Source organism: Humulus lupulus, chromosome 6 (assembly GCF_963169125.1).
Source record: "Humulus lupulus chromosome 6, drHumLupu1.1, whole genome shotgun sequence".
Taxonomy (NCBI): domain Eukaryota; kingdom Viridiplantae; phylum Streptophyta; class Magnoliopsida; order Rosales; family Cannabaceae; genus Humulus; species Humulus lupulus.
Genome location: NC_084798.1, coordinates 60,442,765 through 60,514,853, shown reverse-complemented (window position 1 = coordinate 60,514,853; position 72,089 = coordinate 60,442,765). Strand labels below are relative to the sequence as shown.

Sequence of the window (72,089 nt, the reverse complement as noted above, 5' to 3'; positions counted from 1 at the left end):
GCTCTGTTTGTAGCGCTATAGCGCCCTCTTTATGGCGCTGTAGCGCTACCCTGTTTCCAGAATGGGTTTTTTGAGTTATTTCCTAGGGTTTTTGCTCGGGGGCTCGGAGTTTGATTCCACTACCCCGTTTGGTGGAATTAGGGCTTCCCGAGGGCTCAGGATTGGTCCCGAGGCTAGGTTTTAGAATTGAAGTTTGGTTATGATTCTGATCTATGGCTGTGACTAGGTGTGCACTAGGGCTCGAAAGGGATTGTGCTTCAGGGTCGGTTTCATTGATCAAAGCTAACGGAATCGAAGGTAAGAAAACTGCACCCGGTTATGTGATTATGTTGGGACTAAGAGCTCCCTATATCTGTATGATGTCATAGATGGTATTATGCCATGGGACATGTGATCAAACGGCCTAAGAGTGCCAGAATCAATATTTGAGCACAGGGCGTGGCTCGGCCATTGGTAGCTGAGGACAGCTTGATATTCACTGAGCTCGGTTTAAGCAGGCTGGAGTCAGTAGGATAAATAGGGGTGCGACCTAAGGACGTCAACCCTGGTTATTATATGTGAATTGGTTGTTAATGTTAATTGATAAGCTTGGTATGCTGAATGTCAGATTATATGGATGTTTTGGACTGTTGAGTATATGATTACACTGTATGAATTATCTAATTGTTTGATTGATGATTATGCTCTATTATTGTGTTTTCTTGCTGGGCCTTGGCTCACGGGTGCTACGTGGTGCAGGTAAAGGCATGGGTAATGTAGACCAGTTCTAAGTGGGAGAGCTTTGAGGCTGAATGTAAATAGTGGGCTGATCGGTCGCCACGGCCGAGGAGTAGTATAGGACAGGAAAATCCTAAATGTTTGTTTTTCCCTTAGAGTGGCTAGTAGCTATACCTATAACTTGGAATTTTGTAAACCGTCTTTTAAACGCTATTTCTTTTGGGATACCATGTACTAAAATCTGTAATTATATGAAATGCAACCTTTGTGACCAAAATCTTTTAACCCTAATTCAATTATAGTTTCAGTAACACGTTTCTAACTAAATGACTTGATTAGCAAGTCTTGCACCTTTATAAACACACAATGTAGCGGTCTTGGCTATCCAGGGCGTTACACACATGTAAGCTGAGGATTGTTTTCAAACTCATAATTGAGATTATCAACAACTTTCTGCCATTCAAACTTGATCTTCTCCTTTGTTGACAATAAGCCTGCAATGGCCACAATAACAAGTGGCAAGCCTTGACATTTTTTTTTACAATTTGACAAGAAAAATCATACAAGTCTATGGGACAACATCTATCTACCTCAAAATGATATGCCCATTTGCAAAATAACTCCCAAGATGATTCCCAATACAAAGGTTTTAGATGTTTCACAATATCAAAAGGGCTTTCCCTAATAAAAGAAAGAGACTGAAGTATTACGGGTTGTAATGATGATCCTGTCTCCTTTATTATGATTATTAGGAAAAATATTTTAATGACTCCCCAAAGTTCTCTTTGCCACACATCATCAAAAACGATGACATACCACTTTGCCTTCAAGTAGTTCCTCAAATGAACAATTTCTTCTTCTATTCTCCTAGTTGTTTTCTTCACTGTTTGTTCCATCTCAGAGCGTAACTGATCTTTCATAATCATTAGAATCTTCTCTGCATCATATGATTGAAATACAGTGATCCAAGAGTAGTTTTACCAATTCTGCCTTCACCTATGAGTGAAATCACCATACGCATGTCTGGACCTTCAACTAAATTTCCTACGAGCTCTTTTGATGTAGAATCAATTCCCACAAGATCCTCCTCCTCAATATAAAGAGATCCTAATTGAGTGCCCAGAGAGGCATCAACATTGGTCAAGCCCTTATTACTACTCCTTGCTCGAAAGGTCTCAACCCATAAGATTGTCCTCTTTCCTTAATTTCCCTTAAGGACTCTTTACTATCTCTAATCTTAGAAGCTATGTCATACTGGGGCCTTATGAGTTGAGTAAGGTGACATGTTTTGTATACAAATTGGAAAAATTTGCTATCATGATGATGATGGGCATCTGAAGCAACAGAAGAGCTAGAGGAGGCGTGAGAAGAATCTAAACCATGAGTAGAATGGTCATTAGAATTTACCTAAGTGTTAAGTGGAGTATGAGGTTCCAATTTAGATGATGCATTGCTGGTATGCCCTGGATAAACACGATCAACCTGACCATCTAAATAAGAAGAAGGATGCGAAGATGATGAAGCTGAAGTGGGAAACACGAACCAGGAAGGAACTTGAACAGATATAGATTGTTCAGGTTTGTGAGTGTTTAAGAAAACAGATTTTAATGGAAAATCATTTTCGTTGAAGACTACATGCCTGGAGATGTAAAGACGACCTATGCTACTCAGGTATTTATAACCCTTGTGGCTGTCACTATAGCCAAGATTAACACATTTTGCAGAGTGAAATGTGAACTTCTGAGTTTTGTAAGGGCGGATACAAGGATAACAAGCAGTACCAAAGACTCTAAGAAATTTATAATCTGGTTGTTTTGAGAACAAAAGCTCAAAGGGAGATTTGTGGAGTAGAACTGGAGTAGGAAGTCTATTTATTAAATAGATTGATGTCTGAAATGCATCCCACCTTTTTTTTTATAGGGGAACATCGAATTGAGCAAGGAGAGTGAGACCCATCTCAACAATGTGTCTGTGTTTACGTTTTGCTTAACCATTTTGAACAGACGTATGTCGGCAAGAGTGTTCAAAACTGTTGCCATTTTCTCGGACAAGCTGAGTAGAGACTGTTATTCACCACCTCAGTCCATGTGCAATTTCTCAATACGCTTTCCAAATTGATTTTAAACAAGAGATTTAAACTGAATGAAAGCATTTAATGCTTCAAATTTGGCTCGTAAAGGATAGATCCATGTGAACCGACTGTAGTTGTCAACAAAGTGAATATAAAACCATATATTTGTATTTGACATAACTGGAGTCAGTCCCCACACATCAGTGTGAATGAGATCAAGAGGAAATGTTGATCGAGAATGATTAGTTTTAAATGGAAAGGCATGTGATTTACCAAGTTGACAAGCATCACATAAAGTCTCTTTTTCATTACTAAAATTTCCTACATTCAACTGCCTCAAGACTGATTCTAGAAATCTATTTGATGGATGGCCCAATCTTTGGTGCCATTTATCCTTGATTGAAATAGAAGAAACAGAAGGTGATTTCTCAGTCGTAGGCTGTGTTACATGAAAACTAACAAGAGAGAAATTAGAAAAACAACTATGACATGACTGAGACTTGTGTTTGGTAGTAGCTTTGACAAAGGATGACTAGTTGGAAGGTGGAAGAAGTTGATAGAGTCCATCCTTAAGCACTCCTCTGAGCATCACCCTCCATGTTGCCTTGTCCTTCACAAAAAAAAAAAGAGAGGTAAATTCTACAAGCACATTATTATCAGAGGTAAGTTTGGATATGCTAATGAGATTCTTGGTGACCTTTGGTACAAGAAAAACTTCATTTAACAAAAGAGATTGAGAGTGTTGTGTAGGTAAAACTCATTTACCAATATCTGATATATTTAGCTTATTACCATCATCCACACTTAGAGACTCCTTATCATTGTATTCAACTTTGGACTTCATCTTGTTTCCTTCAGCAGTAATGTGGTTACTAGCCCCAATACCAGCGTACCAAGCTTCATGGTCTAGCATCTCAAGGGTGGCAACAAAAGCTGAGAAATTTTGTCCTCGTTTGTCCTGAGCTTTCCCTGCAGATGGATCTAAACCCATATAAATCTCATCAAAGTGGTTGCAAAAGTAGGCTATTGAGTGACCGTATTTGCCAAATACTTGGAAAGTCGGTTTAGAGCCACCACCACGACCTCGAGATCGGCCACCACCTCTGTTGCTATTACCCCCTCTACTGCCAGACCTGTTGTTGTTTGGAGAGTAATCTCTGCCTGCTCCTGGGTTGGTTGGCTTGTTAGCATAGTTGGCAATGGGGTTTGCAGGGCCACCGAGAGTTTTAGAGCCAAACAGAACATGGAGTCGTTCCATTTTGCTATCATAACTCAATAATATATCATGAAGTTCTTTCCAACTAGTGACTACCTAGCTTCAATAAGGACAATGATGGGCAAGTAATCCACATCTAAACCAGTAAAAACATTAGTTACCAATTGAGATTCAGGATACGGGTCACCTGCAAGGGCGAGTACATCAACCCATTGTCGCTTTTTCCTCAGGTAATCTTTCATGGAAATAGCCTCCTTCCTTGATGTCTGTATTTTTGTTATGTTCTCATCCATTTTTTATTTCGAGTGTGCTCCGTAGAGAGCGTCAAGAGCACGCCAAAGAGCAGCTGAAGAATCGCATCCCAACACTTCTGTGGCTATTCCTTCAGTCATAGAGCTAACATAGCAACAGTTGGTCATTCACCATCCAGGTTTCGAACTCGAGATTCACCTCAAGTCCGTCGGAGTGTTCTCCATCATCGCCTTCCATGGAGGTCTTGAGAAACTCTGATGGTCTGGGTTGTGTGCCTTTCAAGTAGCCATAAATCTTGTGTCCTTGAACAATGGCGGACACCATTGTCTTCGACAGACAAAAATTATTGCAGCCAAGTTTGAGCGCAAAGGGTTGGTTTAAGGCACTCTTGAACTAAGGGATGGCAGTAGGCGAAGGCTGAGTTTGAGTAGTCGTGGATGATGGTGGTTGTGGTATCTTTTTAGTCGCTATAGAATCGTTGCTGGGGGTGTGTTATCTCCTCCGGTCGACATGACTAACGTCTATATTGGCTCTGGTACCAATTTAAAAAATAATACTACTAAGAATAATATGAAAAATTCAGCTCAATGTATGGCTGGTGTATACATTCGTATATATGGAGTCACAAATACAATTACAAAAATATTCTAGATATGACATCTCACCAATCTATTTGTGAGGTGAGAGAAGAATATCCTAAGAGAAAGGTAATTCTTAGACAATATTCTAACAACATAATTATGAGGTGTCGGGTGGTAGTATATACCACTGAATACAATACACACACTCACATGGAATAATTCTATTTCCTAACATGTTTCACGCCCAAATAGTATATGTATTCGTCTACAACATCGTCTAAGCGGTCGACCTGCTCCCTTAATTGGTTGAGCCATACTTTTGTAGCTTCTCTAAGCTGTCCACTCTCCAGCTTTGCTTCTGCGATTTTGAGAAAAGGGTGGATGATCTGTAATTCATCTTTAAGACTATTGGCTTCTCTGAACTCCTTCTAATAAATTTACTTCTTGGGCCAAGATCTCAATCAACTTTTCTATTACTGGGTTTAAGAATGTCTCTGCCATCATCTTCTTCAAATTTTAATGTGATCACGAAGCCTGCAAGTAATCAATTTCTATCAGACTACTTCATTGTGAGGACAAAAAAAAAATACATTAAGTTTGAAAAACAATACTACAGAGGAAGATGGTAAAAATTGTATACTTAGCTCAAATAAAAGTTGAGGTAAAAATCTGTATATATAAAACAAAAGGTTACAACATGCTCAATGGCATTGATACACGTATACAAAGAGAATATACCAAATCCTAACAGAATTACAATGATTTCTAATCATTGGTGACTACACCAATGAATTGTACAAAAAGCCTAACGGCCTGGGACCACAACAGGTGTAAAATGGTGACACCTTTATCATTTCATTTCTCAACACCTCCTCTCAAATGCAGCGGAGAATGAACAACGCCAAGTTTATCAATGAGAAATTGAAATCGAGATGGAGTTAGACTCTTTGTCACGCAGTCGGCTATTTGGTCATGGGAAGGAATGAATCGAACCTCTAACTGTTTTTGTAAAATATTGTCTCGAATAAAATGGACATCTAGTTCGATGTGTTTAGTCCGAGCATGATATACTGGGTTGGAAGCAAGTGCACTTGCACCAAGATTATCACACCAAGTCACATGAATAGTTGAGCAGGGAAGTCTAAGTTCATTGAGGAAACCTTGAATCCATGAGAGTCTGCAGCAACATGAGCAAGAGCTCTATATTCGGATTCAGTACTTGACCGAGACACCACAGCTTGTTTCTTGGATGACCACGACACAAGAGTGTCCCCAAGGTACACACAGTAAGCAGCTATAGATCTTCCATCATTGACACAACATGGCCAATCGGCATCCGAGTACCCAGTGAGACTTAGATGATTGCTATATTTGATATGCAGTCCACACATTATAGTGCCTTTAAGATACCTTAAAACTCTTTTGACAGCACTCCAATGGACAGTTGTGGGAACCTTGAGGAATTGGCTTAGCTTATTCACAGCAAAATTGATGTCGGGCCGAGTGTGAGTAAGGTACTGTAGGCCTCCAATGATGCTTCGATAGAGACTCGGTTCAGCAAGTGGCTCACCATCATGAAGAGATAGAGGTTTCCCCGTGACCATTGGAGTGGGACAAGGCTTGACATGAGTCATGTGGCTGTGATGAAGTAGATCCTCAATATACTTCGACTGAGTAAGATAAATACCAGTATCATCACAAAACACTTCAATACCAAGAAAGTAATGGAGGTCACCGAGATCTTTCAGAGCAAACAGTGAGTGTAATCGAGTGATAAAATCTTGCAATTTCTTATCACAATTACCCGTGACAATAATGTCGCCCACATAGATGAGAACAAGAATAATGAGGCCGTCACGATGATAGAAAAACAGGGACGAATCTGCTCTGGAGTTAACAAAGTTCCAGCTGAGAAGACTTTGACGAAACCGATCAAACCAGGCACGAGGTGCCTGTTTGAGGCCATACAGAGATTTATTCAATTGATAGACATGATGAGGGTATTCTTTTGCTTGGAACCCAGGTGGTTGGATCATAAAGACCTCCTCTGAAAGTGTACCATTGAGGAATGCATTATTAATATCAATTTGTTTGATGTGCCAACCTTTTGCAACAGCAATAGTAAGAATGATTCGAACCGTAACCTTAATGATTGGGCTAAAGGTCTCACCAAAATCAATGCCTGGTCGTTGATGAAAACCCTTAGCTACAAGACGTGCCTTATATCGCTGAAATGAGCCATCAGAATTCCGTTTGAGTTTAAACACCCATTTGTTACCAACAATATTCCTTTCAGGCGAGTGAGGAACCAAGGTCCAAGTGTTATTCCACATGAGAGTCGTGTATTCGTCGTTCATGGCTTGTTTCCAACCACCATGTGAAAGTGCTGCAGCCAAAGATTCTGGTTCATCTGTGATAGAAGACCGTTGAGATTGACCAAGATAAACTTTCGGCTTGAATATCCCTACCTTGGACCGAGTAACCATGGGATGAGTGGGCTTGATAGGATCAAAAATAGGTGTCTCAGAGAGTGCAACCATCGAACCTGAGGAAGAGTTGGAGACAGAGTGCACTGGAGACACAATGTTAGTCATCTCAACACCAGAATCAACATGATTATTGGAAGAATTTACCTGATGATCACAGTGAGCTGAAGCAGATGGAGAAAGTGGTGCAGCAGGAGAGTTAAGATGACTTTGAGTGGCTGGAGTAGGACCAACAGTTTGTGTAGGTAAGGAGGAACTCATTTCGGACCAGGAAGGAACATTAACAAGGACAGACTATTCTAGTTGGTGAGTATTGAGAAAGGCTAGCTGAAATGGGAACTCAAGTTCATTAAAAATGACATTACGCGATATATAGATCCTACCATGAGGGCTAAGACACTTGAAACCTTTGTGAGCATCACTATACCCGAGATTCACACATTTGATTGAATGAAAAGAGAATTTGTGGGATTGGTAGGGACGGAGGCAGGGAAAACAAGTTGACCCAAATGTTTTTAAGAACTTGTAATCGGGAACTTTGTTATTAAGGACCTGAAAAGGAGATTGACCACTAAGCACAGAAGAAGGCAGCCTATTAATGAGATAAACTAAAGTAACAAAAGCATCCCACCAATACTTTAGAGGCATACTAGCTTGAGCAAGTAAGGTAAGGCCCATTTCGGTAATGTGACGGTGTTTTCTTTCATCTCTACCATTTTGAGCTGGAGTGTGAGGACATGAATGTTGAAATAAGATGCCACTGCCAGTAACAAGTTTGGCAAAGGATTGATATTCTCCTCCCCAATCTGTTTGGAGTTTCTTCATTTTCCTTTCGAATTGGTTTTCAACCAATATTTTGAATTGAGTGAAGGCTTGTAGAGCCTCAGATTTGGCTTTGAGAGGACATATCCATGTATATCGACTATAGTCATCGACGAAGTGGATATAAAATCTGAAATTGAAGTTGGACATGATAGGGGCAGGACCCCACATATCCGTATGTATCAAATCAAGAGGTTTAGATGCTCGAGTGACAGATTGTTTAAAAGGTAAAGAATGAGATTTGCCAAATTGACAAGCATCACAGAAACTGAAATTATCATTACTAGAAACTTTTACATTGGACATGTTTAAAACTTGACTCAAAACATGACTTGAAGGGTGGCCTAAACGCCTATGCCACACCTCCTTCTTGGAATTCAAAGATGAACTAGACTGAGAATGACTCAAAAAGGCTACTGTTGGAGACAATTGCTTGGGACGAGACAGAGGTATAGATCGAGCATGACTGGAGCGGAGAGCTGGTGAATCAAATTGGTAAATGCCATCCTTAAGTGTCCCTTGCAACACCACTTTCCCTGTTTGCTTGTCCTTCACAAAACAACCATCAGAGAAAAACTCAATAAACACATTGTTATCCAAGGTTGATTGTGAGATACTAATGAGATTTTTGGTTACTTGAGGAACATGTAACAAATTCTTTAACAAAAGAGTGTGACCTGACTTTGTGTGAAGGATACCATTACCAGAATGAAGTATAGTAAGAGAGATGCCATTTCCCACAACCAAGGACTCCTTACCATTATATTCAACTTTCTGATGTAAATGTCCAAGGTCTGCTGTCACATGGTTGCTGGCTCCACTATCAGCATACCCGTGGTCATTCTCTACCATCTTAGGGGTAGCAACAAAGGCAGATGGTGAATGAGTAGAAGGGAGCCGAGACTGAGATGATCCACTCGGAGAAGAGCCCATGTAGTTTTCATCGAACCTGTTATAACACACGGCAGCAGAGTGACCAAATCGACCACAAACCTGACAGGTAGGACGTGAAGAGCTAGACTGAGAGCCAAATCGATCCCCTCGGCCACGAGGACGAGTGCCACCCCCGCCTCAGTTTGGGAAAGAGCCCCGTGAGAAGCGAGACGACGACGAAGAAGAAGAAGGAGCTGTGTGGGATGGCAGAGAATGCGTATGAGAAACCAAAGCTTGCGGAGAAGTCATCTTCGAGCCAGAAAGAGCAGCTAGCCGTTCAAGTTTGCTACCAAAGCCAAGTAAGAGATCCTGCAACTCAGGCCAAGAAGTAGATGGGCGAGCTTCAACCTGTAAAATAATAGGAAGATATTCGCCATCTAGACCAGACAACACATTATCAATAAGCTGAGAATGAGGGTATGGGTCACCAGCAAAGGACAAAGTGTCATCCCATTGTCGTTTAAGACGCAGATAGTCAGACATGGAAGAGGGGCCCTTGCGAGTGGTCTGGATTTGGGTACGAGTTTCATCGAGCTGGCAGCGAGTGTATGCACCATACAAAGCATCAAGATTACGCCAAAGAGCAGCTGAAGAGTTGGACCCCATAACCTCGGTAGCAATCGTTTCAGACATGGACCCATATAGCCAACCGAGGAGAAGCTGATCAGCAACAATCCATTGTTCGAAGGCTGGATTGGGTTGAGGCAAGGCAGCGGAATCATCACTAGAAACAGGAAGAAACTCAGGCGATTTCACGGTCACACCAGTGAGAAAACCATCGAGGCGATGCCCACGAACAATGGCAGAGACCATCGTTTTCCAAAGGGAAAAGTTATTTTGGTCGAGTTTGAAGGCAAAGGGCTGGGTAAGGGTATGGCCAAACTGAGGGGAAGGATTAGACAGAGGAGAAGAGAACAGAGCTGAGACATTTGGAGAAGGAGGAACAACATTACTGGCAGCAGGGGTAGAGGGAGAATCATCACTACCAGGAGTCGACATGAGGCAGAGCCAAGAACGGCGTCTGATACCAAGTTTGAAAAACAATACTACAAAGGAAGATGGTAAAAATTGTATACTCAGCTCAAATAAAAGCTGAGGTAAAAATATGTATATATAGAATAAAAAGTTACAACATGCTCAATGACATTGATACACGTATACAGAGAGAATATACCAAATCCTACTAGAATTACAATAATTTCTAATCATTGGTGACTACATCAATGAATTGTACAAAAAGCCTAACCTGGGACCACAGCAACCAAAGCAGGTGTAAAATGGTGACACCTTTTTCATTTCATTTCTCAACACATTATTGTAGTCTATCTCTTAAATATTTTCCAAGCTTCGCTTAAATCATGGTAAATTCTAAATTGTACTTGAATACTTGGTTGAATCACCATGTACAAGTTGTTGAATTAATATTAATGAGCATGTGACCATTAAAAAAAAGTAAAATAAAATGACCATTTGCAGACCTGACTTCTCTTGTCTTGTCTTAACTGCAAGTGGTGGTTTAAATTAAACATCAAATATATTGACTTCAAATATCGTATATGTCAATGTGCATGATGCAAAGCTTTTTTTCATTTATTTTATTGCTTAATTATTTTTAATTCTATGCTAGTCTATTTCATTTTCTTTTGATTTTCCATTGATGTGCATTTTCCACTTTTCAAAGCACTGACATAAATCACCACTAAATTAAAAGACCAAATTCTTCTTCGTCCTTGAAACGCACTTTCCACTTTTCAAAGCACACATAATCACCACTTAACTTTTTTTTTTTTTTTTTGTAAGAACAGAATAAATTAAAAGACCAAATTCTTCTTCGTCCTTGAATTAACTTTTTTTTTTTTTTTTTGTAAGAACAGAATAAATTAAAAGACTAAACACAAAAGATGGGTACCACAGGAGGGATCCCTCCCTATGAACAACAATGGAATTTTGGTTAGAAACTTTAGCTTGTTTTGCCAAACCATCAGCTAAGCTATTATTAGTTCTTCTAACATAATTAAAACTGCAATAAACAAGTAGCATGATAAATAACTTCTTCAGATAGTCTCCAAAGAGACCAATCTGGGATCTTTTTCCTTTCATTCAGAACATTTGCTATCACAAGATTGTCTGTGAAGACTGCCATACGGTTCCAATCCTTTTCCCTGACCCACAACAAGGCCATCTCGACTGCAAACAACTCCCCATGAGTAGCATTTGAAGCTACCCCGCGTTATGCTTTTCCATACCAGTCCAATACATTCGGTTGTAGAGCCACCGCTGCTAGTCCAACCAACCCTTCCATGTAGGATTCATCAACAAAGATGGTCCTATCTTTTTGCTCCTTAACTTGGAGATTACTCCTAGGCTTTATTCCTCAGCCTGTGTGGTTACTAGTATCATTTCTGCACCTGCTGAATTCATCAAATCTTTTCTTGATATTACTCGTTGCAGAAATCATACTTGGTTTGGTTCCCTTTCTGAAACACTCAATCCAAGTTTTCTATATTGTATCCTATACACATGCCACATAAATGATTTGTTTAGCTCGTTCCAACTCAAATTTAACATGACTTCCATAAACATTCTGAAATTGTTTCCCATTATACAATCAACTCTAATGCATCTTGGTTCAGCAAACCAAAGAGCCCTTACAAATGGGCATTCCCAGAACAAATGGCACACCGTTTCCTTCTTTTCATCACAAAAAATGCAACTCTTTTCCCTGATAAATTGGCGTTTGCTTCTGGTTGGTAGAACTTCAGCCATTGTTCTCCAAAGAACCACAATGAGCCGAGGGTGTATTCTAGGTTTCCACACCTGCTTCCACAAATTTTCATGCCGATTGAATCTTGATTTTTGGTCCTCCATATACGCTGACTTCACAGTGAAATGCCTATCTGGTCTTCCTTTCCAAATTACCTCATCCACGTTCCCATGTTGTATAATCTAGATGTTTCCAATTTGTCTTCCCATTTGTTCCCCAAATAAGTTGCACAAAAGATGCAAGGTCCATTCCCTCCTCTCAGGGTGTAGCAGGTCTCCCACGTGAGTGAGAATGGGTGCTTTCGGTCTCATTTTTTCCATAACACTTCTAGCCAAGAGAATCCCTTTCCAAACTTAAGAGTCATTGGATCTTTGTTGGGCACTCCAAAAGGATTCATTCTTGCAATATTTTGCTAGGGTTATCTTGTTTGGTAGCCACTTGCCACGCCAACTTTCCAAGAAGAGCACAATTCATGTTCTCAAATCTCTGAAAGCCCAAACTACCACTACCCTTTGGTTGACATAGCGTATCCCAACTTTTAGTAGCCAAGAATATATTCATCTCAAGATTACCTATTGTAATATCTCAAATTACCTAATAAGATTTAGAGCCTTGATTAGGGACCAAGATGACAAATTATGTAAATTATTTATTTGTATGATATATATGGGTGTTATTATGTGATTATGCGAGTTATATTATAATATGACTTGATATGCATGTTTAGGTGCATTAAATATGCATGTGGGCTCGTTTTTTATCAGAATGACAATTTTCATAATTTGGCACGTTATGGGTATATTTGACATATATGTGATACATTTGTGAGACCACATTATTATGTGGATATATTTGGGTTACTTGGCATGAGGCGATCCTAGGGATCAAGCTAGCGGGAAATTCACAACATGATTAATACTTGACTCGGGATGAGTCAAGGGGTATCTTTGGTATTTAGTATATTACTGGGATATTGGGTAATGAAAATGAATATTCGATGATATATTGGGAGTTAGTGAGATCAATAGGAAATTCCACGGATTTTGACTATTTTACCCTCGAGGGCATTTTTGGGACCCCAAGCCTTGGGTTTTACTTAAGGTTACTTGAGCTCGAAATAACCTGACAAAAACAGATATATGTTCAAACACTTTTCTCTCTCTCCAGTTCTTATTTTTACCACTCGTTGCATTTTTGAAGAAAACTTGAGTTTTAAGGCTCGGATTCAAACAAGGTTAGAGTCATAACAATTCTAGGGAAGATTTTAAGCTTGATAGCTGGAGGATTTAACTGGAAAACGACTCAATCAGAGTTACTCCAACCTTTAAGTTTTCGAGTTCTTAAGATTTGATTGGATTTTATAGTTTTGACGAGTTTTTGACTGGATTGTAACTTAGGTTTTGATGGTTTTGGGCTGCTAAGTTGTTTGGGGACTTTGTTTATAGGATTTGGCTATGTTTGGATAGGTTTATGGAGAGATTTGGCATGAGAAACACGGAGGAAAAATAGAGTTTTCATGTTGAGCTGCGGCCCTGTTCTTAGGGCGCTGCAGCTCAAATTGGTTGAAGGAGAAATAGGTGGCTGTGAGGCTTTTGAGTCACGGTGCCTACTAGGGGGCGCCACGGCGCTAGTGCAAACAGGGAAGAGGCTTGGGCCTCTGACTTAAGTGCGTCGCGGCTCAAATGTTTGGGGGCCGCGACGCTTAAGGGATTTTGGGCCTCAGGGAGTTTTTGAGTGCGGGAACTCAAACCTTAAGGCTCAGGATCGATCCTACTACTCGTTTTAGTAGGGTTCAATGTCCCAAAGGCTAGGTCTTGGTTCAGAAGCCTTTATTTACTAGTTTTTGATGGGATTCTATACTTGGTTGTGACTAGGTAATCGCTATGGTCTTGGGATCAGGATCGTGCTCGAGTGTCATTCTTATTTTACATTACACTCAGACCTAAAGTAAGAAAACTGCACCCATTATGCGATGTACATGATTAGGGCTTGGCCTGAATGCTAAACATAGTCTTGATTAGGGCATCGACCCCTGTAAAAGCGCATGATTGTGATTATGCATGTGATTATTGATTAAGCTCGTTGAGTGCTCTGTATATGGATATCTGCTATGTGATGAATGCATGTTAGCATTATATAATTGAGAAATGCTGGACTTATGAGTCAAAGACGGCAATAGCACTGAACGCTGGTCGAAAATCATGGACTTATCAGCCAAGGACGACAATAGAGCGCTGGTAGAAACACATTGACTTATGAGTCAAGGGAGGCAATAGCACCCTGAGCACTGGTCAATATGGTTAGGTCTACTCAGGAGCGCATTATACGCTTGTCTAACCCATCGGTCATGGAAAACTAAAGCGTCGGGTATGCTGGGCCAGCTCCAAGGCTAGTTATACAGAGGATAGGGCAATGGGCCCCGGGGTGACTTATTAGTCCCAGATCCTAGGGCGTTGAGCCCTAGTGTGATTTATTAGTCATGTACTTGGGCAACGGGCCCCGATATGAATCCGTTAATTATTTATTTAGGGCATTTGGTCCCATATGACACTGTAGTCATTTATATGAATGGTATGTATGCATGAGTGGGGTTATTACTGCTAGGCATGCTTATTATGGTTTGATAATGAATTATTAAATGCTTATGAGCATGTTTAAGTTTTTTTGTTGAGCCTTAGCTCACGGGTGCTATGTGCTGCAGGTAAGGGGAGAGGAAAGCTGGACTAGCCACGAGTTGGAGAGCTTAGGTGGCAACATGTACATATGCGGCCGCTTGACTACCACAGCCAAGGTTTCTCAGAGGAACTTGGGTTAAACCCTATTTTTTCCGCTTAGGTTGGCGGGTTGTAACTTTTGAGCTGTAATGACCATTTTATAACTGTAAAGAACTTTGTAAACATTTATTATGGAATCACGTACAACTTAACATTTTAAATGAAATATTCATTCCTTTTGACTGAAATTTTTAACCCCGGACCATCAATCACATTTAGATGCACGTTTATGGCCTAATGACTCATTTAGCGAGTTAAGAACTATTTAAAATACACAATGTAACAATCTTGGTTAACCGGGGCATTACACCTATCCACCAATATCTCCTTACATACATATGTCTAGTTCTCTGCAGAAATTGATAGGCAGTTTGAAAGTAGACATTGTGTATATAGGAGTGTTGCATGCCACTGAATTGATCATTATCTGTATTCCCACATAAGAAAGGGACCTCATCTTCCACCCTTCTAATTTTTTCATGAGTCATTCCTTTAACTTTTCATAATCATGCTTTTTCCTTCTTAAAAAGACAAAGGGATTACCCAGGTAGCGTTATGTCCACTTGTCTCCTCTACATTAATCATTTCCCTTATGGCAGCCCTTGTTTGTTGATTCGAATTTTAAGAAAACAGTACGCTGGACATGTGTTTACTACATTTTTGTCCCGAACATCTTTCATATGTCTCCAAGCACTTGTTGAAAATTGAAGCCTCCCCAACATTAGCTCTACCAAATAAAATGGTATCATCTGCAAACATCAAATGTGAAATTGCTGGGGCCGATTGGGAAATATTGATACCCTTAATTCTCCCACTCTTTTGCTCTTTTGAAATGAGCTTTGAGAGCACCTCATTGCAAAGTAGGAACAAATAAGGGGATAGTAGGTCACCTTGCCTTAGACCTTGCTTTGGTTGAAACTTCTTTAGCGGAGATCCATTAAGTAACACCGAAAATGAAATTGAGGAAACACACGACATGATGAGTTTACATAAGTGATCTAAAAATCCATTTTCTTTCAAAACTCCCATCAGAAAAGGCCATTCCATTCTGTCGTAGGCTTTATGCATATCCACTTTTATTTCCATAAGACCTCATTTTCCTCTTCTCCTCTTTATGTTGTGAACAATCTCTTGAGTTAAGAATGATGCTTCAGCGATCCATCTCCCTGGGACAAAAGCAGCTTGCAATGGAGAAATCAGCTTCCCAATTATCCTTCTCATTCTATTAGATACTAGCCTAGCAATAACTTTGTAGATGAAATCGCATAGGTTGATTGGTCTAAATCTCTCCACAGTATTCACATTGTCCTTCTTTAGAATGAGACAGATGAACGAATAATTCAGCTTGGGGTCAAAATAACCTGTACGGAAGAAACTTTGAACACACTCAGTGACATTGTTACCAGTTATCTCCAGTATTTCTTGAAAAAACACACCGACATGCCATTCGGTCCCGAAGCTTTAAGGGGATGACATTCCAAAGCATCATTCTTCACCTCTTCTTTTGTAGGCAATCGAATTAGCATCGCATTTTCTTTATCTGTTACTCTCGCTTGAAACATACCTTCCATTTCAAGATCAAAGAAAGGCTGATTCAAATTAAAGAGATCTGTAAAATACTCACTGAACTCTTTCCCCATTTCGACTATTTTTTCCTTCAAATGGCAGTTTTTGTCTTTGATTGCCCATATATGGTTCCTTCTCCTTCTTATGACCATGGAAGCATGGAACAATATAGTGTTGCGATCCCCTTTAATTAGCCATGTTTCTCTTGATCTCTGTTTCTGTTAGGAAAAATTACGCGAATTTTCTTATGAATCAGATTAGTGAGAATAAAAATAATAGCGGAAATAACACACACGCAAAAAATGTATAAATGTGCTGCAATTCTTTTACTGAAACTGAGAAACAAAAATACACAAAGTGTTTACAACTGTAATATCCAACATTTTCATAATACATTTATTTATTATAAATCAAAGTTTTAATATATAAAATGTACAAGTTTACAAATTTAAGAAATAGTAATGGAAAAATAGTGTTTAAAATATGATTTTATGTTTTTAATGAGATTAAAGAGAGAGAAACTTGAGTAGTCAAGTATTGGACCCAAATGTCATATAATTTTAATTGGGGATTTTTATAAAATTAAGAAAGTTTTGCTAAAGGGCTTATTTGAAAAGAATTTTAGTATTTTGGGTCCAAGTATAATTTTAAAAAAAAAAATTTTAAAAAAGAAAAGAAAAGGCTTCAGCCTTTCTTTTTTACCCGAGCCCCTCTCTCTCTCTCCTCAGAAAATCTCTCTCTCTCTCTCTCTCACTCTCGCATGCGTGCGTCTGCCCGTCCACCGGCGATCACCGTTTATAGCCACGCGCCGGACCATTGGATTCAGAGGCCTCCGAACTATCGACCACGCGGGAATCTAGAGCTCACTCGCCGATTAAACACCTCAACTGGTCGATTTAAGTTCAGCCACCCCGCGACTTCAAAGTTGCGATTCGGCCACCTCGGGCATCCGTTTGCCGATCCGTCACCACCATCGTGTTCCTCGTGTTGTGGGCTTCAAAACCCAATAACTGGTTCCTACATCTACCATAGTTGGGTGGTGGGCCCACCACGAGCCACCGCGATCCACTGTAGACCGACGGTCGAAACTTAGTGTTCGAGGTTTTGAAGTACGTTTTGAGTCTCAGAAAATCATCGTTTGACTTGTTGTGGAACCCGATCACTTTGGTATAATTTCTTTGACCTATATATTGTGATTTAATTGTGATTGATTAGAATAATTGTTATTATGTGTATTTATATTATATAATTATATATTCTTGATATATGGAATATTTTTCTGTAATTATACTGGCTGTCTGGGATTATTTGTATTTTTGATACAGGTTTTGATTTTGGAATTGTCCACTTTATAGCCGTTGTGCTGTCCAATTTTCTAGAAAATATTAAATATTAAATAAATTATAAAAATACATATTTAATTGATTTTCCATTAATATGGAAATTATTATGATTAATTAATTTTAATTATTATTGTTATTGTTTTGTTAAGTAAATCAAGAATACAGATTCATATATATATATATATGAAAAGTGTGATTTATAGCAAACCTATTATTTAACCATTATTATTGTATATTAATATTTTTATTGATATTTGAATATTAAAATAATATCAAATATTAGTTTCTTACAGTTATTGATATTTGTAAGACCAGTGAATTTTGGAGAAAGTATATTTATTATATCACTGAAATTGATATTATGACTAATTAATAATAATATAAATATTTATATTTATATTATTATCATTATATTGATTATTACAATTTTATGTTAAAAATATGATTTCTTTTATAAAATGACTATTTGAATATATATACATTCATATATGTATTGTTATTGAGGTATTTTGTTATTATTATTGAAATAAGTTTATTTATAGATGATAATTATTATTGTTGTTGTTGTTATTATTATTATTATTATTATTATTATTATTATTATTATTATTATTATTATCATGAGAGTACATTATTAAATGAGCAATGTTTTATATGAAGAGTTATTTGTATTATGTTGATAATTATTATTATTATCATTCATATAGTTTATGGTATTGTTAATATACACTATCAATAGTGTATATTTACGATTTTGATAGAATTTAATAAATGATGTGCCTTGAATAGGATTTGTATAGATTTGATTGATTAACTCTTGCTGAGCAATTTTAAAATAAGCTAAGGACCTAAGGTAAGTAAATCTCACCTTTTTATGCTTAAGTGTAAGATGCATGACTACATTGATTGTGTACATCTAATGAGTTAAGTATGGTATGATGATGATGCATATGATAAGTATGTGAAGAATGGTTATATGAACACCATAAGGGTGTTGTGTGATATGTAATTGATGAATTCCGTGATATGTGAAAGATGTCTTACTTGGTTAAGAATGGTATGAATTATGTGCAAGTATGTGTTCTTATGTTGATGGATATGTGGATTACTTTATGTTCATGATTTGTTATATGTTATGATATATGAAGCGTTTAAGTTTTTAGGCTGGAAACCTTAGACCTGAGCCATAGCTCTACGTTAAGGTATAACAATGCCACCAACCCAAAGCTTCATGTATTATGACTAAAGATGTTTTGAGTTATATGAGATGTGATACAATGCCTTGATTAAATACCATCAAACATGAATCATGAACATGAACACTGACATTTCAGCATCAGCATGTATGCATGGCATGTACAGTTATGTGATACATTATTATGTGATATAAGACCATGCATATAAATATGAGGAAAATTGTGAAATGCCTTGAAATGTCTTATGTGAAGTGAACATTTTAATGACACAAGGCTTAAGCAAAGTGATAATAAGATGTTTAAAAAGGGTGCCACTGTTTTGATGAAGTAATCAAGTAAGTTCAGTAAAGAAGACGGAAGTCTATAAGACTTATAGCGGCTGCCCACTAGTGTGGGCTAGGTCAGAGTTGACCATTCAGATATGTTTGCCATGTTTCCGTCTTTCTCCTCCATATGTGTAATAAGTATGGCAGCTATGGCAACGATGAAATGTGTGTTATGATAAGCCTAGCTGTGATGATGGCTAGCCGGAGGAGAACCCATGGGATTCTATATGATATGTGTAACAAGCCCTGCAGGCATTGGCCGAATCAAATAGTGTGCACAAGTGATATTGGGCCCATAAAAATGTGAAACTAAAAGAAAGAACATAAAAGTAAAGTTTGAAAGTGCATGAGCAATAAATGAAATGCATAAGTATATAAGTCAGCATATTAGTATATGTGCACTACAAACTCACGCATTCATGTGTATGTGTATGCATGAGATTTGCTTACTGAGCGTTAGCTCATTATGTTATTTTCCAACATTTTTCCAGGTGTGGCTTTAGCTGTTGAGAAACTTGTGGAGCACGGACTCAGTAGCAATGCAATAATGGTTTAGAGTTTTCATATGGCTGCCTTAAATTTAAAGTATTCATACGTGTAATAATTTCTACTAATAAGTTTATATAAAAGTTTTAAATTTTTCTGTATTTCTTCGTATCATTTTATTTAATTCTTTTGGTCAAGTGCCTAACATACTCGTAAACTCTAGAATTACGAGTATGTGGCGAACGTACCCTACCTTAGGGACGTTACAACAACACTTCTCACAACCCACACCCCAATTATACCCAAGAATTTTTTCTCACAAAAATTCTCTCAAAAGCTTTTCTCTCTCTAAGCTTTTCTTCTTTTTGTTTTGGGATATTTGAGAATGAATACATAAAACTAATTTATAGGTTTTTCTAAACCATATAAACCACACATTATTTTAGTCGTCCTATATATGCTAATTAATATAAGCCTTTCCTTATTTTAGTAAAGCTATATTAATAACTCTTAATATAGGAATATCTAAATATAGTATTCATTTTCTTAACAGTTTCCACATCATCTCCTATCTAACCCACATTTCATTCAACTCCTTAAAGAGCCGAGCTTCTTCTTCCACTAATTCTTGATCATACTGTTGGTTCTGTAGCCATTCTAGTAATTTTATATTTGCTCAATCTTCTTTTATGGTTGGCCAAATGTTGTCTTGCTCCATTTTTTAAGACTTCTTTTTGTTGCTTCCAATTTCTTGCACAGGTTCTCCGAACCACCTTGATTAGATAGACTATTCCAGACCTGATTAATCACTTCAAAGCAGCTAACTTCTCTACTCCAACCTTCATAAAATCTAAATGGTTTACTTCCTTTCATCTTTTCCATCTAAGAATCAATGATTATTGGACCATGATTCCTTGACATCAGACGTTTCCCACCATTCTTGTCTTGCTCATGAAGCAAAACATTTAAATCTCCAAGAATCACCCATCAGTTGTCGCTGTTGAGTACTCTATTCTTCATTTTATCCCAGAAAACTTATTTTTGATCTTCATATGGACTCCCACAAGTAGCAAAGAGTGTCCAATATTTTCTGACTTTCTCATCCTATATTAGTAGATCAAAGATGCCATTTGAAGCTTCAACACATTGTATACTTGCATAGTTATGCCAAAGAATACAAAACCCTCTTGCAAGACCATTTTTGTCAATAAATTCTCCATTGTCAAATCCCAAACTCATACATAACCTCCTCATTTATTTTGTATTAACTTTTGTTTCCATCAAGAGCACACAATCAGGTTTATGACTTCTAATCCAAGCTTTAACAACTTGTATTGTCGGGGTCCTGACCACTCCCCAAAAATTACATGCTAAGAGCTTCATTTGGACAGAGGGGGCTTGATAAGGGCCGCCTCATCACCCATCTGAAAGTTTGGATCCATTGTGACTTCAATCTCAACACAGTTTCTTGTAACATCTTTATCCTTTGCATTTTCCTCATTCGTAGTGAAAGGAACTGGAGTGGTGTTTTGATTTCTTGCCTGACCTCCTAATCTAGTTCTAGGATTTGAACCCCTCTTTATTCTCTTTCCTTGATCTTTCAAATAGCTGACCTTTTCTCCTTTTCCTGGGCTAAACGGAGCTCCTTCATTTGGTGGTTTAAAGCTGGGAAAATCTACTTGAGAGACCTTCTTGAAATTCTTCTTCACGTGGTCATGGTCTAATTATGGGAGTAATACAAAATGGGACTTTCTTTTCCTTGGCCCACTACTATTGTGTATTCTTTGTGTCAGATCCATAGGGTCATGAAATATTGTGTTTCAGGCCTCAAATTTTTCTATTTGGACCCATCATTTTCTCCACAAACTTATCCATCATAATATCATTGGGGGCAAGGAAGTCTATTAACCTCAGGGTAATCATGTGGGGTTCTAGATTTTTAACATGAGGAATTTCAAGCATTTGGTTGATGGTGGGCCCAATGTTAGCCATGAATCTCCTTGTTACCCCTTCATCATTCAGGTCCTTGCCTAGCTGAGCAATAGGGTGCCCTTTGACTTTATTTGTCACATTCCTGTCCTTCTTAGGGTTTTTCCTTCCATTTGTGGTATTACTAGCAGTGGGTGTGCTCTTCCTTTGATCCTGAGAGCTTTCTTTGCACCCCATGTACCTTCCGTATTTGTCACCGACCTATCGTTAGCCATTTTCGAAGGGTTGTTGCCGGACGCCAAAACTCGTGGAGGTTGCTTCGTTACCCTTCTCTGAGCCATTATCTTGGTATCAAAGCAGTTCCTCATGAGCACATCAACTTTTTGCCAAGGACCATACATTGGAACCGATTTCATGACTGAAGGATAGACATAGGCTTTGGCTCTCGTACACTACTTGCTGTTGTGATCAATTAGTCCACAGTTGTAGCAAAAAGTTGGTAACTTGTTGTATATAAATTAGAATTGGGTGTGTGATTAGCATATCAACTTTAATCATCAAGAATCATCATCAGAATGTTTCTCTTCTGTCTACTTTGTCCGTGCCTATGAAGTCCCCAATCTTGTTTGCAATTGTTGGGGCATTCTCCCAATTCAAATAGGGAGTGGGGGGACCATGTGCTTGAACCCAGAAGACCGCCTTTTCCATATTCATGTTTTTCCAATCCCCATCCTCTGGCCATTCTCTTATATTAAGGAGGAGAAATTTGATTTTTTATGCTTAATGAGGTGTCCTAAATAAATAAAAAATGCTAAGCCTTCTAATCATTGCAGAAAATGCCAAATCTTTTGACAATACCCAAAATACCCCTCCCATAATTTTTCCCATCTACTTCCTATTCTCTCTTCCCACTCTCTCCCTCAACCCATTCCTCTCTAGAAAAAAATCCATGGGTAAGGTAAAATATAAGAGAACTCAATGTAATGGCAAGTATTACTCACTTAGGACACTAAAATACTGCATTTCGAACAAATCTGGGCATGATTTTTTGGTTTTTTTTATGATTTTTTATTAGATCTGAAACTTTGAAATATACAGAAAATCAACATGGTTCGATGGTGCTTGATGCCAACTCGATGGGGCCTTCAAAATCAAGATTTTCATGAAAAAATCTATGTTGCTCGATGGTGTTCGACGCGATTCTTGTTAGAGACATGATTTTTCACTTGGGGTGTCTATTTGGGGTGATTTATTTTTAGATTTTTTATATTTTGTCAAGATCTACACGTTTGAGATGCATATATACACATTTGGGAAGTGTACATCTTGAAAAAAAATGCAAAATGCAAAACATATCTCATGTTCAAGATATGTTTTGGTATGTTTTCAAGTTCTAAACTGTGAAAATGTGTATGTCAACATCCAAAACATGTAGATCTCAAACAAAATACCCAAAATAAAAAAATCACCACAAACAATCACCTGATTGAAAAATTATGTCCCTTACAATAATTTCATTGAGCCATCATCGAGCAACATCGATTTTTTCATGAAAGTCTTGATTTTGAAGGCCCCATCAAGCTGGTATCAAGAACCATTGAGAAAAGTCAATCCTCTGCAGATTTCAGAGTTTCAGATCGGAAAAATAACTCAAAAACATGCCCAACTCGATGGTTGCTCAATGGTGTTCAATGCCCACTCGATGGGCCCTTCAAAATAAAGATTTTCATGAAAAAATCGATGTTTCTTGATAGTGGTTCAACGGTGGTTTGATGGTTGCTCGATGGCAGTTCAATGCAATTCTTGTAAGAGACATAATTCTTCACTCAGGTGTCCGTTTGGGGTGATTTCTTTTTATTATGGGTATTTTTTTTTAGATCTACACGTTTTAGATGTTCACATATACATTTTCAAAGTTTAGAACTTGAAAACATACCAAAACATATCATGAACATGAGGTATGTTTTGCATTTTGCATTTTTCAAGATTTACATTTCCCAAATGCGTATATACACATCTCAAATGTGTAGATCTTGAAAAAATACCCAAAATATAAAAAAAAATCACCCCAAACGGACACCCGGGTGAAAACTTACGTATTTTGCAAGAATCGCATCGAACACCATTGAACCACCATCGAGCAACATCGATTTTTTCATAAAATGTAGAGTCCCAGAATGTTTACTTAGCCTAGCTAGATAGTAGTAGTAGTAGAAGTTAGTATTAGTTAGTAGTATGTTAGTTACCGTGGATTTTGGTTCAAGTCGGAACTTAATTGGAAACTCATAGCAACAGTTATGGATTTTATAAGTTTAACCTATAGTTTAAAAATATTAATTATAACATAAGGTTTGATTAATATTAATGGTCCTAGATATATTATTTATTATAACCTAAGGTTTGGATAAAGCCAATAAGAGCATGACACTTGTCATAATCATGATTATTAAGGAATTAAGTATTTTTGATGAATAGTTTTAATCAAAGAAAGATCTTGAAGCTCTAGAACTTTCCTCCAGCTGTTAGAATCGTATTATGACTCTATCAAAGTTGTTTATCCAATTAAAATTTTACTGAAAAAGTGCAAATACGTGTTTAATATATCAACGTATGTCGATATATCGCAGAATAGGGGCCGATATATCGCCTACGGAAGATACAGAAAACACGTCGACTTTGCACGACGATCGAACAAACCTCAGGAATACAGGGGGAGGCGATATATCGCCTAGGGTGGGCGATATATCGGCTCCATGAGTATAGTTTTGAAAGTTTGACTTTTTGAATTTTAAAAATACCCTTAACCACTTAGACCTACCTTTGAACGATTTTGGCCATGTTTTGGGCGTTAGTTGAACGAAAATTCAAATCTTTTTCATTTTATAATCATTTATTTATTCAAAAATTAAAACTGGTTAGTTTCACTCCTTGAACTCTATAAATAGGACCTAGTACTCAGTCATTTTCTACATTCTTCAAGCATTTGTTCAGAGCCTCCAAAGTGTTAGTGTCACTATAGAGAGATATACTTGGGTTTTGGGTTAAAGCTTTATTATTCTAAGCTTTTATAAACACTTGGGAAGTGAGAAATAGTGTGATTTCGGTATTGAAGTTTAGACCAATTCATAAGGTCATTCAAGGCATTCCTATTCCTTAAGTCCAGTTCTTTATAATTATTTAGTTTTCTTTAGTTTCTTTTATTCAGATCTTAACTCTTGTTATTGATTATTGATTAGGTATTGAAGTTCTTGAAACTTAAGGTCCTTCTTGGTAAGTTTCTTCTTGATGGTTTAGTTCCCACATTCATCTTTATTTTTAAAGATTCTCACCCTTTTCTACTATTGGTTTATAGGAGTTTCTAAATCTCGTTCTTGTTCCCAAATATCTCGGATTTTGGTAAGGAAAAAAGGCTAGATATATGTGTTTATATGTTTATGTTATAATATGTTTTATGCTATGATATGATATATGTTATGTTATATGTTTTATAGTCCTTGGACATATGACTTGTTTAGATAACAAGCCCCAAGAATATGTTTTATAGTCCTTGGGCATATGACTTGTTTAGCTAGCAAGCCCCAATAATTTATGGGCATATGACTTGCTTAGATAGCAAGCCCCACAAATTTATGGGCATATGACTTGCTTAGTTAAGAAGCCCCAAGAAGTATGATGGCCATTGTAGTCCTATGTGATATATTTTTTATAGTATATGTTTATGATTATGTTTACGATTTATGATATATGATTGTTAGTAGATTTTCCTTGATGGGCATTAGGCTCACTTCTTTATTTTTAGTGTGATGCAGGAAATAGATATGTAAGGCGGAAGGATTCTTGGTAGCTTGGCTGGTGTGTTAAGGATGAATGGACTGAATGGACTGCGTGTTGATTGAGGACGACATTATTTATTTTATGTCTTTTAAATTATGTTTTAATGTAATTCCACTATTAGTATTTAAAGTTATGTTTTATGTTTTATTAAACAAAGGGTACCCATACCATATTTTATATCTTATTTTTTAATTTGCACAATATTTATTTTGGAGTTTTAATAAAGTTATGATTATTTCTTATGTATGTTTTCTCCAAAAGTAGTAGCTATGTCTATTAGTTTTAATGGTCAAAGGTCTTAGAAATAGTTGGGTCATTACATAAAAATCTTGATTTTGAAGGCCCCATCGAGCTGGCATTGAGCACCATCGAACCACGTCGATTTTTTTGCATACTTCAAAGTTTCATATCTTAATTAAATCGCAAAAAAAAAAAAACCCAAAAATCATGCTCAGTTCTGTTCGAAATGAAATATTTTTGTGTCCTAAGTGAGTAATAATTGCCATTACATTGAGTTCTCTTATATTTTACCTTACCCTTGGATTTTTTTTTCTAGAGAGAGAGTTGAGAGGAATGGGTTGAGGGAGAGAGAGGGAAGAGAGAAGAGGAAGTGGATGAGAAAAATTATGGGAGAGGTATTTTCAAAAGAATTGGCTATTTTTTTAAATGATTTAAATGCCTAACATTTTTTTGACTTAGAACCCCTCATTAAGCATAAAAACTCAAATTTCCCAATGAGGGGTTCTAAGTCAAAAAAAAATGTTAGGCATTAAAATCATTTCAAAAAATAGCTAATTATTTTGAAAATACCCAAAATACCCATCCCATAATTTTTCCTATCCACTTCCTTCTCTCATCCCTCTCTCTCCCTCAACCCATTTTTCTCAATTCTCTCTCTAGAAAAAAATCCAAGGGCAAGTAAAAAATGTAATGGCAAGTATTCCTCACTTAGGACACTAAAATACTGCAGTTCGAACAAATCTGGGCATGATTTTTGGGTTTTTTTTTGTGATTTTTTTTTTCAGATATGAAGCTTTGAAATTTGCAGAAAATTGATGTGGTTCGATGGTGCTTACTGCTATCTCGATGGGGCCTTTAAAATCAAGATTTTCATGAAAAAATCGATGTTGCTCAATGGTGGTTCGATGGTCCTCGATGCGTTTTTTGCAAGATACGTACTTTTCACTCGGGTGTCTGTTTTGGGTGATTTTTTTAATTTTGGGTATTTTTTCAAGATCTACACGTTTGAGATGTGTATATACACATATGGGAAATGTAAATCTTGAAAAAAATTGCAAAATGCAAAACATACCTTATGTTCAATATATGATTTGGTATGTTTTCAAGTTCTAAACATTGCAAATGTGTATGTGAACATCTAAAACATGTAGATCTCAAAACAATACCCAAAATAAATAAAAAAAAAAAAATCACCCCATGTGCAAAATTATGTCTCTTACAAGAATTGCATTGAATCACCATCGAGCAACGTCGATTTTTCATGAAAATCTTGATTTTGAGGTCCCATCGAGTTGGAATCTAACACCATTGAGTTAGGCATGATTTTTGAGTTATTTTTCAGATCTGAAACTCTGAAATCTATAGAAAATTGACTTTGCTCGATTGTTGCTCGATGGTGCTCAATACCAACTCAATGGGGCCTTGAAAATCAAGATTTTCATGAAAAAATCGACATTGCTCGATGGTGGTTCGATGGTTTCTCGATGGTGGTTTGATGCAATTATTGTAAGAGACATAATTTTTCACTCAAGTGTCAGTTTGCGGTAATTTTTTTGGGTATTGTTTTGAGATCTACACATTTTAGATGTTCACATACACATTTTCAAAGTTTAGTACTTGAAAACATACCAAATCATATCTTTAGCATGAGGTATGTTTTACATTTTGAATTTTTTTTCAAGATTTACATTTCCCAAATGTGTATACACACATATCAAACGTGTAGATCTTGAAAAAATACCCAAAATTAAAAAAAAAATCAATCACCCCAAACGGACACCCGAGTAAAAATCTACGTATCTTGTAAGAATCGCATCGAGCACCATCAAACCACCATCGAGCAACATCAATTTTTTCATGAAAATATTGATTTTGAAGGCCCTATTGAGCTGGCATCGAGCACCATCGAACCACCGTCAAGCCATGTCAATTTTTTGCAAATTTCAAAGTTTCAAATATAAACAAAAAAAAAATCTAAAAAAAAAAACCAAAACATCATGCCCATATCTATTCGAAATGCAGTATTTTAGTGTCCTAAGTGAGGAATACTTGCCATTACATCAAGTTCTCTTATATTTTACCTTACCGATGGATTTTTTTTTCTAGAGAGAGTTGAGAGGAATGGGTTGAAGGAGAGAGAGGGAAGAGAGAAGATGAAGTGGATGGGAAAAATTATGAGAGGGGTATTTTGGATATTGTCAAAAGATTTTGTATTTTTTTTAAATGATTAGAAGGCCTAGCATTTTTTTGATTTAGGACATATCATTAAGTATAAAAACTCAAATTTCCCTTTTCCATTGATGATCCAAGGCTTTCTTCTAAGGGTTTCTTGAAAATGTTCTTCATAGTCAAAGAAAAATCCCCTTGATTCCCTTGCATTGTTTTCATACGCAAGCCTCCTCTTAGGTTCCATACACTGCCTAGTATTTATTTGACTCTACTCTTTGGGATGTCTCTATTGACGAAGACTTTGGCCCAAACCCCTGTCCTTACTATGTCTTCATTTGCAACAATATCTTCTTCTAGCTCCAACGACATATTTTCTATGAATTGCCTTTTCATAGTCTCGATCTGTGCTTCTTGCTCTTCATTCCTTTCTGTTGATGTCCTCATGGGCCTCCCCTTCTAGGTTGTTAGCAGTATTCTCTTGCATAACTTCTTCATTAATCACCTCGTGTTCACCCTCAATATTCTCCACTCCCTCTTTTTGGATTATTGCCTCAGCCATCATTTAATGTTACCAACCTCCAGGTTCCTCCACCATAAACACTCAAGTCACACGAGTGCATAAAGGGAACTGCAATAACTACTCAAGACATCCAATGAATAAGAGAAACTCCCAGAGAAAAGGAACAATAATGATAACTTGAGATGACTACAAAAAAAACCAAATGCACTTTACTTTGACCCAGAAAATCTCTACAAGATTTTAGGATAATCACCCCAATCTCAATACCGACACCAAACAAAAAACCATAGCTAAAGTTAATGTGCCAACACCAGAAAAAGACTTTGCCAATAAATTTGTTGTAGTGGGAGTTTTCCCAACATCTCACTTAGGAGCAATTTAGGCTTTATTCATTTTTAAGGGGTAGATTCCTTACAGTGTTTTGAGCAAGCTTTTCCGTACTGACTACTTACTCATCAATGATTCGCTACAACAACCATTCTTTTGTTTGTTGAAACATTAATCACCACTTAATTAAAAAACCAAATTCTTTTTTAGAGTTTTCTTCTTCGTCCTTGAAACATTCATTCCTTTTAGCCATTCCCCTATCGGCCAATGGCACTGTCAACACTTCTCTCTATGTCAATCGGGCTCTGGCCAAGAAGGAAGATTAACAAGAAGAAATTTGGTTTTATTTGTTTAATAATAATTCAAGGAGATTTTAAAATTTTTGATTAATTAATTTTTTTTGTTTTCATTTAAATATTATTTTTAATTATTTTAAAATTATTTATATTTTTAGGGTTTTTTTAATAGTCCTATATTATATAATGAAATACATAATTAATACTATATATTCTTCTTCTTATTATTATTATTATATAATAATAATAATAATAATAATACAAAAGATACCTCAAAATAAAAAATGTGTTATATTAATTGCATAAGAGCAAATACTCTCCTTTTAAATGTTTTAGATGTTTATAATAACTTACCTCATATAACTATATTTCATGCAAAAATGTTTAAACAAAAAAGGAAATATTGAACAAAAATTAGAAGCCCATTTCAAATTTTTGTTAGGTTATATATAATGAACAAAAATAAAATTGTGGTTGTTAAAAAAGCAAAATAAAACATGAACACTTCTAACATAAACATAAACTTTTATTTTAGTAGCCATGAACCTTAAATTGCACCTTATTGTTTATTTACCTATTTAATGCAACGAAAGAATCAAATAATAGCATAGCCAATTAGTTTATTAAATAGTTATATTTATGCATGAAACTAATTGGTTATGTTTAATGCCTAAATTAAACTTGTTTATTTTGTTAACTGTTTAATTCGTTTTGTTTAAAAAATATGAAATAAATTAAATGGTTATGTTTGTTATAATACCTTCAGCAATAATGTGTTCCAAAAACTTACTGGTATATTTTCTTTTATTTACAATTAAGCATATGAAAATAATGATACACTTAATATAAAATAAACATAATCATTTACCCAAATGAGGCGATATAACAAAATTAAAACAACATGACGAAGTAAATGATTTGGTTTATTTTATTAAATTTTCATAAGAAATAAACTTAATCGACATGTTTTAAAGTATTGAAATGAAATAATTCATAAAATAAACTAATTAGTTTTTATGTATTTTGTTGGAGTTAATCGTCCTTATATGAAACTACATCTATGTATATTTTGGGGAAAAAATATACATTTAAAAAATAATTCAATTTATTAATATTTATTTACAAACACATTCAAATAAATTTGTTTACAAACTTCTGTATATGGATTAATGTGCCAGCTAGAAAAATAAGGTAAATCTTGTCATCTTGCATTTTTATTTACTTTCTTAAAAACACACACACACATATATATTTATATATATATACAACACCCCACATCACTATGTGTAGAGTATCAGAACTTTACTTAGCTAGTTAGATATAGTAATAGCTAGTAGTAGTTATAGTATGTTTATTACTGTGGATTTTGGTTCAAGCCGAGACTTAGTTGAACACTCGTAGCAACACTTATAGATCTTATAAGTTTAACCTATAGTTTAAGAATATTAATTATAACATAAGGTTTGATTAATATAGCTGATTATAAAGATGTTATTTATTATACTATAATGTTTAGATAGAACTAATAAAATCATGACACTTATCGTGTGCATGTTTATTGAGAAATTATACAATTTTTTATGAATAGTTTTATAAAAGAAATATTTGAAAACCCTAGAACCTGTCCGAAGCTTTAAAAACATTACATGACTCAGTCAAAGTTGTTTACCCAATTCAAATTAAGCTGAAAAAGTACAATTACGTATATAATATTTCAGCGTATGTCGATATATCGCAGCTATAGGGGCGATATATCGCCACACGGGGAATACGAAAACACGTGAACTTCACACAAACGCATCGATGAACACTTGGGGCATAAGCCCAGGAGAAATATCGCCTACAATGGGCGATATATCGGCCCTAGGGAAAAAATTTCAAACGTTTTTGAAACCGAGCTCATTTTATTCCTTAACCTCTTTGCAAGCCTCTGAACGTTTTGACCGAGTCTTAAGCCTCTGCTGAACGAATATTCAAATGTTTTTCAAATAATATTCATTATTTTTATTCAAGCTAAAAGAAAATATTTTCACTCCTTGAACTCTATAAATAGAACCTAGTACCCAGCCATTTCTCTCATTCTTCAAGCTGTGTTCAGAGCCTTCAAGCTGCTAGGTTTACTTTATAGTGATAAACACTTGGGTTGGGTTATAAAATTTATCAATTTAAGCTTTATAAACACTTGGGAAGTAAGATAAATAATGTGTTTTTCTATATCGAGGTGTAATTCGGTTCTAGTACATCCAAATGTATTCCTAATCTTATGTTCATTTCTGTATGACTCTTTAGTTTCCATTAGTTTTCTTTACTCAAATCCTAACTCGTTGTTTTCCACTCTTGGTTAGGTATTTAAGTTCTTTGAACTTAAGGTTTCTTTTCGGTAAGTTTCATCTTGGTGGTTTAGTTCATTTCTTGATCATCTCTTTCATTAGAAATACTCACATTTTTATTGTTGGTTTTAGGAGTGTTCCAAATCTCGTCCTTGTTCTCACATCCCGGTTTTGGTAAGGAAAATAGGATAGGATTTTATATATTTATATGATATGTTTATATGTTATGTTATGTAATGTTATATTATGTATGTTGATAGACCTTGGGCATATGACTTGTATAGCTAACAAGCCCAATAATTTATGGGCATATGACTTGCTTAGCTAGCAAGCCCCACAAATCTATTGGGCATATGACTTGTTTAGTTAACAAGGCCCAAGCAGTATAATGGCCATTGTAGTAGTATATGACATATGTTTGTAGTATATGTTCATGATATAGTTTATGTTTATGCTTTATGTTTTAGTAGATTTTCCTTACTGGGCATTAGGCTCATAACTTTATTTTTATGTATGCAGGAAAATAGTTATGGCGGCGGAAGGATTTATGGCAGGTTGGGGTTGTGTATTGAGGAAGAATGGATTCGATGGACTGCGTGAACAATTCGAGGACGAAGTTATTTTCAGTCTTTTTAATTATGTATTTTTCGCACTTGGTTTTGTAAACAATTTTAATTAAGTTAAAGTTATACTTTATTTTTCAAACAATGGGATCCCATACACTGAATTTATGTATTTCAACATTTATTTAGAGTTTCTAATAAAGTTATGGATATTTCGTATGTATGTTTTCTTAAGAATAGTGTCTATGTATAGTAGTTTTAATGGTCCAAAGTCTTAGAATTAGTGGGTCATTACAGTTGGTATTAGAGCAACAGTTCATTCGCATGAAGTTCTCATTGATACACACGCTCAAGCTCCGAATCTAACTGCCAAGTAAGTGTTTATGTTATAGTTATTATGTTTATATGTATAGCTAATGATTTTAGCCTTTATGTTTTCAGTTAAGAATGAACGAAGCATTAACTTATGAGGATATCCTAGCCATAAAGGCCTTAAAAAGAATTAGAGAACCAAGAAACACCGTAGGAGTGCTAGAAAGAATCACTCGGAGACTACTTTTATTCCACAGGGAGATAGGTCACCTCCAAGAAACTAAGCAGATCATGATGAGATCAACAGAGCAATACGTTTTAGTAATTAGACTTTTTAAAGATTATCCAACTGTGATTGCAGCATCAGAAGATATATGGGAGACGATAGATGATGAAGATAAGTTGCCGGTAGCTATGAGATATTATTTTCTCATACTTAGGTTCACTTCTAAAATGGAGTTCCAATTCACAAATGAGCAAAAACATATAATTTTTACGAACCTTCCTCGAGGGCATTTTGAGGCTCAAGATAATGATGACTATGAGGAGATAGATGATGATATGTTAGATGAAGGATCAGATGTAGAAGATCCTGATTTTTAGATTAGATTAGTTTCTTTATTTTATTTGTTATTTGCATTTGTGATTGTAAATAGTGAAATAATTTTTGCCACATTAGTATCATTGTTATTTTGATGACATGTATGAGTGTGATTTTCTTTTGCAATCATAATAAATAATAAATTTAATGAATAATGAATAAGTTCAGTGAGGGTGGATACAAATCAATGAACCAGGTTCTCTATATTGAGAGTTAGGGGGCCATAGTAGTGGGAACGATTTTACTGATCTCGGCCCTCCCTCAATATGGTTAACTTTTAGAACAACGATGAGTTTTGAGCCTGAGAATTGAGGCATATAGGATGATTAGAAACAGACTTAGAAAATAATAAAGATGGCTCATTTTTCTAAGTATAGAAACCCACTCTAATAATAAAGAAGGCTTATATATCTTTCATAAGAAATCATAATTTATAGGTCCGAGTTATGTTTGTTTAGATTAATTTTTTGCCTTAGAACTTATTAGGGTAAAGTTCTAACATGTTTTCTCAACTGTTAGAACTCTGCTGAAGATGTCGCTCCGAAGGTCTATTCGTAACAATGCCAATGTCTCCAACGCTGCTCCTGAAAGCAATGAAGCCCCTCTAGTTCCCAGAAGGGGAGTGCATGCTACTGCCAACCGCAATGCGCCACCGCTGCCGGTTGACAACACTGCGGAAATTGCCAAACTGCGACAGCAAGTTGAGGAATTACTGCAGCAACAGTGACAACAGGCTCAGCCTCTGCCTCTGCCTCCGCCTCCGCCACAACCTCAGCAAATGTGCCCAGCACCCCAACAAGTTGGTCCGTATGGGGGATGGCCAATGGCAAACTATGCGCCATACCCAGCTCAACACATGGAGCCAATTTATGAGCGGTTTTGTAATAAACACACTCTGAACTTTGAAGGGACAACAGACCCCTTTGAGGCGGAAGAATGGCTCAGAAATGTGGAGCCGATCCTGACGCACATGAATCTCGGCAACGCGGAACGCATATCCTGCATTTCGTCTCTGCTCAAGAAAGATGCTAGAATATGGTGGGACTTAGTTCAGCAGACTCACGATGTTGCCACCATGACTTGGACCAGATTTGTGAAGCTTTTCCACAAAAAGTACAATAATTCGGCAGTCATCGCTTCAAGAGTAGAGGAGTTCGCTGGGCTGAATCAAGGGAATTTGTCAGTAGCAGAATATGATCGGCAGTTCGACCGATTAGCAAAGTTTGCATCGGAAATGGTTCCAACTGATTTTCTGAGGGTGACCAAGTTCGTTAGAGGACTTCGACCGAAGATTGAACTAGGGGTTAAGCTAGCAAACCCAAGAAATACTACCTATGTATTTGTTCTAGAAACGACAATAGAAGTAGAAAGGCTACAGGCAAATGTTAGTAAAGACGAGGCCAGTAAGCCTGAGCCTAAACAACCAAGTCAAACTCAGAATGGTCGAAACAACCATAACAACAACATAAATCAGTCCAATAACAATAATGGTCAGAAAAGAAGGCATCCTGATAATAAGCAGTCCGACAGCGATAAAATGGCACAAACGAACAATGGAGGTAATAGGACGGGTTATGTAGAATATCCGCAATGTGCTAAGTGCCAGAAGAAACATCCTGGTGAATGTCAGGAAAACACCAAGGGATGCTACAACTGTGGTCAGGAGGAACACCAGAAGAGACACTATCCCCAGCTCAAGCCAGAGGGGAAAAAGGAAGACAAGATGGTTCCTGCCAGGGTATTTGCCTTAACCCAAGGAAAAGCAGATGCTAGCAATAAAATTGTTACAGGTCAGGTTTCTATCCTCAATAATGTATGTTCTATATTATTTGATTCGGGAGCCACTCATTCATATATCTCGTTAGGAATGATAGAAAAACTAGAGAAACCTTGTGATAGATTTAGAACTAGGTTTGTAATAGAGTTGTCTTCAGGCAAAGTAGTTCTATCATCACGGATAGTACGAGGTGTACCAATCAAGATTGAGGGCGCAAAACTAGAAGGATACCTGATAGAACTAGAGATCAAAGACTTCGATGTGATACTAGGAATGGACTGGCTAGCAAGGCATGGCGCAACTATCGACAGCAAACGCAAGAAATTGACGTTCGAGACTCCTGACGGCCAGAGACAGTGCTTCATGGGACAAGTTTCAGGACTACGCACACCATTAATATCATCTCGCAAAGCTCAAAGAATGATAGAAAAAGGATGTCAAGCATTCTTATCCAGCATCACAGATGTGGTAAAGGAAACACCACTAAAGGTTGGAGACGTTCGCATTGTAAAAGAATTCCCAAAAGTATTTCCGGACGACTTACCAGGATTGCCGCCGACTCGGGAAATTGACTTCACAATCGAATTAGTACCGGGCACCGAGCCTATCTCCAAGGTACCATACCAAATGGAACCTACCGAACTCAAGGAGTTAAAGATGCAGCTACAAGAACTCCTAGACTTGGGGTTCATTAGACTGAGCCATTCGCCATGGGCAGCACCGGTTCTATTTGTGAAGAAAAAGGACGGAAGCATGCAGATGTGCATAGATTACTGCGAGCTGAATAAGGTGACGATTAAGAATAAGTACCCGCTATCCCGGATTGATGACTTGTTTGATCAACTCCGAGGAGCGACTGTGTTCTCAAAGATCAATTTACGGTCCGGGTATCATCATCTCAAGGTACGGGAAGAGGATATTCCCAAGACAGCCTTTAGAACTCATTATGGGCATTACGAGCTTTTAGTTATGTCTTTCTGTCTTACCGATTCTCTAGCCGCGTTTATGGATTTAATGAATACGGTCTTCAAGGACTACTTGGATAAATTCGTTGTAGTATTCATTGACGACATCTTAGTATACTCAAAGGATGAAATCGAGCACGAGGAACATTTGAGGTTGATCTTATTACGACTAAAGGAGCATCAACTTTACACCAAGTTCAAGAAGTGCGAGTTTTGGCTTTCGCAAGTAGCATTCCTCGGGCACATTGTATCCAAAGATAGAGTTGCAGTAGACCCATCTAAGGTAGAGGCTGTAAAGGACGCATCAGAGGTAAGAAGCTTTCTAGGATTAGAAGGCTATTATCGGAGGTTTGTAGAGGGCTTTTCTAAGATAGCCACTCTGCTTACCAACCTAACCCAGAAACAACAAAGGTTCAACTGGACTGATAAGTGTGAAGAGAGCTTCCAGTTGCTTCAAGATAAGCTGTGCTCAGCACCAGTACTTTGTGTACCGACACCCAACGACAAGTTTGTAGTCTATTGTGATGCGTCAAAGCAAGGGTTGGGTTGCGTGCTGATGCAGAAAGACAAGGTGATAGCCTATGCCTTAAGGCAGCTGAAGGAGTACGAGCAACGCTATCTAACTCACGATATGGAGTTGGCAGCAGTGGTCTTTGCATTGAAAATCTGGAGCCATTATCATTACGGAGAATGGTGTGAAATTTATACGGACCATAAAAGCTTAAAGTATTTCTTCACTCAGAAGGAGCTCAACATGAGGCAGCGCAGGTGGTTAGAACTAGTGAAGGATTATGACTGCGAAATCCCATACCACCTGGGAAAGGCAAATGTAGTTGCTGATGCACTAAGTAGGAAGGGTTATGGAAGTTTAGCAGCACCAGTCAGGATAGAAAAACCGCTACAGCAGGAGATGATCAGTTCCGGAATAGAAGTAGTCATCAGTCAAGTCTGTTAAAAGAAATACGGATTGGGCAAGGGCATGATGACACATTAGTAGCACATATGGATGCAGTTAGAGAAGGAAAGGCTACAGATTTCTCAACCTAGAAATCCCAGGAGCTTTCATCGCTGATCGAAGGAATCTCCATTCAAACACTCAAAGTTCTCGTTTTCATACTCCACCTTTCATCCAAGTAAGTTTTATGAACCTTTCAGTTGTTTGAGTTCCCATGCAAAGTTGTTTTTTATTCGTTTTGTATCTGAGTTCTTGATTATTCTTAACTGAAACTGTCTTGGGGTAAATGGGTATGTTGATCGATGTGTGATAAGGTAGTGAAATAACACTTCATAGGAGTTAGGAATCAGTTTGGTAGTCGAGATTATAGATTTAGGGCGTAAAATCGAAGTAAAAATTCGCCAGTTGAAAAACTGGGTTTTTCCCACCCTCTCGGAATCGAAAAAGTTTTCTCTTAAAAATTTTTTTACTTGCGCTTTTTAATCCGTTTCTCAAACTGCTCATAAGAAACTTCATGTTTTCGCAAGAATGTTGCTAGTCGTATAAAAACCTAACTTTTATACGTGAGCAACGTTATTCTCACTTTGAACACAAGTATTTAGACTCTAAGTTCTCATCTCCCCTTTTCTGTTCGCAGATTTTGATGCAAGATCCGTAGGGAGGTGAGAGACCAATTGACAACGACCTGCTCGCTCAACTACTCGTGGACGTAGAACAACCGTAGTTACTTATTCCGGACATCCCTTTTTCTCGAACTCCACCTAACAGACCTCATCCAAACCCTCCAACCATGGGTAGAGTCAAATCCACTGCCCAGGAAAAGAAAAATAAACCTTCTGAACACCAGCCTGCTCCACATGCAGAAAGTCCCTCGACCAACGCTAGAGCTGAGAGTACCCCATAGCCAGGAATCCTAGCTCAAACCCAACTCCGAAGTGCCACTCGACCGAATGTCGAATGGTACATCACCCCTCCTAGTCGAGTAACAATTAGGATGATCGCCAATTATATCAAGAAGTACGGGCGAACATGCCTGGGGTGACGCTAGTCTGACCCACTAGAGACCAAAGGGCGAACCTGCCTGGAGGCGCGTATAGCGCCTGGTTGAGATATCATATCAAGGAAGGAGCGATCCTGCCTCTCCATCCTTTTTACCAAGGAGTGGCCAATTACTTTGGGGTCGCTCCTTTTCAAATCACCCTAAACGGATATAGAATGCTTTCTGCACTCTATATCCTTTATAGTCATAAGAAGTGGTCGATCCCCATGCCACATGAGGTCAACTACTTGTTCGACCTAAAATCCAACCCCAACCATGAAAACACGGGGTTCTTCCACTTCTGCCACCAGGAAACGGGCCGCACTTTCCTGACTGACACTACTTTTATTTCGAACGTGGGGAAGTACCATCTGGAGTACTTTCTGACCGCCGATATGGTCGCGAACAACTTGGCCTTCACACAAGGAGGTAAAGTCTTTGCACCCCTGGTCATATATTTTTTCTTTGATTCTCCCTGCATTTCTTTTAGAAATTTAGTGCATTTCAGGCCCCTGGTTACGATCAACCCCCACTCCAAACATGGAGGTCCAATTAGCCCTCCTGGCCAGCATGATCGACATAGAGAAAAGTGTCAAACAGCTGGTCACAGAGGCCAATCTGAGACTGATCAGCCTTCTGGCACCTCACCAGGATATGAGGGAAACCACTGCGGGGAGTGCCACTGACACTGAAGTCCCCAAGCAACAACAAGATGTGTCACAACCTCCTCCGAGGAGGGCAACTGGGGTGACCATCAACGAACAAACTGGTGCCCCACGACCTATTGTTGCACCGGCCCCTCCAGAGAAGGGAAAGAAGAAGGCCACAAAGCCTATTCTTGAGTCGTCGGACGAGAACGGTACTGATTTTACGCTTTTAGATAGTCTGCCAATTCACTGTCATCTCTTCAATGGGGATGGCAACTTTAAATACCCTCCTGCTTTAAATTCATACTTCTTCAGGCTAGAGAGTGAGTGTAGCACTAGTAAAGTAAATAGTGTAGCGACCAGTAATTATAGCTCAGGTATTATACTTTCAATTTCTCAGCCCTTGTTTCCTAAATTTAGCAAGTTCCTTTTATTATATTGCCTGACTGTTCGCTTATGTATTTTTTGCAGACATGCCTGCCGAACGCGCATTTGACTTGTACACCAAGTCGGCGAGCAAGAAAAAGTCTCACAGGTGCCAGTCTGGGGAGGTCTGCAGCAATCCCCCTGTGAAGAAGTCTCGAACAGACGACCCTCCAGCGTCTACTCCAACGAAGGAGACGACTCCTTGACCAGCTCCTACCAGGGAGGCAACTCCTCTGACTCCAACAAACCCAGATCCAGTCAACCCTATGCCTCCAGCTCCAATCGAACCTACTCCTCCAGCTCCAGTCGACCCTACACCTCTAGCATCCACTGTTCAGCAGTCGGCTAGTCCCTGAGAAGAGGCCTCGGGAGATGACCTCACAGGTGTGGTGCTTAACTCAGCCAAAGATAGGCTGTCAAGGATAACAAATCACTGACGCAGCCGGGAGGGAATCCAGGAGACTGGCGCTATGGGGGTCGACCAAGTCCTCAACCGCGCACTAAACGAAGTGCTCGCTGTAAGTTGTTTTCTTTATTGTACTTCATGAATTTTCTTTTTAACTCGCTCCTATTTATAGCCTTATCTTTTTCTGATCGCAGGGGGTGCTTACCCTTACTTCTAGCTGGCGGTTTTCGAGGACACAGAATGCTCAATTCGAAAAAAGACTTAGCGATCATCTTAGTGCTGCTGAGGCTCGATATACTGAGCAACTCAAAGCGGCAGAAGTTTCCTATGTCGAGCAGCTGGAGGCGGTCAAGGCAAAGCAAACTGAGGCGCTTAGGGATGCTGAGGTGAAGCATACCGAGGCCCTCAAGGAGGTCGAGGCAAAGCATACCGAGGTCGTCAAGGAGGCTGAGCAAAAACACCTCGAGGCGCTGCAGCTGACTGAGGCAAAAGTCGCTTCTCTTGAAGAATAGGTGAAGAGGAAGGATGCGAGTATTTCCAAGATCACTGTATCCAAGGAGCAGTACAAGGAGGTCTCGCTCAATAATTATCGGGAAGCCCAAAAGCTTCAAGAAGAGTTGGTGATAAGTCGCAAGAAAGTTGCTGCTCTGGAGGAACAGAATGCCCGCAACCTCGAATCCTATGAAGGCGCATCGTTTGAGTGTTTCTACCTGTTCTGGAAGAACAACCCCAATGCTAACTTCTCCTATCTTCCAGACCATATCAGGGAGGCGGAGTTAGCTAGGTGTGTTGCTCGCCTGGAGGAAGAAACAATTCTAAGATCTCCAAGGATTTCTCTAGCAACCGGCATCGAAGGCGCCCGAGAAGAGGCTGGGGATGCAGTCGACCAGCAGCAGCAGAAATCGCCACAAGACCCCCCGGAAACCTCATGATTTTATATTTTTTCTTTACTTTTGAATTACATGGCCTATAGGTCATGATGTAAAAACAATTTTATTTACGCTTTAACTTTTATTGCTGCATGGGCAGCTTTTTTCTTTTAATCGAATAATTACATCCGAGCAGCACTGCTCGCGGTGTAAAAGAATTCCTTTTTGATATTATAATACCTGTATTTTATTATAGCATCTATTCGTATGACCGAACTTAGCATAGTACTGTGGATTGATTTAACAAAATATAAAATTTTGAAAAATACTCTAAGTACCTTAGCATGCTTTCACTTATTTTGCTCATGTGTTTACATACCTTTTGATGTGTTTTGCTTACTAGATTCCTTACATTCCCCCCAAGTGATTGAGGAGATTTAGGTCCTTAGTCACTTGCCTTGACCAATTCCTGTTCGAACATTACTGCTCGGAGCAAAATACTTAAAACGATAATACTGCAAAACAACACACGTAATGATCAAATACTTGTAATAAATACAATAATTGGCAAGAATGACTGGCTGCGCACAGTCCCTTATATTTCTCTTATTAAAAGGACAAAACATGTATGTACGAGTGATCAATTAGATTTTACACTTATAAGCGATCAGTCACGTAAAATGACCAACCCTTTTTTCATAACTTTTAAAAAGTAAAATTAATACAAGCCAATCCTTTAAGAAGAATTGTTTATTGATAGTACTTGCACATGTGCTCTCCATTCCAATAACGAGGAATGAGATCTCCGTTTAAGCAAGAAAGTTTATAGGTGCCTAGATGAAGGACTTCTTCAATCTAGTAAGGCCCTTCCCAATTAGGTCCGAGTACTCCAGCATCCTGGTCGCGGGTGTTTAGGAAAACTCTTCGAAGTACTAAATCTCCGACGTTTAATTTTCTTTCACGTACTTTAGAGTTGAAATACCGGGCGACTTTTTGCATACCAGCTACTCAGAGTTGGGCTTGTTCACGTTTCTCATCGATCAAGTCCAGGGATTCCATCAATAGTTGGTTGTTAGAGCCTTGATCCTACGTGATTCTACGATGTGAGGGTGGATCTAACACAGGCAAGATAACCTCATACCCATAAGCCAAAGAGAATGGAGTATGGCATGTTGCTGGTTGGTGGGAAGTTCTGTACGACCAAAGAACTTCAGGCAATTGCTCTGGCCATGCACCCTTAGCTTCTTCAAGTCATTTTTTCAGGGTATCCTTTAGCGTTTTATTAACTGCTTCGACTTGTCCATTTTCTTGGGGATGAGCGACTGAAGAGAAGCTCTTGATGATCCCATGTCGTTCGCAAAAGTCCGTGAATAAATCACTATCAAACTGTGTGTTGTTATCTGAGATGATTTTCCTTGGCAATCCATAGCGACAAACGATGTTTTTTACCACAAAATCTAGCACCTTCTTGATCGTTATGGTTGCAAGTGGCTCAGCTTCGACCCATTTAGTGAAATAATCGACAGCAACCACAACATACTTTACGCCGCCCTTTCCTGTGGGTAAAGACCCGATTAAATCTATACCCCACACTATAAATGGCCACGGACTTTGCATCTGGTTCAATTCATTAGGGGTTGCTCGCGGGATTTTTGAGAATCTTTGGCACTTGTCGTACCTCCGTACAAATTCCATCGAGTCTTCATTCATTGTTGGCCAGAAGTACCCTTGCCTCAGGATCTTTTTTGATAGGCTTTGCCCCCCAGCGTGGTCCCCACAAAAGCCTTCGTGTACCTCTTTCATTAATTCTTTGGCTTTCACTTTCGAAACACATCTGAGGAGTGGCATTGAGTATCCCCTTCGGTACAAGATTCCATCGACCAGGATATACCTAGCAGCGTGTCGCTGAAGGGTCCTAGCTTTGTTTCTGTATGTTGGTAACACGCCTTGCGTCAGAAACTCTACGTATGGTGCCATCCATGTATCCACCACCTAGATCACCAGAGTGGTCTCCTCTGCTTGGATGCTTGGCATAGATAGTCGTTCAACTGGAACTATGTTCAGAGTATCAGCATCCTTCTCACTTGCTAGCTTGGCCAAAGCATCAATGTTTGAATTCTGGTCGCAAGGTACTTGCTGAAGGGTGTACTTGTCAAACTGTGCTAATAGATCCTTTGTTTTGTTTAAATAGGCAACCATCTTTAAACCGTGGGCTTGGTACTCTCCCATGACTTGATTTACCACTAGCTGAGAGTCACTGTAGATGGCAAGTACCTTTATATTCATGTCCCTGGCTAATCGTAACCCAGCAAACAACGCTTCATACTCAGCCTCGTTGTTGGAAGCAGTGAAGTCAAACCTGATTGCACAGTGAAATTGATGCCTTTCAGGCGTAATCAGGATCACCCCTGCTCCTGCATGATGCTCATTGGAAGAGCCGTCCGTAAATAACTTCCATGAGGGAGGTTGGTTTTGAGACTCAGGCTCTTTGTTCTGCTCGCTATCTGTAAGTTCAGTGAACTCTGCAATGAAGCCAGCCAGGGCTTGCCCTTTTATCCCTGCTCGCGGAAAGTAAGAGATATCGAAGTGCCCAAGTTTGACTGCCCATTTCAACAATCTACCCGCAGCCTCTGGCTTTTGCACAACTTGCCGTAAAGGCTGGTCGGTCAAAACTATGAATGGGTGAGCTTGAAAGTAAGGCCACAGCTTTCTAGAGGCTAAAATTAAGCAATAGGCTAACTTTTCAATAGGTGGGTACCGCAGCTCCGCTCCAATTAGCCTTTTGCTTACATAATAAACGGCCTTCTGTACACCTTCTTCTTCCCTTACTAAGACAGCACTAGCAGCATATTCTGTAATCGCCAAGTAGACAAACAAAGTTTCCTCATTGATCAGCTTCGATAAAATGGGTGGTTGCGCCATATGAGTCTTCAATGCTTGGAAAGCCTGCTCGCATTCCTCTGTCCATTCAAATTTATTGTTGCCTCTAAGTAGATTAAAAACTGGAACGCACTTGTCCGTTGATTTCGAAATAAATCTACTCAGAGCGGCAATTCTTTCGGTCAAACTTTGAACATCCTTAATCTTTGGTGGTGATTTCATATCAATCAGGGCTTTGATCTTCTTGGGATTGGCTTCAATTCCTCTCAAGCTAAATATAAATCTCAAGAACTTCCCTGATCCTACCCCGAAAGAGCATTTTAGGGGATTCAGCTTCATCTGATATTTGTTCAAGACGTTGAAGCATTCTTGCAAATCCTCTATATGCCCTTCTACCTTCTTCGACTTAACCAGCATGTTGTTCACATATACCTCCATGTTTGTCCCGATCAGCTCCTTAAACATGTGGTTGACTAGTCGCTGGTAAGTCGCACCAGCGTTTTTCAAACCGAAGGGCATTACTTTGTAATAGTAAAGTCCTGTGTTAGTCTAAAAGCTAGTGTGATCCTCATCAGGTGGGTGCATACTAATCTAATTATATCAGGAGTATGCATCCATGAATGACAGAATCTCGTGCCCTGCACTGGCATCGACCAGTTGGTCGATTCTTGGGAGTGGGAAACAATCTTTGGGCAGGCTTTATTAAGGTCTGTGAAATCCACGCATGTTTGCCACTTGCCATTCGGCTTGGGAACTAGTACGGGATTAGAGACCCATGATGGATAAAATGCCACCCTGATGAACCCATTCTCCTTCAGCTTCTCAACTTCTTCTTTTAAGGCATTTGATCTATCTTAGTCGAGCAACCTTATTTTCTGTTTCACCGGTGGAAAACTCTTGTCGATGCTCAGGACATGGCTGATGATTACAGGGTCTATTCCAACCATGTCTTTGTGCGACCAGGCGAAGACTTCCTGATTCCTCCTCAAAAACTCCACCAGTGCTTGTTTTGTTGTTGTCTCTAAGTTTTTACTGACTTTCACAACCCTGGTCGGATTTTCTTCATCGAGTTGGACCTCTTGAAGATCCTCGATGGGTCTTATTTCTTCCTCAAAATCCCCAAAGCGAGGATCCAAGTCTCTATCCTCGCTTTGGGCAACGCCCTATTTGGTGACATTATCACCTGACTGGGCCTGAGCATCAACTGCCATTTACAACTCCTTTCCGGGAACATCTCTCGACACACCTTTCTTTGCTTTGTTTTCGAGGTGTTGTAGCATTCCCTTGCTTCCTGCTAATTTCCCAATACACATCCTACCCCTACGTCTGTTGGGAATTTCATGGCAAGGTGCCATATTGAAGTGGCGGCTCATAGGTCGACCAAAATTGGCCTCCCAATTATTGCATTGTATGCCGAAGGACAATCAACTACTATGAAAGCAGTGAGTAATGTCCTGTTAGCAGGTGCAGTACCTACTGTAACTGGAAGCCTAATCGACCTAGTTAGGGCGAGCCCTTCGCCGAAAAAACCATAGATGGTTTGTTTGCATGGCTCCAGGTCCTTGACGGACAGCTTCATTCTCTCCAGTCAAGACTTGTATAGGATGTTGACCGAAATTCCTGTATCGACCAACTCCCTCTTCACCATAATGTTGGCAATTTTCACGTCTACGACCAGCGGATCAGAGTGTGGGAATCGTACATGCTGGGCATCATCTTCAGAGAAGGTTATCAACTCCTCCTCTGTTCAAGCCTTTTTTGGTGCTCGATCCTCCATACTCATCATCTCGATGTCCTGGTCATGGCGTAGGGTTCGAGTGTATCATTTCCTTTCCTTCCCACTATCCCCTGCAAGGTGTGGGCCACCGTAGATGGTGAGTAGAGTGCCTGCCATAGGAGCTGGATGTAAAGGTGGCGAGCGTTGGCGTGCAGGCGCCTGCTCGTTGCCACCTTGAGCCTTTCACTGAGACCCTCCTGCGGCTGGCACATATCTTCTTAGATGTCCCTACCTAATCAGGAACTCAATCTCGTCTTTCAATTGGTTGCATTCATTGGTGTCGTTTCCGTATTCGTTGTCAAAACGACAGAACTTCGTTGTATCTCTCTTGGAGATATCTTTCCTTATAGGTGCGGGTCGTTTATAAGGCACGTTAGAGCTGGTCACCTAGTAGACTTCCGCTCGAATTTCGACAAGTGCCATGTAGTTGGTGAATCTCAGCTCATATCGACTGCCTTTGGGGCGTTATTCTCAAAAGCTGAGGGTTCATTGTTCACATGTTTTCCACCATTCCTACCATTGCCATTACCGTTGCCCTTGCTGTTGCCATTGGGTTTCTCCGACCCGTTGGCGGCTTTGGCAGGTTCTTCCTTTGGCCCCTTGTCTTTTGTTGGCGATTTCCCTTCATTGGCAATCGTGTCCTTGAGCTTGATATATCAATCAACCCGATCCAAAAACTCCTGGGTACTTCTTACCCCATTCTTTCTGAGGCTACTCCAGAGGGGTGAATGGCGCCTAACCTCAGCAGTTAGAGCCATCATCTTACCTTCATCGCCCATTGTCTTGGCTCCAGCTGCTTCTAGCATGAAGCACTGGACATATTCCTTTAAGGGCTCTCCCTCCTTCTGGCGTATCTCGACCAGCTGGTTGGCCTCTGTGGGGTGTACGCGACCCGCATAGAATTGTCCGTAAAATTCTTTCACGAACATCTCCCAGGATACTATACTTGCAGGAGGGAACTTAAAGAACCACTCCTGGGCGGTATCAGACAATGTCGCGGGGAAGATGCGACTGCGGGCATCTTCCGATACTTTCTTAATATCCATTTGTATCTCAAACTTGTTAACGTGACATACTGGGTCTCCGTACCCATCAAAGTTTGGCAGTGTTGGCATCTTGAATTTACTGGGGGTTTCAGCCTCAACAATCCTCTATACGAAGGGAGTGCCCCTCCTCCTATCTTATTCTATATGGGACATCCGTCCCCCGACCATTTGTTGTACTGCCTGATTCAGAGCATCAATCTGAGCACGAACCGCTTCTGGGACTGCTTGGGCGACAAGTGTCGGGGAGCGTACTCGTCATGCCTCTCACGATGGTCGTTGAGTACGTCCCTTAAGTCATCGTCCCTGCATCTCTGCTCGCTAACTCCTAGCCGATTAAAGACATTTTGCTGCCTGGGTTGCCCCCCAGCGTTATGGCTAGCTGGCCTATTTTCTCTAGGTGGAGGGCTTTTGTCTCCACCTCTTTCCTCATTCCTCCGACCAGCATTTCCTTTGCCAAAATTGGCTTCATTATAGTCATGTCCATCTCTAAACTGTGGTTGACTATGGCGTGACCGGCTGTTCACGCTATTTCCTCCTCGAGCTGGCATTTCCCGAGCATCAAGGTGAGGCCTACGCTGGTCGTTGGGTCCTCGTGCATTGTTATGTCGTGGGGGGCCCCTAACCGCAGAGCCTGACTCGATGTTCCTTCTGTTGGCAGAAGGACGCTGTCCCCTGCTCAGCGGATTTGGTTCTTCATCTCCTGGGTGTCTAGGGTTACGGAGCGGCTGCCCGGCCCTATTCTGCCTCTGGCGCTGGGGATTGCCTCAACCAGCCTGAGATGGAGGTTGGTGCTCAGAATCCCTAGCTGAGACATCATCCTAAGCCACAGGTGGCTGCTCTGGCCTTTGAGGGCTTGCTGGCTGGAGCGGAGGGCTAGGATTGGGAGCCCTCTGAGGTGGTGCACTTAGTGGCTGATCTGGTTGGGAGGCTGGCAGAGCCTGACTCCAAGCCAACTAGATGGCTGCTTCGAGAGTGGCCATGGAATCCCTCTGTCAATGGTCCATGTCCGCTTGCTGCTCACTCAACTCCTGACGCTGACATTCTATTTCTCTCTGCTACAGCGCCATTGTCTCCGTAGCATTCTCCTGATTGGCCCTCAGATTAGCCAACTCATCCTGCAACACCCCTAGTGCTGCCTTCAGCATTTCTGAATCTAACTCCTCCTCTTCAAACTCCAAATGTGGTTCATTCTCAGCCAAATGTGGTTCATTCTCAGCCAGCCCTCTTGGATGTCTTCGCCGTGAGATTTTCTTATAGTGTTTTATCAATCTCTCAATGAAAGCACCAGAATGTTGACCATCAATTTGGCTAACGACACGGAGTCAAATATACGACAGGAAATGAGATGACAATTAAGAATTTAATCTAATGGAAAAGAAGAAGACACCAACGATTTATATTGGTTCGACCCCAAAGAATGGTAATAACCTATGTCCACTTAGTGCTATTATTAATATTGAATCCCAATGTCGTGATCAAAGAACTAAGGTTCTTGAGTTTCACAAACCTTGGGAGAATTACAATAAGACGATGGATAATCGCACTATAGCTCTCTCCCTCTCAATATTCAGGAAAAAGATTCAAAGATAAAAAAAAAAGGTCCCCTCCTTGAGCTATCTCATGCATATTTATAGGTTCAAGGGGGGTTACATGGGCCATTGGGCCTTCACTCTCATTAATATCCATGTATCAAGGTTATAAAGATGAAATAATCAATATAATTATTACAAGATAACAATCTTATAAGTGAATAAACTAAATCATACAACCAACCTGGTCGTACCTAAAAGTCAGCCTTGATGAAGCAATGTGCAGCTAGTCGATAACTGAACAACACTTTTTCGCTTCAACTCTGACACGTGTCAACCACGTGTGAGAAATCTTTGCCACGTCATCAGCAGCTGTTTTTGGGTAAACAGATTGAGTAATGGTTCTCTTAAGGGTTGAATTTTTGGACTGAAAGGTTATTTAGCTCAAATTCATAATTTGGTTATGAATTAACCTTCACTAGTAAAGTCGGCGGTATATACGAAAACAAGATATAATTAAAATGGTAAAACGGTAATTTTATTCCCAGTTAATTATGAACCATTATTATAGGGTTAATTTGTATGTAATGATTATATCAATGAATGCTTTATTGTTATAAAGTTCTCAGTAAATGAAATGTCTATAATTACAAGAGTGCAGTCTCATATTTATAGTAGAGTAATCATGAGATTAATAAATTAAGATTATTTAATTAAATAGTTTAATTAATAATTATTTAATTAAATAATCTTAATTTATTGTAGCTTGGAATTATAGGTCCATAGGTCCCCACAATGGCTCTATCAACACTATTAAAGGTAAGAGTTGATATAACGGGTAAAATGATAAAAAGACATATTTAAGAAGAAATTTGTTCTTCGGGCCAAATATGAAATTATGCGATAATAGTGATTAATTAACCTATTACAAATTAGTTGTAATTAAAATTTTAATTAATAATTAATTATTGTGTAATTTTAGAAATTATATATCTTATTAATTTATTAAATTTTTTGAAATTATAATAAAATAAATATTAAATTTTCAAAATTAAAATTGTTTTAATTAATTAGTAGAATTAATTAAATATCATTGTTTGAGTGTGAGATAATAATCTGACAAATTCAAATTGGATTTGAATTTAAAAGATTAATATTTATTCAAATAATTAATTATATATGATAATTAATTAAAAAGATAATAGATTCAAATTTGAATTAATTATCAAGTTGTTTTATTTTATTTGATAAGGTTGTATGAATAAATAATTAAATAATTGTGGAAAAAATCTTGTACCCTATTTTGTAGGGAGCTACACGCACCAAGGAGTCCCATGGACTCACTTGGGCGTGTAGCACAGTAAAGAAACAAGATTAGATTTTTCACTTCTATTTATTTAATTAATTAATTAATGGATAAGTCAAAAGTTAGTTTTGATGTTTACATTATTAAAACAATTATATAATAGTTGAGAAAATAAATTCCCCTATTTTATGGGGTACTGCACGACACACACAATCCTAGACTGTGTGTCGTGTGCAGCTATAGTAATTAGGGAATGGATTTTTAACTTTTATTTATTTAATTAATTAATTAATGAAAAATTCAAAAAGACAATTTTGATATTTTCATTAATAAGATAATTAATTAATTAAAAGATAAATTGTAATTTATTATACATTTAAATATTTTCTATATAAGTTAGACTTATCATAAAATAACAATATACTCAATTATTCGCTCTAAGAAAAGAACGATACTTTTCATCTCTCCCTGAAAAGATGCAGAACCAATCTCAGGCCTATTATCTTGATCTCATGTGTTGAGTACATCAAGTTGATTCAGAAATATACCACCATTTATTCTCTAAGTGCCCACACACTTCTTGAGGGGTAGAGAATGTTGTGGAAGATCTTTGTATGAGTACCTCGGAGCAACTTGGATAGGAAGATCGTTTATTTTACGAAAAGATAGCAAGAACACTTGATAGGCATCTGGAGGTATGTTCTTTATTCTTTTCTTGTTTATGATTAATGTATGTATATTAATGGATCCGCATATTTCAAAGTAGTTTAAATATGTTACAAAATTTTTGTTGTACACTGGTCCAACCCATCACACAATTCCACTACGTATTAGGAAACTCGTTCCTAACAATTGGTATCAGAGCAGTCATTAATCTATGCATACATTAATTATTGTGTGGGCATAATATGCATTCTTATGTTATCGTAATATGTGTGAATGAATGGATGTATGCATGTTTAAAGTTTATTCTTAAAGGTCATTAATTATATGGTGTTTTGGGTTTAGAAATTATTCTTAAATTTCTAGATGAAAAATGTAAGTCATTTTGGGGCATAGGAATTTTTGTAATTTCATTTTCAACATTAAATTATTGGAAAAAATTATGTAAGGCCCGAGCCCTGGGTTCCGTGCCCCGAAGCCCGAACCCAAGGCTATCGCACGCTGTCGTACGACCCCGTGGCCTATGGTTCCCTAACTGTGCGCCCATTTGCCTGCATCCGCACGCGCCCTGCTGGCTCCTTACCTCAGCCTGCGCGCCTTCTAGCCATGTCCCCAGCTGTTGGCCCGTGCCCCCTGCGCAGCATCCCAGGCCCCGACGCCTGCTCCAGTGGCACCAGGACCCTATTAAGCTGCTGCCAGTCCCTACCGTGGCCTCCCGCCATGCCTCCTACCCAGCCGAGCCACATAGCCGCCGACCCTAGGTTTTCTAAACCCTAGTGCTTGCATCTTTGTTATCTATTTAAATTGTGGACCTAATTTATTTTAAGCCCATAATTAAAAATTTTTGTTTTGAATTAATTGTTTGAGCCCAAATTCAAAAGTGGGCCTAATAACTTGTTGGGCATTAAAGCCCAAGTTAATTATTCTTAAAATTTGTTTAAGATAATTAAAATTTATTTTAATTCAAAATTAAATTGATAAAGGGCTTAATGGATCAAGACTACTTGTGAAGGCCCAAAGCTGAAGATAGAGACCTCTTTAGCTTTTATTTAGTTTCTTACATTTTTGTGTATAATTTTGCAAGTGTCGTAATTTTTCTAGAAATACCCAAGACACCTGGCCCGCTTTTATTTATTTATTTATTTAATATTTATTTATTTAAAAGTTTGATACTTTATCATGCATTTTTGACATGCCATACATATTACCCCCCACAGTATTTAAAACTAGCATGCCTCTCATATGAGTAGAACACATGCCTTGGGATTGTCCTTTGTGATTATATGCTTTATGTGATGGACCATATAATAATAAATCTAGTTTTAACTATTTCAAGAGCATAAATTTATTTTAAAAGTAGTTTAATATCTAGTATTTAATAAAATTGTTTAATTAAATAATAAATGATATTCCTAGTAATTATAGCAAATTAAAATTGAATTAATTAGGGCATACTTCTATAATTTAATTTTGCTTAATTGGATTAGTAATTATTAGAATATCATTTGGTAAAAATATATCACTTTATTTTTACAACCTAATTAAAAAGCATAAGATGTTTTGAGAAAACACATATTTTAAAATAGTGAGTGGGAGAGAAAGTTATGATAATAAGTCTCATGGCCTCCATTATTAGTTAGCACCGAGGTAACATAGAGAGGGCCTCGCAGCACCATTGCTTGTGTCCCCCTAAAGGAGGCTTCCGACTATGTTATTCTCAAGGCAAACTTCTTTAAGAATAGGATTTAATGATGTATTTCAAGTTTGACTGACCCCAAGGCACACTCTTGAGTTAAGTCATTGATCTAAAATAATGTGTTACACTCATAAGGTACATTAGGCTTTCGAGCGGACTAGTGTATCCTTGACCAAACAAGCGGCTATTTATAAGTCAAAAGAGAAATGTTTATTGAGTTTTCACTTATAAATTTGAGAACTTGTCTCAAAATTAATTTGGAATAAGTTTGACCTACCCTAAGGCTGGTCCATTAATGTTCAAATTAATTAGTCGTGGAAATAGTAATTTTTTTTATGTGTTCTTTAATTGTTGCATTCATGCATCACGTTTACTATTCCGAAAATTACTGATATTTATTATATGCATAAATTCATTTTATTTATTTATTTATTCCCAGCAAAGATGTCTATTGGTGAATTAGACACCAATGCTTTTCTTAGTTCTTTAGTTTTTGAACATGAAAACATGCAACACTGGTTTTGAGGTATTTTGACCATTTTTTCTTATAAGAAGTTGGTGTCAAGCGTCAGTAACTAACCTCCAACAGAATCACCTTTGGCTACTATGTGAGGAAAACTTATACAGGATCTTTATTTATTTTCATGTAGATATAATATTAAACAAGTTAATATGAGATAACATAGAACATGTTTCTAAAATTTAATTCAAGAGAAATAATGATAAGAATACTTACATTATACGCAGTGGAATAATAGAGTCATTCCTTCAGTTTCTCTAACCCTTGTATCCTTTCTGTCGAAGGGTATTATCAAGAAATTGAACGGATCTTTAATTTTCTTCACAGTCTTCCAATGTATTCTTAGAATCACCTAGACTAGAGTGGGCAATTCTCAACACGTGAGATAGATACAGAGAGAAGAAGAGAAAAGAACAATAAGGCTTCGAAAATGACTTATGTTTAGAGAGAATCTAAAACCTATCAGAAAACCAGTGTCTGTCATCTTGTGACTTGACTTATGTTTTCAACTCTCTCTTAATATTCCTATTATAGACTCCATTAGGACATTTATTTAATTAAAAAATTAATAAAATAATAGTCAATTAACAACCCTAGGTTGAAATTATCATGGGCTTTAGGCCTGTAAAATTTCTCATTTGATTATATGCCCATTGGACTTAAAAAACAAGGCCTGCATTATTTTCAATTGATTTAATTAATTAATAATTATTTAAATCCTTTATCAAATTAATTATTTATAATTTGAACCTTGATTTAAACTTATTTATTATTTTAGATACCAATTTATCTTAATTAATAAATCTGCCATAATTTCTCTTTTCTTGTCAAAATTACATAACTATATGATACTATCCAAAATTGAGTTGGTCAACTTTGATAATTCTAATTGATAATTAAATCAATTACTTGAGATTACCTAGATGATTTTATCCAAGGTACAGTGGGGACCATGGGCCTATTAAATCAAGCTCCAATAAGTTATCGTAAATCTAACAAATAAATTTACTAACTTATTAATTCCTCGTGACTTCACTAAAGACTCGAAATTGTACTCTAGAATTCATAGAACGCTCTATAAAAAATATAGATAGGCTATTAATTATCCATTGTTACAACCATAATTGTCATTCATTCCTCTATAAACGGTCTACAATGAGAAGGGACTAAAATACTGTTTTACCCCTCATTGTATGTTATCCTTAAAACACTTAGTTCCTTGTAAATGATATTTCAGTAAACTAATATTAATTACATAAATGAGATCTCTATCATTTAGCACATTGAACCAAACTAAAAGGAAACCATCATTTCACTTCTTCATCAGAAGTTATAGATGTTTATATCTATGATTAACACTCCCACTCAATTATACTACCGAGTTCCAAGATGTAAGTATGGGCTAGTCCGTAGGGTAAGTTGGTAACGAACAAGTCAAAGAACTCAAATAATACAATCAGTTAGAATACTAACCACTCAGAATTGAGATTGAATTGACCTATGGTCAACTATATGATATGACTAGAATAGATAATACTGGTGTGTTTACTTATCCTATCAACTGCCAATATCGGTCCAGTCCGATGTAACAAATAGATCCGATCTTATCTACTTTGTCTAATGTTCTGGAAAGAACATAACACTGCAATGTATAAGTAAATCATATCGTAGATTGGCAAGTCGGTGTAAATCTTGTGCACTGACTAATCTTGGGACTACCTTATTTTGAACATATAATCATATTTATATTTCATTGTGATTACATCACTATAAATACAATTAGCTATATGCCTGGGATTTAATAGCATTTTATATTAAACAAATAATCATGAAAATAAAACATGTGAGCAAATTGATTGACCAAGTAAAAAAATAATTTCTATTCTTTTATTGATAATAAATGAGATTACAAAGAAATTGGGTTTTAATTAGGGCATACAACTCTAACAATCTCCCACTTGCATTAATTGAAACTAATGCCTTAATTCTAAAAATCTCATTTCCTTCATATGCTTATCAAATGTAGCTTCTAGTAGTGTCTTCGTAAATGAATCTACAAGATTGTCTTCAGATGCAATCTTCACATCTCCCCTGGCCACATATTCTCAAATAATGTGATACTTCCTTTCTATATGCTTACTCCTCTTTTGACTACGAGGTTCTTCCGAGGTGGCTATCACTCTTGTATTGTCATAAAACAACACAAGCGGTTTATCCATTTATGGAAAAACAGCAAGATCCGAATATAACTTCTTTAGCCACACTATTTCCTTAGTTGCTTCTGACGTAGCAATGTACTTAGCCTCCATGGTGGAATCTGAGATTGCAGACTGCTTTACGCTTCTCCATATCACAGCTCCACCCCCAAGAGTAAACACCATTCCAGAAGTAGACTTCCTGTCATCGACATCAATCTGAAAATCTGAATCGGTGTAGCCTACAGGGTTCAGAGCACCACCCTTGTAGACTAACATACAATCCCTAGTCCATCTTAAATACTTCAGGATATGCTTTACTACAATCCAATGTTCCAGTCCTAGATTTGACTGATACATGCTCACTACTCCCACTGCATAGCAGATATTTGGTATAGTACACAACATGGCATACATCAGACTTCCAACTACAGATGTGTAAGGAACTTTTCTCATGGCATCTTCCTCATTAGGATTCTGGGGAGACTGCTTCTTTGAAAGAAGAATTCCATGGCAGGACGGTAGACGTCCTTTCTTGGAATTTGTCATTGAGAAACGTTCAAGAACTTTATCTATGTAAGATGCTTGAGAAAGAGCTAAGAGTTTGTTCTTTCTATCCCTAATGATCTAGATACCTAGAATATAACTTGCTTCACCCAAATCCTTCATCTGGAATTGAGTGCTCAACCAATTCTTCACATCTGATAATTTCTTAACATTGTTTCCAATGAGTAAGATATCATCTACATAAATAATAAGGAATGCCACTATTTGATTTGCCTTCAGTTGGTAAATGCGAGGCTCATCAATATTTTGTTCAAAGCCATAGGTTTTGATTATTTCATCAAACCTAAGATTCCTGAAACGAGATGCTTGCTTAAGTTCATGAATGGACCAATTCAACTTGCAAACTTTTCCTTCTTGTCCAGCTACTTTAAATCCTTCTGGTTAATCCATATAAATGACTTCGTCAAGCTTTCCATTAAGAAAAGTTGTCTTGACGTCCATTTGCCAGATCTCATACTCGAGGGCGGCTGCTGTGGATAGGAGAATGCATATGGACTTGAGCATGGCTACCGAACTAAAAGTTTCCTCATAGTCCACGCCTTCTCTTTTGGTATAATCCTTTGCCACTAATCGAGCTTTATAAGTCACGATATTTCCATCAACACCTCATTTCTTCTTGTAGATCCACTTGCATCCAATGGCCCTAAAGTCACTAGGTGATTCCACAAGTTCGCAGACGGAATTTGAGTACATGAACTCCATTTCCTGTTTCATGTCTTCAAGCCATAGTTCCTTTTCATGGATAGCCATTGCCTATTTGAAAGACAACAGATCATAATCACTAGTGTCACCAACAACCATATTTATTTCACAATCCAAACCATAGCAAAACAGGGTTCCTATAAACCCTCCCACTACGACGAGGCTCTGTGACTATTTGCTCAGGAACAATGGTACTTTCTTCATTTAAATTGACTTGCGTCGGTTGAACATGAAGTGTTGTAATTTCATCATCAACTTGCGTTGATGACGATGGAACATTGGTTGGAGTCAATTCTTTAACCATCTCCTCTAAAACTACTTTGTTGCGTGGTTTGAATTTTTTGACATAGTCATTTTCCAGAAAAGTAGCATTCGTATAAGTAAACACTTTCTTTTCTAAATGACTATATAAAAGTACACCCTAAGTACCTTTAGGATAGCCAACAAACATGCAAACTTCAGTTCGCAATTCTTGCTTTCCTTCCTTTTTCCTCAGGACGTGGACGAGACGTCCTAGATTCTATAATGAAGGTTCGCGTCCATTCCAAAGTTCTAAAGGAGTTTTGGGGATTGATTTAGACGGCACGACATTGAGAATGTCGCTCGCGGTTTCAATTGCATGTCCCTAGAACGAAGTTGGTAGAGTTGAGTAACTAAGCATGCCTTTAACCATTTCCAATAAAGTTCTGTTTTGGTGTTCCGCTACACCATTTTGTTGCGAAGTACATGGGTCTGTAAGTTGTGATAGAATCTTAACTTCAGTTAAATGACCTTGGAACTTCATACCCAAATATTCTCCACCCATATGAGATTGCAAGATCTTTAACATTTTACCTAATTGGTTCTGAGCCATTGCAAGGAATTCCTGAAATTTTGAAAATGTTTCTGATTTCCTATGCATTAGGTAAATACATGAGTGTCTAGAGTAATCATCAATGAAAGTGACGAAATACTCAAAACCACCCCTGGCTTGTACATTCAAAGGTCCACAAACATCAGAATCCACAAGTCCAAGTGGTTCTTTTGCTCTATCACCCTTTGTAGAGAATGGACGCTTGGTCAATTTGCCCTCTAGACAAGATTCACAGATAGGTAATTCACCTAAGGTGAGTTCCTTCGAAGGCCCGTCCTTTGTGTAGAGTCCCAAAACTTTAGTAGTAGTAGCTAGTATCTAGCATTAGTTATAGAATGATAGTTACTGTGGATTTTGGTTCAAGCCGGGACTTAGTTGAACACTCGTAGCAACACTGATAGATTTTATAAGTTTAACCTATAGTTTAAGAATATTAATTATAACATAAGGTTTGATTAATATAGTTGATTATAAAGATGACATTTATTAATCAATTCAAATTATGTTGAAAAAGTGAAATTTCGTGTTTAATATATTCACGTATGCCGATATATCGCAGCATAGGAGCCGATGAATTTCCACACGGGGAATACGAAAAACACGTCAACTTCGCACGATCGAAACGACGAGAAATCGAGACATAGGGCCAGGCGATATATTGGCCCTAGGGCCATAATTTCAAACGTTGTTGAAACCGAGCTTGATTCATTCCCTAACCTCTTTACTAGCCTCTGAACGTTTTGACCGAGTCTTCAGCACTTGTTGAACGAATATTCAAATATTTTTCAATTAATACTCATTATTTTTATTCAAGCTAAAAGGAGGTAGTTTCACTCCTTGAACTCTATAAATAGGACCTAGTACCCATCCATTTTTCTCATTCTTCAAGCTGTGTTCAGAGCCTTCAAGCTGCTAGGGTTGCTATAGAGTGATAAACACTTGGGTTGGGATAAGAGCTTTATCATCTTAAGCTATATAAACACTTGGGAAGTGAGATAAATAGTGTGTTTTCAATATCAAGGTGTAGTTTGGTTCTAGTACATTCAAAGGTATTCCTAATCTTAAGTTCATCTTTGTATGTTCCTTAGTTTCTTTTAGTTTTCTTTACTCAAATCCTAACTCGTTGTTTTCGATTCTTGGTTAGGTATTTAAGTTCTTTGAACTTAAGGTTTCTTTTCGGTAAGTTTCATCTTGGTGGTTTAGTTCATTTCTTTATCATCTCTTTCTTTAGAAATACTCACATTCTTATTGTTGGTTTTAGGAGTGTTCCAAATTCCGTCATTGTTCTCAAATATCCCGGTGTTGGTAAGGAAAATAGGATAGATTTTGTATGCTTTTGTGTTTTGATATGTGTTATAACTTATGTATGATATGTTTTTAGTTTTTTTAGAATATAAATTGTTTAGATAACAATCACATAATTTTTTTATATAACAAATATATAACTTGTTTAGATAACAAGTCCCAATAATTTATTCCTTGGGCATATGATTGTTTAGATAACGAGCCCCATAAATTTATATGACTTGTTTAGATAACTAAGCCCCGTAAATTTATGGGCATATGATTGCTTAGCTAGCAAGCCCCAAGAAGTATAATGGTCATTATAATGCATGTTTTATAGTCTTATGTATTGTAGCCTTATGTTTTATGCTATATGTGCTAGTACATTTTTCCTTGCTGGGCATCAGGCTCATTCCTTTATTTTTTTATGTATGCAGGAAAATAGTTATGGCGGCGGAAGGATTCTTGGCAGCTTGGTTTGTGTATTAAGGATGAAGGGATTCGATGGACTGCGTGATCGATTCGAGGACGACGTTATTTTTATTTAGTCTCTTTAAATTATGTTTTATATATTTTCCGCATCTAGCTTTGTAAACAATTTCCTTTAGTTTAAAGTTATGTTTTATTTTAAAACAATGGGATCCCATACCACGCATGTATGTATTTCAATATTTACTTTGGAGTTTTACTAATGTTGTGATTATTTCTTATGTATGTTTTCTCAAAAATAGGAGCTAAGTCTAGTAGTTTTTAATGGTCCAAGGTCTTAGAATTAGTTAGGTCATTACACTTTTTAAGTCTTTCAATCATATCGTAGCCAGTGTGACCTAGTCTTAAGTGCCATAAATACGTCATATTATCGTTAGGTCATAAATATATCATATTATCATAGCCAATTTGAATCCTATCATAGTCTTAAGTGCCATAAATTCGTCATATTATCGTTATCGGTCTTTTGACGTTTATTGGTCCTAGGTTTAGCAACTTTAAATAAATCATTGTTAAGAGCAACAGGCTCGTTAGGTCGCAGAATATAAAACCCGTTTTCCAAGCATGCAATACACAGTTGTGATCCATTGAAGGAAATAGATATATTTGAATTTATTATCAATAAAAGAATATAAATTATTTTTTGACTTGGTCAATCACTTTGCTCACATAGTGAGATTACAATTCTGATACCCGTGGTTAGGAAAACTTATACAGGATATTTATTTATTTTCATGTAGATCTAATATTAAACAAGTTAAATATGAGATAACCTAGAACATGTTTCTAAAATTGAATTCAAAGAGAAATAATGGTAATAATACTTACATTATAAGCAGCATAATGAAAGAGTCATTCCTTCAGTTTCTCTAACCCCTGTATCCTTTCTGTCGCATGGGTATTATCAAGAAACTGAACCGATCTTCAATTTTTTTGACAGTCTTCCAAACTATCCTTAGAATCACCTAGACTAGAGTGGGCAATTATCAACACATGAGATGGATACAGAGAGAAGAAGAAAAAAGAACAATAACACTTAGAAAAAGACTTATGTTTAGAGAGAATTTAAAACCTATCAGAAAACCAGTGTCTGTCATCTTGCGACTTGACTTATGTTTTCAACTCTCTCTTAACATTCCTTTTATAGACGCAATTAGGTCATTTATTGAATTAAAAAATCAATAAAATAATAGCCAATTAACAGCCCTAGGTCGAAATTATCATGGGCTTTAGGCCCATGAAGTTTTCCATTTGATTATAAGCCCATTGGTCTTAAAAACAAGGTCTGTATTATTTTCTATTGGTTTAATTACTAAAATAATCATTTAAATCATTTATCAAATTAATTATTGATAATCTGAATCTTGATTTAAACTTATTTATTAATTTAGATACCAATAATCTTAATTAATAAATCTGACATAATTTCTCTTTTCTTCTCAAAATTACTTAACTCTGTGAAACTATCCAAAATTGACCTGGTCAACTTTGATAATTATAATTCATAAGTAAATCAATTAATTGAGACTATCTAGATAATTTTATCCAAGGTACAGTGGGGACCATGGGCCTATGAAATCAAGCTCCAATAAGTTATCATAAATCTAACCAATAAATTTACTAACTTATTAATTCCTCGTGACTCCACTAAAAACTTTGAATTGCACTCTTGAATTCATAAAACACTCTATAACAAATATAGATACATTATTAATTATCCATTATTACAACCATAATTGGCACTCATTCCTCTATAGACGGTCTATAATGAGATGAGACTAAAATACTGTTTTACCCCTCATTGTATGTTATCCTTAAAACACTTAGTTCCTTGTAAATGATATTTCAGTAAACTAATATTAATTACATAAATGAGATCTCTATCATTTAACACATTGAACCAAACTAAAAGGAAACTATCATTTCACTTCTTCATCAGAAGTTATATTTGTTCATATCTATGATTAACACTCCTACTCAATTATACTACTGAGTTCCAAGATGTAAGTATGGGCTAGTCCGTAGGGTAAGCTGGTAACGAACAAGTCAAAGAACTCAAATAATACAATCAGTTAGAATACTAACCACTCAGAATTGAGATTGAATTGACCTATGGTCAACTATATGATATGACTAGAATAGATAATAACAGTATGTTTACTTATCCTATCAACTGTTAATATCGGTCCAGTCCGATGTAACAAATACATCCGATCTTATCTACTTTGTCTAATGTTCTGGAAAGAACATAACACTGCAATGTGTAAGTAGATCATATCGTAGATTGGCAAGTCAGTGTAAATCTTGTGCACTGACTAATCTTAGGACTAGCTTATTTTGAACATATAATCATATTTATATTCTACTGTGATTACGTCACTATAAATATGATTAGCTATATGCTCGGGATTTAATAGAAGTTTATATTAAACAAATAATCACGAAAATAAAACATGTGAGGAAAGTGATTGACCAAGTCAAAAGATGATTTTTATTCTTTTATTGATAATAAATGAGATTACAAAGAATTTGAGTTTTAATTAGGGCATAAAACCCTAACATACTAGCTATGAAGCAGAAGTAAAATTTGCGAATTGGATGAAATCTAATCGGTTGGCACGTTATTGCATGCTTTCAACCATGCCTGACGAAACAAAGGAAAAGTATATACACTATGACTAAGCACATGAGATGTGGCAAGCAATGACAAAGGAAGTCTTTGTTGAGTGTCATCGTTTGTAACAAACAAAAAAAGATAAATGAGATTTACATATATATATATTCAACTTTAAATAGTAGATTCAAATCCTATGAATAGTTGATTCAACTTTTGGATAGTAGATTAAAAAATATATGCCACTAATCTATTTTTCTTTGTTTTTCCTTTTGCAGAATGAGAACCCTGAAAAGGAGGAAGAGACTGATGAGGATTTTGATAGCGAGTAAATCTGGAGGAGTTGGAGAGTAGTTTTATTCAGAAATTTTATTGTTAGTTGAACAATTTAAATTTCTTTATTTTGTTTTAGAAATTCTAGATTTCTTTGAACAAAGAAAACTACAGTCTAGAAATTTAGTTTATTATGAGTAATTTTGATTATTAATGTTTGGAAACTTATTTCTATTTTTGCATGACATTTATTTCTTTTATTAATAAAGTAGTTATAATTTAAAGAAATTATCTATTTACTTGTTATGAAAATGCTTTGGGATCAACAAATTTACATACTTATAATGAATAACAAATTATTTACTTAATTCTGAATTATTTAAAACAGCTAATCCTAGATCTATTAAACGACAAAAGACCGATTCTGATAGTGAAACATTTCTGTGGCACTTGAGATTAGGCCATATTGGTCTAGATAGAATTAATAGGCTTGTAAAGGATGGTCCTTTAAGAGAACTATCTATTAGATCTCTCCCAGTTAGTGAGTCCTATCTAGAAGGCAAGATTGTTGGGAGTTGTGCTCTGAAAGCATATGTAGTATACATTGTTTTAAGAAATAAATAAATAAGTTGAATTTGTTATGCATGTATTTTATGGACTATATTATTCTGTGATAATATTAAGGAAATATCAGAAAAAATCATAAGTTCATATATGTGATCTCAACCACGTATTGATACGAGAGGATTGCGTTTGAGATAAATGAACTTGAATAGTTCGCAGTAAAATAAAGTTATGGAATCTTTAGATTAATTACTACAAGTACGGTCCACTAGTATTATGAATACATGTGATCTAGATACGGATTACTAGTGTAGAAAGACACTTTAGTGGAGGTACTTTATATATTAGAAAATATATAGAACTGGACCAGATATGTTTATTAATACTTAGTTAAATATCGTTTCAATGTATTAATTAAATATATCAATTGATGATCATATACAAGTAGATCGTAATCCTGAAGTTACTATGAACTCTTGTTTATGTTATATGAGTTCTTTGATTCACTCGTTAGGGTCTGTCAGAATGATCAGGCTAGAAACTTTTGTTTTGGGAACTCATTAATGTAAATGGCTGGAGATATAGTACACATAAATGGAATCTATTCTTTCTCGTAAGAGATTGAATAATGGTTCTCATAAAGGTTGACTTTTGGGACTAAAAAGGTTATTGAGCTCAAATTCATAATTTAGTTATGAATTAACCTTCACTAGTAAAGCCAATGGTACTTAAAGAAACAAGATATAATTGAAAGAGTAAAACAGTAATTTTATTCCCGATTATGAACTATTATTAAAGGGTTAATTTGTATATAATGATTATATCAATGGACGCTTTATTATAATAAAGTACTCAGTAAATGAAATGTCTATAATTACAATAGTGGAGTCTCATATTTATAGTAGAGTAATCATGAGAGTAATAAATTAAAATTATTTAATTAAAAAGTTTAATTAATAATCTCAAATTTATTGGAGCTTGGAATTATAGGTCCCCACAGCGGCTTTATCAATACTATTCAAGGCAAGAGTTGATATAAAGGGGAAAAGGGTTAATAGACATATTTAAGAAGAAATTTGTTCTTCGGGCCAAATATGTAATTATGTGATAATAGTGAATAATTAATTAATTAAAAATTATTTTTAATTAGCAAAATTAATTAATAAGTAATTATTATTTAATTTTTGAAATTATATAAATAATTAAATTATTATAATTTTCGAAAGTACAATAAAATTAATAATTAATTTTCAAAATTAGTATTAATTAAAATTGGTTTTTATTAATTGGTTGAATTAATTAAATATATTTATTTGAGTGGGAGATAATAATCTGATAAGTTCAAATTGGATTTGAATTTAAAAGATTGATATTTATTCAAATAATTAATTATATTTCATAATTAGTTAAAAAGATAATAATTTAAATTTGAATTAATTATCAGGTTGTTGGATTTTATCTGATAAGGTAGTTTGAATAAATAACTAAATAATTGTGGAAAAATCAAATATCCCTAATTTATACTTGATATTTTTATTAATAAGATAGTTAATTAATTAAAAGATAAATTGTAAATTTGTTACAGATTTATTTTTTAAATTTGAATATTTTCTATATAAGTTAGACTTATCAGAAAATAAAAATACAGAATACTCAAGACATAATTTATTCGCTCTAAGAAATGAACGATACTTTTCTATCTCTCCCTGAAAAAGATATTGCACCAATCTCAGGCCTATTATCTTGATCTCATGTGTTGAGTACATCAAGTTGAATCAGAAATATACCACCATCCTTTTCAGTCTATACTTGGGCGCGTCCTAGTCTTCGATACACCGCCCTATAGTTTCATGTCTTAAGCAAAGACAGTATACATCATGTCTTCCTTCCGTATCCGTCCATTGCATACAGATTCTAATACCATAGGGTGCTAACCAATCCTTATTTTGCCTTCTGAAAATCTGGTACAAAACTATCCATTCAGACAAACCTTAGGTTCTTGTGTTACCTCAATCTTGGGTATGGCTGTCATCAAAGATGCTTCAAGTAGTAGCTGGCGTGTCTTATCGGCCTCACTATACTTCTCACCCCTCAAGCGTTCTTCGGTAATTTCTTTGTGGCTTCTGACTGAATTCATTTGTACATGGTCCCATCATTTCCTATAATGTGACCTTAAATACCCTTGGAGAAATCGAAGCTTACACTTTATGGAGCCTTACCTATAACCCTGCTTCATCAGTCTTAGTAAAGTGGTCATTTGCATTCTGCTTCTTGCTTAGGAGTAGACCAAAACATTCCTAATCAATCTGGATATGGCTTATCCATGTCGTTCATGTACTCTCTGCTTATCAAACTTACCTGTGTCATTGAAACATTAGTCAATTAAGAACCTTCACTGATAATCCATCACATCCTACTTGGTGCAAGAGGTAATTCCTAAAATGTTCCTTTCCTCGATCCTCAGCTGGTAATAGCCAAATCGAAGATCAATTCCTGAGAACATTGCCCTATCTTGCAATCGGGAAATTGAACTCTTCATTCTTAGCAAAAGGTGTTGACATGTCCCATGATGAGATGCTTTGTCCAATCAACCCTCAACTTAAATACCTCTTCAACTGAACCATTAATTCTTACTGCTGAGCTAATATCATTCTTCGTGATGTCCCTGATACCAATTCTATATGTACCTCAATCCCAAAGCGTACTTAACGATTCTTTGTCCACCCATCTGAACCCTTACTGGTCCTATCCACTCTCCATCCGGTCTAACTGATATATTCCAAGTGGTACCTACCAATATATCTAGGCATCCCAAAGACACAACTGGGTCCTTCCCTTTCAAATCCAGACGTTACCACCTTCTCTTACAATACATGGTTGTCCCTTATTTAACATATTAGTTCCTACTCGTGATCATATCTAAATCCTCATTGACGAGCTCAATTAATTCTACTATCAACCTTTACCAATAGTACTCTAATCATTCTCTTGAAGTTACCAACTTTCCCCAGTAGGCACTAATATCTCAAACCCCATTGTATAGCAACCTTGAAGCATGTGCTTCATATCTATGTCTCCTCTGGGAGATACGTGGCACCGAACTCATTCAGCTCAATACACAACAAGAAACAAGAACCAACAAGTCAACCAGTCGTCTCCGAGGGACTAGCCTCGGGCTCTGACCATATCAAGGCGGACCTTCGAACTGGGGTCAAGTAGTCTATACTTCTTGGTTCTTTCAACTTTGATTTTGGGCAATCCTTCCTGACATGCCCAATCGTTCCACAAATAAAATATGCCTTCACTTGGCATCCTCCTAGATGGAGTCTCTTGCATCTAGCGCATACTAAATATCTTCACCAAGCCTCATCACCGCTCTGGCAGCCATCCTATAAACTATAACCCTTCCTGTCAGATCTAGGAGTAGTAGAACTATCAGGGATCCTTCTTTTCCGATTACTGGGCATCCGCCCCTACCTGATCCCACAAATGGGAATACCATTGCCTGAGCTTCCTACCCTACGACCCTCTCGCTCCATATCCCATCTCTTGCATCTTATAAAACAAGGCCTTCCCTATTGTCTGAGCATAAATAGAGGTCTCATACATTGGAGCGACCCTACCACTTTGGGCCATCCCAGAGTTCAGTCCTTTTCAAACTAAAAGTGGATCTAGCCAATTCATCAAATTCATTGACATATTCTGTCACTATCTTTCTATACTGAACCAATTCCATAAACTCATTGGTCTTTGCAGTTCAAACTGCATTATAGTACTCTTTTATCAAACCACTATCTGAATTCCTCCCAACCCATCATGATAACATTCCGGGTCTGGGGTACTACTTTCCATCATGTCCGGGCATCCCCCGGCCGCATGTGCATTGCACAACCGCTCTATCATGGCCTACCCCTCCCATACCATCAAGGACGGAGTTAATCACGCCCATTTACTGATTAGTTCTTGAGCAAACCCAAACCTCCTTCAGAAACTGGAGGATAATGCTTCCAATGTCTTTCATATAATAACTCTTATCTGTTTCCACCCTCAAGTTGAACCAACACTGGTGTCGTTACTGTCAAGACATACGAAGCAGAGTTCCCCGACGGAATCCGCTGTCTCAACCGTCTAATCCCCTCATCCTGATCTAGCAATCTTTACTTGCATACCAACAAACATCTATTGTGAATTCTAGGGGAATATGGAGGGTTCTGATCCCAATGACCATCTGCAACCCCCCCCCCCCCCCCCATACTAACAATACCAGGTTCAGTTGAGTCTCTTGAACATGTACTTTCTGATTCAGTCCGCAGCCAATGACTTAACCCCTCAACCCTGATATTCGTATCTAGAATCATCCCATGGTCAGGTCCAAACAATCACAATAACTACACACACAATATACATATCAAAACACAAATATACATTATTGATGCATCACTTATCAAATCCTATTACTACCTCATACACTCATACACAACATGCTCTCTATACTAGCATGCAGATAAGGCACATAGGTTCAATTTAAACAGTTAATCACATAGTCATGTCATCGGATACCTAACCGTGATTCGAGCTTATCTTTAGCGGTGAGTGTACACGCCTAGCCAGTCTTCAGAATCCCTTAAACCTAGACCGTCTTATGTCAAGTTGTAACGCCCTAGATAACCAAGACCGTTACACTATGTGTTTAAAATAATACTTAACTTGTTAAGAAATTCGTTTGAATTTAAATGTGTGATTAAAGACTAAGTCATGGAAAAGTACTAAAATATTTGGTAAAAAAAAATGGCTATTTTTCATTATAATATTAAGTTTGTACACTGGATCCCAGAATCATTTAACACACTTGTAAAAGACATATAAAAAATAACTTAGTCGTCCTAAGCGGCAAAATAGGGTTTAACCCTACTTCCTCCCAAGCTATCTCATCCGTGGTGATCGAGCAGGCTATATATGTACACACCGCTCTTGAAGCTCTCTAACTCATGGTTGGTTCCGCTATCCCTTCCCCTTACCTGCACCACGTAGTACCCGTGAGCCAAGGCTCAGCAAGAAAACTTAAACGAGCATACACAACTAGGCAACAATATAAAAGCAGTATATATAAATCATCAGATTCAATTAACAACAAGATATAACTAACCAACCAGTAATATTAATCAACCCAGTCAAATATGTAAACAAAACTCATCAAACAATCACAATGATTAAGTGTGAACCACACTTCTTTTTATGGTATAATATCCAGGCTCGGCGCCCTTAGGCCGAGTCCCCTGGTCTCTTAGTCGATCCCAGAACCCTTAGGCCAGGCTGCATTTCACACGCTTGTTATCGGCCTTGGCACTCTTAGGCCGACCTGTAAACATATATAATCACAAGTACACATTTCATATCATATAGTCAATGGCAGAGTATACAAGCATGCCCATCCAGATATTCTCACTTACATATATGTTCATATTCATAATATATTCATACAAGGGGTTTAAGCCCCAATCACAACTTGGGTGCAGTTTTCTTACCACAGGTCCCGAGCAGCTACCATATGACAGCCTGGAGCACGATCCACAATCCTTGAGCCCTTGCGGTATAACCTAGTCAAAATGCGGTAGTGGATAACCATTAAGAACATAAACCATTAGAAAGCCTTGGAATCACATACTAGCCTCTAAGACCTCGAATCCTACTAAACTGGGTAGTAGAATTCATCCCGAGCGCTTAAGTTTAAGTCCCCCGAGCCATCCTGGGCCTAAAAACCAATTTTGGTTAGGGCTGCCTAGGTGGGTCACGACCTAGCCCTAAGGGTCGTGGCATGCCCCCAAGACAGAGGTGCGAGTCCCCAACTCCTTCAGGCATGCGGACCGCAACCTGGCCCTGAGGGTCGCGGCGTGCCAATGAGACAAAAAGCCCCCCAGGCTCCTGGGGCCACACGGGCCACGACGCCCATGAACAGGGTCGCGACGCGCCCCTGCGAACCCAGAAAACCCAGTATTTCCTGCGTTTTTTCACAAACCAACCTTATCCAATTTAACCCTAAACATAAACTAACGCCAAAATTAAGCCTCTACTTTTCAATCCTTCATCCAAAGTAGTACAATCATAATAACTACTAAACCAAAACTCTAACACAATTCATAAATCATAAATTCAGACTCTCACCATAACTCAATCAGAAAATTAAGAAAATCCTCAAGTATTTACCTTACCTCTGCCCAAGTAAACTTCCCAGCTGATCCTCCTAGACTAACAGCTTTAAGATTGACCAAGAGCCAACTTCAATCTCACCAAGTTGCCCTTTAAACTCAAGAATCCCCAGGGCTTTTTCCCAAGCCATGGCCAGCTTTCCACCAAGAGAGGGAGAGAGAGAGAAATGGGAGAGTTGAGGTGTTTCTGTTCTAATCTTAGTTTATTTAGCTTCTACAGAACACTAGTACTAAGGCTGAGTCTATCTTTTGATAAAAAGACTATAATGGCCCTAGTCACAATCCTATCCTTTAATGGCCCCAAGGAAAAAATTGTCATTTGCCACATTTCTCGCTAAACCTTGAGTAGCCCTATAAATTCCCAATTAATCCCAAGTATATGATATACTTCCCAAAATACCCCTAGGCTCACCCCGAGACGGGTATTAAACCCCGTTGTGACTATTCTGCTAATATGCTCACCACGATCGCCTCGATCGGGACATTACAATTATCACTCAGAATTAAGATTATCTTTACCTATGGTCAACGTTGTGACATTAATTATATTTGATAACAAAGATTCTTATTTATCTATCAATAATTAATATCGGTCCTTGTCCAATGTTCCCATATACATCTATTCCTATCTACTTGGTCAATGCGTTGGATAAGACATCACTCGCTGAATGTGTAAGTAGATCATATTGTAGATTACTAGATCAGTGTAAATCTAATGCACTCACTTAATCATAGGACTCGTTCTTTTGAACATATGATTACAATTATAATCCACTGTTACCTAGTCACTATAATTGTAACTATTTATATGTTTGAGATTTTATAAATGTTTGTATTATTCCAACAATCATGTAATAAACACAAGCAAGCAACACAGTTGTTAAACTAAATAATCTATAGTTCTTTTATCGACAATATAAAATCGTGTTACATGTTCGTCATGGTTTTATAATGGTATAAAACCCAACAGTTTGAGACTTGACCTCAATCTTGAAGTGAGTAATGTACTCATATATGTAGTCTTATGACTTTTGACTTATTAGGCAAGGTCTATAAATAAAACTAAACTCCAAATATCTTGGAGTCATAAGAGTACAATGTTGGTTTTTGATTACATGTATGTAAGTACAGTGGAAGTGTGATATCTCATATTACAAAAAAAATAATCAATTTATTTAATTTATTCACGAGACAAATCTCACTCTAGCAACCATAATTAACTAGAATGTGAATATCTAATGTATTTTTGATCTAATAGAATACTAAGAACATGAGACTTAGATTTACCTCTTGTAGCGGAAAAACTTGCTTTCGCACTTCTCCTCCTATTGGCTCCAAAGTGTGTAGAGAGCTTCTTGACCACTTGTCTTCCAAACTATTTCTTGCACAATACAAAGAAGAATTTTTCAATGGTGATTTTCTATACACACTGGTATCTCAACTCATGAGAGTGTGTATCCTTTGTGTGATGTAACATCAAACACACAAAGGAAGTGTTCTTCCTTGGGGTTGGCATGAACACAAGGGAAAAAGTGAGAGATAGTTTTTTCTTCAATGGAAAATTAGATAATAAAGCTTAACATATTTCTCATCTCACATAATGTTCTATTTATAGAACTAGGTCAAGAGAAGACAAGCAAAACTATTCCCCTCTTTGGACCAGGCCTTGGGTGCCCACCATAGTCTAATTGGGTTGTGCTTGGGCATCCACCATGTAGTTCCAAGCTATATGGGTTTTGTCAATTTTATCTCATTTATTTATACTCTATAAATAACATGTATAATTGATTTTCTCTAAAATTAATTTTTAATTAAATATCAAAATATGTTATTTTCCCTTATTTTATTATTTCACAAATAATAAAATATTATTTCTCAAATACCAATTTCTGAAATAATCCCTATTATTTCTTTTAATCACCAAATACCTTGTTTGTGTTATCAAACTAGTTCTGAGACAAATGGACATGTAATTCTAAGCCCCAATAAATTAATTATTTCGCTAACTCTTGGCTTAGTAAATTAATTTACTAACTATGAGATTTTATAATATTAGAAGTTGTAACTCATATAGATGTTCATTGGTATAGCCATTGCATGAGTTATGATCATCCATTAATTATTCATAATCAGAGCTAGGTCAAATTCCGTCAACCATTCTAATTACATATTGATCAATCAGTGTCCTTGATACATTAATGAGCATTTTTGTAAATCATATATTGATAAATATTTCAGTTCTCAACATAAATTGTACACTCTATGTTCGAGTACCACTATCAATACTGAAAATGAATAATTAATCTACTTTCAATCAAGGAAGGAGTGGATTCTGTATTTGTGAAGTATGTTTCCGACTACCCATATTCCTATGACTTCAAGATATCATAAATTAGGTTTACGACTTTGTTTGCAATATCGAGAAGCATGTTAGAGTATTCTTTGATCATTTCAAAATCTTTCATTTTTTGAAGTTCAAATCCCCTAATTAAATTCAAGACTTGCATAGCTTTAATTCTATCATCTCCTTCATATTCTTTATTGAGATACTCTCATATCTCTTTTGCTGACTTGAAAGACATGATGCGTGTGAAAATAGTTGTTGTGACTAAAGCAAACAAGCAGGCCATTGCTTTTAATTTCTTTGTCTTTTTGTATTTGTGGGCTTTAATCTCTGTCATAATGGGATTGTTCGAAAGTGCAGGAACTTCATAGTCTTCTCCCGCAACATCCCATAGATCTAAAACTTCCAAGCATGTCTCAAAATGTACTTCCCAAAGGTGGTAGTTGTTTCCTTCGAATATATCTGGAGTAAATTTCAAGAAATTATTTGTTTCGCCTTCCAAGACTTGTGTTTATGAATTTTGGGTTATGGATTGTGTTTATAGCTTTTGGGTTATGGATTGTTGGGTCATTATTTTGTGTTTTTCTTAACTCACAGGTCCCTCTATCAAATAGTTCTGGATACCATTGGTTGGTTTTTTATGTGAATATAAAAATCTAAAAAATAATAAAGATAATTAAAGAAATAGATATTTTATCAACTTGGAATTTTAATACAATTTATTCATATCATTGCTCTTTAAATAGAGCTGCAGAATACTTTTTAAATTTAAATAAAGTATCTTATTTTCTTACAGGTCTAACAAATCCTAAACACTAGGACTTACTTATTGAGTGACTTAAACTAAAATATGTAAAACAAACAATTAAATAAAAGAACATAAACTTCAACTAATATTCAGTCCTTCAACAAGTACATTAGCTGATTTTGCACACCATTTCCCTCCTGCAGCTAAGAGAATACTGTGATTAATGTAGACACAAGTAAAAACCCGTTCGTGTTAGCCAATATAACTCACGGCTAGACTGATTTGTTCAATCCATTAAGAATAACACTAGGATTGAGGGAAGCATATGAGAGAAGCTCCTCATTTTTTTCAAATACAGCCATATGCTCTTTGTCTAAGCTCACCCAAGCTTCAATTCCTTCACCCCTTTTCGAATCCATCAACAAAAGTGCATTCATGGAGTACATTGGATTGGTGATCCATGCTGGTTCTCCCCACCCAAAGTTCACTTCATAGAGAGGAAATTTACACCAACTACTACTACAATAAAGATTCATGCCCATCCTCACAAGTTCCCCTTGAAGTTTAACAGCCTCGGAAAATAATGAAACACCATCTTCTCCTTTATATCTATTTGCCTTCTCATTGCAAAAGTCTACCAATCCTTTCCTCATCTTTCCAACAATCTCATCCACTTCCATCTTACTATCTTCTTCAACAAAAACATGGAACCCTGAAATGAGATTTCCAATGGCACTTTCAGGGATCGGTGGCACCATTCGCTTGCGCAAGTTCACAGTTTGGAACATTAAGGACGATCTTGAACACCTTGATGTGGACTTACAAGAATTTATCGCACATCGCAAGAAAATTGCAGATACCAGTTCGACATTTGTGGGAACAATTTTGTTAGCTCCACTACAAATTTGGGCTTTGAGATTGGTCAGTTTTGAGACATCAAACACAAGCCTATTACTGGCAAAACTTTCAGCAGCCGTTGTGTCTGTGATGCGCTCAATCAAGAGAGTTTTACTAGGCGACGGCAGCATCGATTCTCCAATGAACTCTGGAGCTTCTTCAACAACATGTTCACGCGCCATTGCAGCCCAGCTCTTGACGAATTTGGATAAAGATGAGGCATCTGCAATCTTATGAGATGGGCAAACTGAAAGAGCAATTCCTCCACAGTTGAAACTAGTTAGTTGAACAAACAAGACAACATTCTTCGCTAACTCTGAAGTGTTAGGATCAGTTGTTGGAAGCAAATGGCTAAGTAAGATGGGATCAGGTTGCTTGAGTGCATCAACAAGCTGACAATTGATTTGGGCTTCTAAGAAATAAGCTCCTGTATCATTACATTCAATACTGGTATTGTTATTTAACTGACCTGCAAATGGGAAGAAGTGTACCAAGGTTTCAGAGAGTGATTTTTGTAAGCAGTTGGATTTGGACCTCTCCAAATGATCTCCCAGAAAGGAATCTCCACTATTATTAGTGTTTGAAGAATAAAAAAGAATAACAGAGGTGTACACCGAAGGAACGATTTGGTCTATAATGGAGAGTTTGAGGTTCTTATTTTGAGGAGAAGTTGGTGAGGATGGTTTGATGAACTTTCTTGAGGTGATTTCCACCTTGGCTTTCGTCTCCATTCTGTCTATGCGTTGTTTATCTTCATTCATCCAACTTCCAAGATAGGCTTCCCTTATGTAACACAGGCTTTTTAATTATCGTTTTCAACATCCAGCTAGTGGTTTTGATATTGGTTTTGGTTTTGGTTTTGATTTGATTTGATTCTTTATCCAAACGATAATTCAGCTTTAGCTTAGTTAATTAAGTAAATATATAATACGACAAAAGTTTGGTAGAAAACGTCTCCATACATAATTATAAAATACTCTAGAGATAATTGAAATGTTGACTATATTTGTTACGATTATGTGATATGGTGTGATATTTTTTCCCTGATTCTATGATAGAATATATGGGTGATTGTTTTATTATAGGAAACCATTTCCTATATATGTCTTTGTTTCCCAAACTGTTGCCGTACATTATGAGGCATTTTTTAGGCAATTCTTATTTTGCCTCTTTATATATATATATATATATATATATA

The 72,089-nt window shown here is 37.2% G+C and overlaps 1 protein-coding gene across 1 annotated transcript; it reads right to left on the bottom strand.

Moving 5' to 3' along the window:
• Positions 1-69,947: 69,947 nt before the first annotated feature.
• LOC133784048 (BAHD acyltransferase BIA1-like) lies at positions 69,948-71,701 on the bottom strand. Its single transcript, XM_062223578.1, has one exon. It carries the CDS (start codon positions 71,650-71,652, stop codon positions 70,267-70,269), a length of 1,386 nt encoding a protein of 461 aa, XP_062079562.1. The 5' UTR covers positions 71,653-71,701; the 3' UTR covers positions 69,948-70,266.
• Between the last annotated feature and the right edge of the window lie 388 nt (positions 71,702-72,089).

Excerpts from the sequence above, each read along its gene's own strand:
- LOC133784048 (XM_062223578.1), bottom strand. The coding sequence starts at position 71,652 with ATGAATGAAGATAAACAACGCATAGACAGAATGGAGACGAAAGCCAAG.